At 37.7% G+C, this 60,948-nt stretch overlaps 2 protein-coding genes across 3 annotated transcripts; both read left to right on the top strand.

Moving 5' to 3' along the window:
- The first annotated feature begins 20,347 nt into the window (after nt 1–20,347).
- LOC136222330 (dehydrogenase FPY6) lies at nt 20,348–28,598 on the top strand. The gene is made up of 12 exons (XM_066009977.1): nt 20,348–20,558; nt 20,658–20,798; nt 22,197–22,245; nt 22,501–22,518; nt 23,672–23,787; nt 24,127–24,240; nt 25,123–25,173; nt 26,001–26,089; nt 27,083–27,143; nt 27,231–27,308; nt 27,481–27,594; nt 28,110–28,598. The coding sequence occupies exons 1-12, from the start codon at nt 20,436–20,438 to the stop codon at nt 28,242–28,244; spliced, it is 1,089 nt and encodes a 362-aa protein (XP_065866049.1). The 5' UTR covers nt 20,348–20,435; the 3' UTR covers nt 28,245–28,598.
- Nucleotides 28,599–52,732: 24,134 nt separating this feature from the next.
- LOC136222349 (multiple C2 domain and transmembrane region protein 5) lies at nt 52,733–56,583 on the top strand. Of its 2 annotated transcripts, XM_066010027.1 has the most exons (3): nt 52,733–52,885; nt 53,638–53,783; nt 54,026–56,583. In XM_066010027.1, the coding sequence occupies exon 3, from the start codon at nt 54,117–54,119 to the stop codon at nt 56,430–56,432; it is 2,316 nt and encodes a 771-aa protein (XP_065866099.1). In that variant the 5' UTR covers nt 52,733–52,885; nt 53,638–53,783; nt 54,026–54,116; the 3' UTR covers nt 56,433–56,583. The 2 variants fall into 2 exon arrangements, with proteins under 2 accessions (XP_065866099.1, XP_065866092.1); XM_066010020.1 differs by lacking the exon at nt 53,638–53,783.
- The last annotated feature ends 4,365 nt before the right edge of the window (nt 56,584–60,948 follow it).

A 60,948-nucleotide genomic window follows, 5' to 3' on the forward strand; every position in this document is an offset into this window, starting at 1 on the left:
CTAATAAGTGTTTCTTCATTGGATACCCTAAGGAAACTGTAGGGTATTACTTCTATCATCCAGATGATCAGAAAGTAATAGTATCCAAGCACGCAACCTTCTTGGAGAAAGATTTTCTCGAAGAAACAGAAAAGGGAAGCATGATTGAACTTGATGAAGTTCAAGAAGAAGAAACATCGACTGAAACAACAAAGGCGGTTGAGGAACCCGAAGCAGTCCCATTGGATGAGACTCAAATGGCACCCATTCGTAGATCACAAAGAGTTCATGAACTCCCAATTAGATATGGTTTTCTAGTGGGAGATAATGATGAGGTTCCCGTGTTAGACGACAAACTCGAAAACTATGAAGAGGCTCTTACCAGTCCAGATTCTAAAGCATGGCTCGAGGCCATGGATTCTGAAATGGATTCCATGTACACCAACCAAGTGTGGACTTTGGTTGATCCACCCGAAGGGATAAAACCCATTGGGTGCAGGTGGATCTTCAAAAAGAAGACTGACATGGATGGAAAGGTTAGCACCTACAAAGCTAGGTTAGTAGCGAAAGGATATCATCAGAAATAAGGAATTGATTATGACGAAACTTTCTCTCCTGTGGCTATGTCCAAATCAATCAGAATAATGCTCGCTATTGCCGCTCACTATGATTACGAGATTTGGCAAATGGATGTGAAAACAGCTTTCCTAAATGGAAACCTGCTTGAGGATGTATATATGATGCAGCCTGAAGGTTTCATATCAAAGGATGCAAACAAGGTTTGCAAACTACAGAGATCCATTTATGGACTCAAGCAAGCATCTAGAAGCTGGAACAAGCGTTTTGACGAAACCATAAAACAATTTGGTTTCGAACAAAATTGCGAAGAAGCTTGCATTTACAAGAAAGGAAGTGGGAGCTCAGTTGCATTTCTAATATTATATGTGGATGATATATTATTAATGGGAAATGATATAGCTCTGCTACAGTCGGTGAAAGTATGGTTATCAGGTAACTTCTCCATAAAAGACCTTGGTGAAGTAGCTTATATACTTGGTATAAAGATCTACAGAGATAGATCAAGAAGATTGCTTGGTCTTTCACAGGCTACATACATTGAAAAGGTGCTAAAGCGGTTTAGCATGCTTGAATCGAAATGAGGTAACTTACCCATGGTACATGGAGTAAAGTTAAGCAATCATCAATGTCCTAAAATCGAAGATGATAAAAAATGCATGGCTGTAATCCCGTACGCCAGCGCAATCGGTTCGATTATGTATGTTATGCTATGCACTAGACCTGACGTAGCGTTCGCGTTAAGTATAACGAGTCGTTATCAAGGTAATCCGGGAGACGAGCATTGGAATGCCGTCAAGAACATTCTTAAGTACTTGAGAAGGACTAAAGACATGTTTCTAGTGTACGGAGAAGAGGATCTGAAAATAGAAGGATTTTCAGACGCCAGTCATCTCATAGATGAGAATGATTTTAGATCTCAATCAGGATACCTGTTTATCTTGAATGGGGGCGCGGTCAGTTGGAAGAGTTCCAAGCAGGGAAACGTAGCTTTCTCTACGACCGAGTCAGAGTACATCGCTGCTGCGGAAGCAGCAAAGGAAGTGGTTTAGATTAAGAAGTTCATTACTGAACTTGGTGTGGTGCCTGACATTGTAAATCCCATTACACTGTACTGTGATAACAATGGAGCCATTGCACAAGCAAAGGAACCACGGTCTCATAATGCATCCAATCATTACCTAAAGTGATACCACATTGTAAGAGAGATTGTGGCAAGAGGAGATGTGAGAATAGAAAGAGTACCTACTGAGGACAACGTTGGAGATCTGTTGACAAAGCCCTTAGCCCAGAAAGTACATGATCGTCATCTAAGTTCTACTGGGATAAGTTGTAGAAACAATTGGCTTTAGTCTAAGTGGGAGTATGTTGGGGTTTAGTGTCCTATAGACAATTGTTCTAGGATATGAACTAAACATAAATGAAGTATTCTTTATGTCTTTTGTTTTAATAAGATATGGTTTCATAACTATATAAAGGCAACCTCTTTTAAGAACTAAATAAGTCTAATAAAAGGAAATCCCTTAGTTTGTTTAAAGTGATTATAAAGTGTTCATACAAGCATGAAGTGAGACGAAACTTTATAATAAACTAATAAACTTAAAACCACCCCAAGTCAAGTAATATGTTTAGAAAAGGATTGACATATCACTGTTGAGACTTGCATGTAACAATGTCTTCTGTCAAGACAGAGAGCTGATCTCACAAGCTTCAGATATACAGATAATCTGGACAATTGCATGGATCCAATGAAAGGGAGTTCATTAGGATTGGGGACCCGACTTGAGATAACAGGATGGATAGATTTATCCTTGTCACATGTTCATCTCATTGGTATTAATAGGTATAAGTAATCCTAAGACTCAAAGGAATGTTAATTAGTGATTCTGGATTACGGAATGTGATGCTTTGATCCTGTTGTAACACGATCCATAACAGAGATGACTCTAGGGTGTGAACGACAGACGTTGGGTATCACAGGAAGTAATTGCAGGATAGTTATACATTGGATTGAGCATTTGTCACTCCCGATAAATGGGAGATACGTCCAAGGATCACTTGTGGAAGACTTGACTCTAAATCCTTGTAAGGTGATAGCTTAAGACTTGAAATACAGATTTCACTTAACCTATCTAATTGGAGTTGACTCGGCCTGTACAAGTAAAACAAACGTCTCGCTATATGTGACTTGACATTATCCATAGTCATAAGTGTTGAAACACCTTTCCACATGATTTTGATTTGACAAAATTATTTATGTAATTGATAAAAAATATTCTAACACATTAAATTTAAATGCTTTGATTTATTTACACTAATGTGTTTGTTCAATGTTGAGTTTATTGATATATAAGACATTAAGATATAAAGCCCATAAATGGAAGTCAAGCCCAAGTCAACACATCAAGACATCACGGCCCAAGATACAAAACGCGGTCGTTTTGTACAAAGCACAAGCTTAGCATGAAGAAGGATCGAGAAGCCTTTTCTCATTTACTTCAAGATGAAGCTGCTGAGTGTGTCGACAAGACGTACAAGACAGCGGCAGATAAGAACCAACTTCTAGACAAAGTATTTCTACTTTGGGTAAAGTTCAGAAGGCGCAGAAAGCTGTCTGGAAGACTTTGCCAAAAATATCGAAACATTCTGTTTACCGGACGAAAAGCTGCCGAGCACTGTCGAGGACAGAAGATGCAAGAATCTCATTGGCCAACGACACTGAGCACGTACTGAGTGACAATGACAGGAAGTCGTTTCCCTCCAACGGTTATTTCGAAATTCGAAATTATCAGTGCCTCAAGTGTCACTATATAAAGGCCTCTCATTTGCTTCATTCCATGCAGATCCAAGCATTACCTAAAGCGATACCACATTGTAAGAGAGATTGTGGCAAGAGGAGATGTGAGAATAGAAAGAGTACCTACTGAGGAGAATGTTGCAGATCCGTTGACAAAGCCCTTAGCCCAGAAAGTACATGATCGTCATCTAATTTCTACTGGATAAGTTGTAGAAACAATTGGCTTTAGTCCAAGTGGGAGTATGTTGGGGTTTAGTGTCCTATAGACAATTGTTCTAGGATATGAACTAAATATAAATGAAGTGTTCTTTATGTCTTTTGTTTTAATAAGATATGGTTTCATAACTATATAAAGGCGACCTCTTTTAAGAACTAAATAAGTCTAATAAAAGGAAATCTCTAAGTTTGTTTAAAGTGATTATAAAGTGTTCATACAAGCATGAAGTGAGACGAAACTTTATAATAAACTAATAAACTTAAAACCACCCCAAGTCAAGTAATATGTTTAGAAAAGGATTGACATATCACTGTTGATACTTGCATGTAACAATGTCTTCTGTCAAGACAGAGAGCTGATCTCATAAGCTTCAGATATACAGATAATCTGGACAGTTGCATGGATCCAATGAAAGGGAGTTCATTAGGATTGGGGACCCGACTTGAGATAACAGGATGGATAGATTTATCCTTGTCACCTGTTCATCTCATTGGTATTAATAGGTATAAGTAATCCTAAGACTCAAAGGAATGTTAATTAGTGATTCTGGATTACGGAATGTGATGCTTTGATCCTGTTGTAACACGATCCATAACAGAGATGACTTTGGGGTGTGAACGGCAGACGTTGGGTATCACAGGAAGTAATTGCAGGATAGTTATACATTGGATTGAGCATTTGTCACTCCCGATAAATGGGAGATACGTCCAAGGATCGCTTGTGGAAGACTTGACTCTAAATCCTTGTAAGGTGATAGCTTAAGACTTGAAATACAGATTTCACTTAACCTATCTAATTAGAGTTGACTCGGCCTGTACAAGTAAAACGAACGTCTCGCTATATGTGACTTGACATTATCCATAGTCATAAGATTCAGTTCAAGGATGTAGTTGATAAAGGATTGAATTATACTGTAACTAATACGGAAAGGTCAACGACAGAATCAACCTGTCTTCTTATAGCTCTGGGGGAATGTTTCGGATTTGCTAATCACATTTCGCGCACTCATTCCGTTATGCAAAGATTAAATATAATTCTGAGAAAATTAATTTAATAGTTGCATACGGCTAGAAGCGATAAGAACCTAATGGGTCACACATAAGACTTGGAGCCCAAAAGAGAAACAGATGTTAATTAATTGATGGAAGCCCAACTGAGTCCACTAAGGCCCAGTAAGTGAGGGGGGCGATTTTATGTATATAAAATACATAAATAATTAATTTGATTTTTTAGCAATCCTAATTAGATTATGATTGTGAATTAAATTAATTAAAGGATAAATAAGTTAGGAGGTTTAATGAGATTAAATTGCTCCTATTATTATCCTAAAAGGTTATTATTATCTTTATATTAAGATATAATTATAGATAATAAATAAGAATTTTATTCCGAATTAAATTCTTATTCAGTAATCTAATTCTATCTAACTAGGGTTTAGATACAAGAGAGTATATATACCCCCCTTACATGAGAATTTCGGCCAACCCTAGTCTACCGAAGAGAGTGAATTTCGAACCCCAAGTTGAGGACTAGATCATTCACCGCTTCCTTCCGATTCGATCAAATTTCATCTCTTTCTTTTATTCCTTGATCTTGTGTTGATTAATTAGAGACAATCTATTCTCGATTGCTTTTACACGATTGAGTTCTAACTTGTTTTGAATTGTGTTTTTTTTGTCTTGTGCTCGGGAACTCGAAGTAAGAGTTGTGGGCACTTCGATTGCAATGGTAGATAGAACTTCTAAAAGGTATTTCCTTCTATCCCTCTTTATATGAAATAACGATTAACGGATCTTGGGTTAATGGAAAAAGGTTAAAAAATTTATATTTCCGTTGCCAAACGTTTGCCTATTTTCCTTCACTGTCCAACAAAGGCATAAACCGTGAATCTCTCCACCCTTCCTCAACTTTATCTTTCGGGGACTCCTCCCTCAACCATTTGTTTTTGAATGAGAATCTTCTAGAGGGACGGATCGATGGCTCCTGGTCGGTTCGAATCAAGATCGGGTTGTGATCCTATAGGGGAGCCATCGTGTTTACTATCAAGGCCTGCGGGAAAAGCTGTTACCAATCAGTATTGGAGAAGGCCCTATCCAGTTTTTCTTTAACTTCATTCTCCTTCCCCCTGTGTCTGATCCAAGTAAACTGATAACCCACCATCAGAATCTCGAATAACCCGCAGTCGTCAATTGTTTCTTTAAATCCTCTAATACACCAATTTGGGTGGTCATATAGTCCCTGCTTTTCAATAGGAGATAGAAGATCATTAAAGTCACCGATAATGGCCCAAAGCAAGGCCGATGCATTAGAAATTGAACAGATTAACTCCCACGACTCTCTTCGTCTAGACCTTTCCGGAAGTCCATAGAAACTAGTAACTCTCCATTTCCCCCTGGTCTGATCAGTCACCTCAACATCTATATGGTTATTTGAATATGATAGCAGAGAACAGGTCTGAGCTTCCTTCCAGAAGACAGATAATCCCCCACTATGCCCAATGCAATCAACATTAAAATAGTTATCAAACTGTAGTTTATTTTTCAGAAAATCCACTCGCGACTTGCACACCAATGTTTCAAACAGGAAGATAATATCTGATGCATAAACTCGCACGAGTTCACACAAAACTGGACATGCCTTGACACTTCTTAGACCATGGCAGTTCCAACTTAAAATTTTCATGATGATGGGCAGACCCCACTCTCCGGGCCTGCCTGTGATCCATTTTTTTGTACAGTTGATTTTAGATTACTTTGTTTGCCTACTTGTTCTTGACCCTCTCCTCTTGTCATATTATCACATATCATGCCACTGCTAACATCCGCAGCAGGTTCCGAGCCTTTTTCTGGCCTCCTCCCTTCCTCCTCCGCTCTATGGTGTTTTTTCACCTCTGACACTATCTCGATGCCTTCCGACTCCTCCCCTCATCCAACTTCTTATTGTCAAGGTTTCTGCCCCCTGTTACTCCTAGGTTCCGCATTAAGAATGCTAAATTCGTCGGCCCTAGTTTAATGTTGCTCATGTTCGCTACCCATGAGTCGGACTCATCATCCTCTTCCCGTAGCCATCGTTTCCTTCCCAACGAGTTGGTTCGTCTATTCGGCGCCCTAATACTCACATCCCAACTCCTTACTATCTCCCCCATTGGATACTCGAAGAATTTGATGCAATGCCGATCGATATGACCTATCAGACCACATATGAAACAAAATACAGGCAGCTTCTCATACTTAAAGTGTAACGACCTGGTCTAGAGTGGGTGGCGACGGGGTAAGAAGGCCTGAGCAAGTAGCGGCCCTAAGGAATGGCGATGGGGCAGGAATGAACTGAATTCCACATCGGAAATGGAGAGGGAGTGATTGGGGATTATTATTAAGATATGAATCCAATACATGCAGACGCGTTTTAAAGTCGTGAGGCCCAATGTGTTGGAATTGGGCCAAAGCGGACAATATCTACATGGTATTGGATCAGGGTGTTATAATTGGTATCAGAGCCGACTCTCCACGTAGGATGTGTGGTTCGAGGATGAACCAGGCGGAAGCTGGTGGGCCTGTAACGACCCAGTCTGGAGTGGGTGGTCTCGGGGTAAGAAGGGTTGAGCAAGGAGCGGCCCTAAGGGATGGTGATGGGGTAGGAATAAATTGAATCCCACATCAGAAATGAAGAGGGAGTGATTGGGGCTTATTAGTAAGATATGAATCGAATACATACAGACGCGTTTTAAAGTCATGAGGCCCATTGCGTTGGAATTGGACCAAAGCGGACAATATCTACATGGTATTGGATCAGGGTGTTACATAAAGGCTCCCATCAGCCACTCCCCACCAGCTTTTCTCACCTTTTTTTCCTATCTTCAGTGGCTTTCTGATGTCCACACTAGGGGTGCAAATGAGCTTTGGTAGTTCGCAAACTATTCGAGCCCGGCTCGGTGAAAGCTCGATCAAAGCTCGGCCCGATAGGGCTCAACTCGATTTCGGAATCGGCTCGAGCACTAACGAGCTGAGTTCGATCTTCCTCAGATTCGGCTCGAAAGCTCGCGAGCAAGCTCGATTATTTTTAATTACTATATATATTTCATTATATATATATATATATATATAATATAATATATATTTTTTGGCTATTATTAGTTTTCATCACAATTCACAACTCAAATAAGATTTAATCCATACAAAAAATGACACAAAAAAAACTTTAGACATTTGAGTCTTTAGCGAGACAATTAGGTTTTGATAAGGAATAAAATATATTACAAAGTTTAATATATATGTCATTGTTTGAAATTTTTCTTCAAGCTTGTGTTTTCCGATCATAAGTACCATATATTATTGTGGAATCTCGACAATAACATGATTGTTTTTCTTTATAAATATCTTAAACTCATATGGAATATGTTATAAGGCTTTTCTATTTTTTATGCTACTTATTCTATGCATGTATGATGAATATGGTCAAAGCTCGTTGGAAGCTCGATAAAAGTTCGGCTCGGTCAAAGCTCGGTCAGATTCGATCAAAGCTTGACTCGGTCAAAGCTTGTCAAAGCTCGATTCGAGAGGGCTCCGCTCAAGATATTAACGAGCCAATACCGAGCCTACATAGGGTTCGGCTTGGTTGCACCCCTAGTCCACACAGACTCTAATGCGCAAACAAGTTATATCCATCAAGCCTTTTGTTCTGCAATCTCATGAGATAAACGATCTGATGTAATTACCCAAGGCTTGACCGACTGCCTCCGTATGGAAGGTAGGCGTTAACCCGTGTATTTGAATCCAGAAATTGACATTGTGTAACGGAACATTACTGGGATCGACACCTGCCCGATTGTTTGTAGTGCAAGTAAGTGGTTGCCAAAAGTCCACAGACTTCCTTATATCACCCAGTGAAGATCATAATGGTGGTAGAATCGAAATAAGATAAGCTTTCCTCCGAGATCCGTAATTGTCAGACCTCTCCCTAGCCGCCAGATCCCAACCATATGGTTCTTGAAAGAATTAAAATTGTAAGGTCTATTGGTAATAAGTGAACCAACCAGGCATAGATCAAAGTTTTCCGGGCCCTGGTTTAAACCTTCCTTTGGGAATTCAATGCCCTCCTCCTCCATGAATTGGCGATCCCCTTCCTGCGCCATGGTCGCAGTAGCCACCGAAGCAAACCCTGGCCGTCGAAACCACGAGTAAAAACCCTAAACCCTTACTTGGAAGGGAAGGCTCTCAATAGGAGCAAAAAAGAAAATTCAAATAAATGCAATCTTAAATACAATATAATATATTTTAAGCATGGGAAAAGTACTTTAAAAAATATTTGTGATTTGTCAAATTTGTAAACAGAGACATATGGTTTAAAAAAATTCAAATGAAAATATGTGTTATATTTTATTTACAAAACAAAGTATTACAATTATATAAATTTTTTATTACAACCAAAAGCATTTTCACCTTAAAAATTTATTCTTACATATTGACAAAATACAACCTCTAAAAACCAACTCTCTAAATCGAAACAAGAAATTATATGGTCGATATTTTAAATTTTTGATTAATTTGACTGTTTATGAAATAAATTGATATTTAAGTTCATTTTATACAGTTGCAAATTAATTTTAAAGCCTGTTTTTTGGCAATATATAAATGTAATTTCAAATACTTTGTTTTGTAAAAAAAATACCACATATATATATATATTTACAAACTTTTAAACCAAAGGTAAATCACGAGCATTTTTTTGTATCTTGCCTTTTAAACAATTACTTGAAATTAGCTCGAGTTATACTATGATTTTGGTAGTTTACTACAAAAATTTAACTAATTTCGACTAAATATTACTACATAACACAATATTATTCCAGACTTCGATCTCATAATAACCTGTAGAAGAATGATCTTTTTCATTTTTGTTCGTAAAAATTAATTTTAAACATAAAATTGGGTTAATAGAATGTTTCATGTGGCATGCATTTGAAATTTACATTTTTAACAGTTGAAAATAATGTTTTTTTATACTGTTGATGTGAATATGAACAGTAAAAATATCATTTTGAATTGTAAAAAATGCATTTTCATATACGGATTAAATAAAATAACTCTTTTAACTGAATTTGATGTGCACAACTAGATATGTACTCACGACATGCTTGACCAGAAACCTAAAAAAACCCAATTTATGTCCAAGACAATCCATTACCAATTTAACCGATGTCTAGCACGGGCTTGAAAATCAGATCATATCTCCAGCTTAATAAACTCATCTAGTTACATGTTTCTCATATTACATGTCTTTTTAGAGAGTTGTATAGAAATTAAGGACATTGAAAAAAAAACATTGTTGTCTGTTATTTATTGATTATAATATTTACATATTCTATGATAAGTCCATTATTCTTACTAATTTCCGTAAACTTGTGTTTTATAGCAGAAAAAAATGATTTAACTTGTACTGATCATATAAAATGACATGTAATATTAAACAAAAAAAACATCTCTAGAAAGACATGTAATATGAAACGGAGGTAGTATCGGATATGCTCGTCCTATTTTTTATAAGATAAAACTCGACATAAAAATAGGCGGATCTGGAACCTAGTGTTATTTTCTCTTCTCCAAGTCCAATCCATTGAATATGCAAGCTTGGACTGGATGAATACTGATAATGTTCTATTTAAATTAATTAGAAAATTAATGTATGCAAATAGAAAAGTTTAATATATCAAATTAAAAGATTAGTAACTCGAATGGAAAAAATCAAGTTGTTTCTTTCCATTTTATTAGTTCTTTCTCTCTTTACGTACCATCAGAGCAGAATACAAAAAAAAATAAACAAAATAAATGATAACATTGGGATATTATCCAAAGGAGATATTCGCCTAGATCGACCGTGTATTGATCACCTGATACCGGAATGCCATGGCGTATCAAGCGAGGGGATCCGACAGGCGGATTACCAAGACTCCGCCACGTGAGATCCGCAATCAAACCTATGTGGAGATCCGCCATAACCCATCGGTTCGCCAGCTGAGCAACGGAGCCGATTCCACAATAAAGGCCATTAATGAGCTATTAATAAGCTAACGGACATACCTAAAGGAAACCAGTAACCGCCATTAATGAAGCATTAATGGAGACTTTCTAGTTACTAAAGGTTACAACTTCACGACTATATATAGCTTGCATCTCAAGCTATCAAGGTACACATTCACACAATCCTAGAAACCCTACTTTGTCAATTCAGTTTACTCCTCCATACTTTATACTGACTTTGGCATCGGAGCTTCCCCCCGTCGAACCCAACGACGCCCCCACAGAGACGGAAGCTAATCGGAAATTCTCCACAAGTCATCAATAAATTAACATAATTTTACTTAATTTAAGATCCAGTTATATAATAAAATTTTGTGTTATCTTTCAGATGGATGATATATGCTATAAAAATACAAAAATGATAATCCTATAAAAAAAAAGGACATGGACATATCAAATAAATTATATCATATTGTTAATTTACAGTCCGAATATAATTTATTCCTCAGATCTCTGTGAGCTAAAACTTCTCAAGAAGATCCGGCCCCAACAGTTCTACATTGCTTAAGTCTTGATTGACCTCCTAAACTTGCATGATATCTCATTAGACACTTCGTAAATTTAGACACCAATCAAGCTTTTGGAACAATTAAATCAACCACAAGACTACAATAATCAATTAAACATAATCATATTACAATTTGTTTTCTCAACACCCAAAATTTTAACCATTGTCTGAATTTACATTAAATTAGTTGGGGGTTTATTTTGCTGAGAAAGGTGTCTGATGCCGAGAAATAATGGAAAATTCAAACTGCTTATCCATCTAAATTTAATCTAATCTGATGTTAGTGTTCACATGGATCCTAAATGACCATAAATTCCAAAAAACAACCCTTATAAGTGAATCTAAATCCGTCACTGTATAAATATAGCCTTCACCAAAACGCATCTTGTAGCACAAGCCTTTACTTTCTCTAAAAACCCATCATGGATTTTACATGATGGTCCGGCCATCCAAGAGCTAATACATCCCCATCCTCATGTATTTATCGAGAAACATTAAGGTACTGTTGATAAAACTAAAAAATAACTAGTGAATTTTAAGTGTTGAATATTATAAGTGCTGAAATTATTAAATGATGTAACTGTTACAAAAATATTAGTCGATAATGTTTAACTTAAAATGTTAAGTTAAATATTTTTAATTATCATAATAAGTGATCTGGGAGTCCCGTGTGGAAGAGCTCTCGCTCAACGGATCAACAGTATGCTAGGGATAACAGCCTGATGACTCCCAAGAGCTCTTATCAACAGAGTTGGTTGGCACCTTGACTCATCACATCCTGGGGTTGAAGAAAGTCCCAATAACTGCTGACAGCAAGCATTTCTACAACAGCACTAAAGACTAATTCAGTCTATTTGGCGACTATTCCTAAGGCTACTACTACAGTTACTGTAGTAAGGAAGCGATTAGGAAAGAAGCTCGCTATTGGGAACCTTATCGGAAGTTGGCTACTTACTTAGGTATCGGTTCCTTCTCTAAGACCTATCTGTGCTGTCGAGGGTGATCTTGAAAGAGCACATAGGAGATTTTGGACGAGTTTAAGAAACCAATAGATTATTGTAAGTAAATTTAGAAGACCAATAGATCACTTTCAGACATTCAATAGATCCATTTAAACAATTTCAAACGGTAAATAGACGTTTTCAAGGTGTAGAGGGACAATTGACTTTTCTGAATAAATACAGAATCGGACTAGAGATGTATCAAGACTCTATTCAATCATCAAAATAACACATCAACACTCTAACCCATAATCCTTCATGTGATTATAGTATGAGATGCAAAACATCAATTAATAAAATCAGAAATTAAATCCATGGACAGTATCTTGTGATAATACTCCGAAAATTACATATCAAGAAACATAGATTCATAAAACCAGTAGAGCTATAAATCTATACAATAAACTAATCATTGTATCATTAATATAAGCCAAATGTTAAGCTTTCCTATTTACTTATGAGTATAACAACTCAACTATGGCATACCGAGAATATCTTGGAAAGCTTAACAATGCTTGAGAAACTTTCAACGGAAAATCGGTTCCATGATCTTTTAATACAACGACCATCTTTTCAAGCACCCTTGCATTATTGAGTAGAAATTGAACTAACTCCAGTACAAGCTTACATTTGTCATCTTGCTTCGGAAAATCAATGATCTTAATAGTCTTTAGATTTGATATCAAACAATCGAAAACAGTTGTATTTGAATGCCAAAACTTCTTCCTAGAATCATTCAACTTCCGGACATCATCCCACTGTTGGAGGTAAAAAATGTTAGGCGAAGGAACTTAACATTTTCTATTGTTCCATTTCTTCATAAACTAAAAATTGAGAAAACTCATGAAATGTTAAAACTTTATGGAGTTTACCTCATCATAGAACGTCAAATCAATAACTAATTTCTCAAGACCGGGTGAATTACGAAGTAAACATGCAATTCCAGAATGATGCTCATTCAAATCAGGAGGAGTCAGAGTCAAGCATTTAACGTTTAACATCGAAGAAAGCAAATGTTGCACCTTTATAGCTGAAAGATTCTACAAACATATTATGGAAATGGAAATTCAGAACAAAAAAATATATTGTAATAATTCAATTTTAGATGAAATCAGTTACCGCAATAAACCAACTCCCGATTCCTAGCTCCTTAACATGACGAAGCTGCTGCAGAATTTCTTTAATCAAACTTTTAAGAGTTTTTAGCTCCAGATCATGGTAAAAATCAATAGTAGCACAAAGCAAGGACGTCAAATTCGTTAATTTAGCAGTTCTAACATTCAAACAACCTAAAAGCTTCAGATTCTCAAGCTTTGGACATGAAATTTCAATATCAAAAACACCAAAAATTTCCTTTAAAACCAATCTTTTCAATGACTTGGAAGCAATAACCAGCTGCTCAGCAATCCTATCACAGCCGATCAATTCAAAGGACTCGAGTAACAAACTGCCCGATACAACATTTTCAATAGCTTGAACAAACAACTCCGGAATTGACATAAGCAAACCTATGAGAGATAAATCCTCAAGCTTTGCGCATGAAATTTCAAATACAGAAACACTAACCACTTGAAGTTGACGTAATACCAATCTTTTCAACGATTTGGAAGCAATAACAATCTTTCTAAACACACAACAGTTGGTTAATTCTAACAATTCGAGTAATGGACTACCAGATAGAATATGCTCTAGAGCTTGATCACTCAAATGGTGTGCACGTGAAATACTCAGTGATTTGAGATTTCCCCAATTTACATTTCCAATATTAGGCATAAAACTAAAATTTTCCGCTCTTAATTTAATCAGTGAAGTATTGTTGAAAAGGAATTCCGGGAACATACGTACTTGCATATCTGAAGTAAAATATAAATCCTCCACATCTTTTCTTATTGCGAATCGGAGTTTATTAGTAAATTGAGGATCCTCTTTATTGTGATAATAATAATTGAGGTGAAACTTCTTGATCTTGGAGCAGTCATGGAGAATTAAGGTATTACCAATGAAATTGAGGAAGTTTTCATAAGACATACCACTGCAATCGAAGAGGAGAACCTAAACTTGAGTCCATTGATTCCGCCACCGTTTTGATAGAATTCCAGTCTGAACCGCTTGTTTGGTTGAAGGCAAGAAGGAAAGGATATGGTGAATGATTGAATCTGGCAAATCACTTATTCGATCTTCTTTCTCCTTCAAGTTCATCCTATTCCTTTTGCATTTCCTCATTCTGATACGGTAACTACGCTGCTATGGAAGAGTAAGATGGACTTCGAGAAGATGGATAAAATAAATAAGAACCCTAACACTTCGGGCTAGGGGTAAGGCTTAATACATCATTTAGCGTGAATTTGTTCAAAAAAATTTGATTAGTTCACGGATTTTCAAAGTATCCCGCTGGCTCCCTGAACTTGCATAAAATGTTTAGTCAGCTTCCTAAACTTACATAGAATATAATCAATTAATCACTCGAATCTAAAAAAGTAATTTAAATGCAGAATATATGTTGTATGCGCTTTAGAATGTTATTATATAATTCACAAAATAGATTAAGACATATTAAAATGCAGTTTTTACTTGTTCAATTATAAATTTTTTTATCTAACATTAGAATCGCATACATTGACTTTGGTCATTTTACTTTTTTAAGATGCGTGCAACATATCTTCCGCATTTAACTTACTTTGTTACAACCGAGTGATTAATTGATTACATTTTACTCAAGTTTAGAGAGCTAACTGAAAATTTTATGCAAGTTTAGGAGGCTATCGAGACACTTTGAAAGTTCAGGGGGCCAATCAAACTTTTAGGACAAATTTAGGGGACAATTGATGTATTAAGCCTTGGAATAATTTTATCCATTTTACCACTTACATTGATAGCCAAGAGTATTCTTACTTAAAGTTATAAATTGGGTCAATTTGAAAAATAATTTATCAAATGATCTTCTCGGTCATTAATCTTCTCATATATCATGGGTGTTGTTAAACCCAGTCCCATTTTCCTACCCCTAGCCCCGTGAAAGGAAGAAAATTCCCTTTCATGGGTTTTGGGAGGGGAAAAGCTATTTTTTTGCCAATTCGACACGCGGGCGTGATGGCCACACGCCCGCGTGTCGAATTGGCAAAAAAAATAGCTTTTTTATCCCGTAAATAGTCCGTTAAACCTGTAAATAGTCCGTTAAACCCGTAAATATGCGGTTAAACCCGTAACTACAGAATTGTACTTAAAACCAAAAAATAATATAAGTTAATTAATAAATATTATTAATCACAACATATAAAACTAATATAATCTAGTCCAAGCCTCTCTCCTTTCAGCGTATAAATTCTCCAAGTGACGAACACTCTGATGAGAAAATAATCGCCATTGGGTGGCAATAGGAGGCACTGGAAATGAAGGATGTAAATAAAGACGTATGTAGTGACGATAACTCCCCAAATGACAAATCACAATCTCACGCTCAGGTGGTCTTCCATCGTCCGAACGCATCGGCAGTATAGTGCAACATCCTAATTGTTCTGTAGTAAAGAGGAAAATTACTGCGTTCAATACAGATGCAGCAGCAAATAAGTCATCCGGACTCACCATCCAGTGGGACTCACCACAACCCGCTCCTGCCCATTTAATACGTGTGAGGGCAGCATCAAATCCGTTCCCGTACACTGGCGCATACAGATCACGGTTTGCCCGCATCTCAATCTCTATGAGCACTCTCATCAGCTTCCACTCCTCTTGGTTATAGGTGATTGCATCGGCTAAAACACGAAATCCACAGTTACCATCTGCTACAACATCATGGAATCCAGTAATAAATGGTACGATGAGACCTTGAACCCGATGTAAATGGTGGTAACTGGCGATATCCGCATCAAATCCGACTGAAAATATTAATATATGAAATTTATCAATAAAAATATATTTACTTTAACTTCAACATATATATAAATGAAATAAAATATACCCGGCATCTGGCTGTTCTGCACAGATGAGGATGAAGAACGGCCTCGACTATGACTACTCCTCGAACCCGAGGACCGTGCTCGACCTCGTGGTGACTGATTGTACTCCCATGCACTCGGATTTCGTTTTGTTGATGAATTTCCCTTTGGTCTACCCCTAACAGTGTCTTTGACCTCAGGTTCTTTAAAGCCACTTTGTTCCGGGTTTATCTGATCATGAATGTACATCGATATGCTACGCACCATTGAAGGATCTAATTTTTCAACCTTTTCCACAAGAGATTGAAAAAATCGGTGATCCTCAGACCCGTCAGCATATACTGGAGCAGTAACTGGTATGTCACTCAACCCTTCAAACGCAAGAGATCTCCAAAAAGGATGGATGCGGTCAACACGGACCGATTCATTTGTGTCAATATATGTTTTCAGCTCACATGCACACGGAATGCCATGAGTCATGGGCAACACGCATCCACATTCAGTTACCACATCCATACTCAATGCGTGCATACGCTTGAGCTCATCATTTAGTATAGCCAAGCAGTAATGTGAAACGTGTAAGTCGAGATATGTGAAAGGTTCTCCACAGTGATTCACCGCAGATCTTCTTCTCGAGTCCTCGAGTGAGTATTTGATTATATACAATGACGGATTACAAAACTAATGTATTAAATTTTAAAAGATTAAAGCAAATAACAGAATAAATGTCTTACTTGATCGCCTCGATCTGAGCCTCAATGTCCTTGTGCACCTTCGCCCACATTGTATCAAGTGCACCAGTAGATGAATTCAACCACTGTTTCAACTGTGCATGTGAACTCTCCACTCGACAGGTTGTTGTGTTTCCTAAGTGCAACACCTTGTTTGTCCATGCTCGACAAAACTTCTCTTTATGCACTAGCCACGTGGTCTCCACGTACTGAATCACACCAGGCCAGTTGCCAGTAGTATTCTTCATGGCTACCACTGCCGCCTCATATTCAGCTTCTGTCAGGGCTTCAATAATACGTTTCCATTTGGAATTTTTAAAAATTTCACCAAACTTCTTCATTCCACTCAACTTGCCAACTCTATCCTCCACATCTTTATTAATATGCCATGTGCACAATAAATGATGAGAATGAGGAAATACCTCACGAACCGGCCGCATCAGTCCTAACTCCCGGTCTGTAGCAATGACTGTCGGATGCACATCAGGTTGGAGTAAAAGCTTCAATTTTTGTAACACCCACATGTAACTACCCTCGGTTTCATCCTTCATGATTGCATAGGCGATCAAGAAGTTTTTGTTAGAAGGCGTCATTCCAATGATTTCAAAGAATGGCATCTTATACTTGTTTGTTTTATATGTTGAATCCATACCAACAAACAAGTAATAAGATCGGAACAGTGTGATCGATGTTGGATGTGCCATAAATAAGTGAGTCACGACATTGCTGCCGGGCACCGCTTGCGTCCAATGTATATAGTCCTTATCTATAGCAAGCCGATAAAACTGACCGATTACATCCCGACCCTCAAAGCTCTCAGTCCTGATTTTCTCCCTGTAGTTATAGATATGTCTTTGTGTCGGGCAATCCTCCGGATGTTTTTCTTTGATTGCAGCAAAAATAGCACAAGGCTTAGCTTGAGCTGAACTCATTTCACGAACAAGTTTTTTGGAAGCCGGGCTTAGTCCGCTCATCTGTCTGTAGCCCTGACGATATACAGCCAACTGATGACAATGCTGTCCTCTATCTCCAGGAATCCCATTCACCACCCAACCGCCCAATTCGCCGATTTCCATAACCTTTATCTGGAATTTGCAACCACAGTACTTTGTTTTTGTATTCTTCCGTAGTATAACATCCATATCCACATCCTTTTTCCTTTTATAATTCTTAACACCACGAGCACATTTAACCAATATCCACTTTGACTTGCGCCCCGTCTTGTGCGACGCTGTTGTTAACTCAAACCCGATCCCAATTGCCGTCTGTTTTGCCCAGTTAACAGCTTCATGATATGTTTGAAATGTTTGTTTAGAAAAAAACTGCGAGCTGTAATCTATGCCGTTTCCGTCAAATTCTTCCCACGAAACCTCCTGTAAATGATTAATAACGAACATTACATTCCAAAACGTGACATTTCTATAGCGTTTCGGTGTCTAAACCTGAAAAACAGCCACAAATTTGCTCGAGTGTGAGCATCACGCCCCACCACATGGTGGGGCGTATGAGCATCACGCCTCACCTCATGGTGGGGCGTATGAACATCACGCCTCACCTCATGGTGGGGCGTATGAGCATCGCGTCCCACCTCATAGTGAGGCGTGTGGCTATCACGCCCCACCATGTGGTGAGGCGTGATTCTCACACGCCCGAGTGCCGAACCAGATTTTTTTCCCAATTCAAATTACAGAAATGCAAGGAAGTTAAATCGGAAAAATACCTCGACTTCGGACGTAGCATCACTCCCGTCTACTCTCGGTGATAACGGATTGTCTTCCATCAAACGTTTTGTCTTTGATTCGGATGAAAATGAGTTTGAGAGAGTTTGGGAGGGATTCAAATTTTCAGTTTTTGTTCAAAGGGCATTTAGGTCTTTTTTCGGGGCTGAAAGTGTGAATATGGGGCTGGGTTTAGTAACCCACTATATCATTCACATCTGCGTCATTTTATCACTTATAGTAACACATCATAAACATATGATTAGACGTGAAAAAAATTAATAAAAACTAAAAAAAATATTATTTTTCATATGAGCTGGACAAACAAAATTTCAAATATTATCTATTATTAAATCATAAAAAATTACGAATTTTTTTAGAACCAACGGATATGCAATTGGTGTGTAATAAATAACAAAATATGTGTTTTATAATAATGTATGAAAATGACCCAACTTACCTATATTAGGGTAAAATTGCTTTTGGCTGCCAATGTTAGTGGTAGAATCATACCATTTTAGACGTTAAGGGTAAAATTGCTCCTGACCGTAAACGTAATGGGTATTTTTATATATTATCCCTATATATTTTAGTTTAAAGTCTAAACAAGAGAAACCCCCTCGTACTTTGATATCATTTAGTTTGATGACATCTTAAAATTGAGGAATTCCAAGAATTAAAATTGTTTATTTTTCATCAAACAACACTTAAATGATATTAAAATTAAAAAGTTAAAAGAATTAAAGTAGTTTAGAATATAATTAAGTTTTTGAACTTTTAAGATCGTAGCTCATTTTAATTTTGAGGTTCTGGTTTTTAATGAAGAAAAAAGCTTTAGTCATCTCTTAGTCGCAAACGAAAATCATATTCCTCCTCTGGATAAATTTATTTTAGATACTAATTTAATAAATAATGAAAGCACTTTTTTTTACTTTATCTTATATTTTTATTAGACTAATACATCAAGAGCCATTGAAATTGTTCCAAACTTGATTGACTCTCTAAATTTATAAAAGGTCTTGTTTGTCGCATCAACTTACTTAAAATAACTTATTAGCTATCAAAAGTCCGTTAATATTATATTGGGGATCATCTAATGTGTTAATGAATTACATTTTATTTTACTATTTCCATTAAAAATGACTTGTAACAATATACAAAATTTGAGTCGTATTTGAAAGTGATAATTATAGTTTTTTATTATAGTATATTCATTAATAAATATAATAATAATAATTTTAAATATTATATAATTTTGTATTATTTTCAAATTACTACGTGAATTTTACTCGATCTAAAAACTTAATTGGTAATTGTGTGTATATTTTGACGCTATAGTTCATGAGTTAAATGTAATATTGAATTTAAATGGTTGTCTTAAAATGGTCACTCAATTTCAATTTGTCTCGATAAAATCATTCAATTTTGAGTTTTATCTCAATTAGATCACTCTGTCGATTTGAGTGATTAAAAGGTATCGGAATGGTGATATGAATGACACATCAGCATGAGTCAACTCAGATTTCTAATCAGAACTGTATCCACATATCCGCCACCTAGCTAACACATGTTGGTTTGTTTTCATAAAAATAAACGTATTGTTTTGATCAGAGATCTATGTCGACTCATACTGACATGTCATCTATTACATCATTTGGATGTCTTTTTAACCACTAACACTGGTAGAGTGACCTAATTAAAATAAAAAGTAAAGTTGAATGATTTTATTGAGATAAATTTAAATTGAGTGGCATTTTGAGGTAAGTTTGGTGACCAATGCTGCATTTATCTCTATAGTTCATACTCCCCTCCCCCTCTTCTTGTTGTTTAGCTAAGCAGAAACATCAAACAGAATAAGTTCACATAGCGTCAAGATCCAATTTCAAACGATAGGGAAATGGCGAATCCTCCCCATATTGCAATTCTTGGAGCTGGCATTTTCGTTAAAACTCAGTACCTTCCTAGATTAGCTGAGATCTCTAGTCTCTTCCATCTCAAAGCCATTTGGAGCCGCTCTGAGGTCAATATTTTACTGATTCTAGATTTCCCCCTTTCTTCTTCTTCTTCTTCTTTGCTCCATTGCTCTGAATCTGAATTGAATATGTCTATGGTTGTGTAGGAATCTGCAAGAGGAGCTGTAGAGATAGCAAGTAAGCATTTCCCTGGAGTGGATTGTAAGTGGGGCGATAACGGTCTTGATGAGATTATTCAAGATGATTCGATTATCGGTGTTGCGGTGGTTCTTGCCGGACAAACTCAGGTGTGTTCTTTCTGTAATAGATATACTTTACTAATTTCTTTTGTTTTAATAGAGAGTTTTTCCATATATAACCGTTGTCATCAGTAGAATCATGGTAGATGAAACTGTATGATCTTTTCTATTTTTGTTGATTAAGCTCCTGATCTTTTAATTTGACACATTCAACACTTTGATTTATTATAGTTGTACATATTAAGCCGGTGATAACCTGAAAAATTAGTTTTGAACATAAAACTTGTTTGGTCGATAGAGAGTTCTTCTTTTCATTTGCACTCAATATTTGTATTTTTAATAGTTTGAAAGTAGTTTTATTATTATTATTATGACTGATGTATCTAGGAAGGAACTTTAGAAACCTTTATTTCGAATTTAGAGGCAATGAAATGAGTGACACTCTTTTAACACAACTAACTAATTTGGCAAGCAAGGACTTAATTTGTGCGGTTATAATTGATCAATGGCTCAATGTATCAAATTGAAAGATCAGAGGCTCAACCAATAAAAATTGAAAAGATTAGGGCTTAAAAATGCTTTTTTCCTAGTTTGTAAGTATTATGCTTATCAAATCCTTAAATACAAGAAACATATCCATCCATCGTGTATGTGAACTTGAGTATGAATCAAGATATATTTTCACTTGTTCATCATGTTATCTTACATTGTTTAGTTAATTAGTTATTTTTGTTAATGTATGTCTAGAATTCAATTTAGTTTGGTTTCCTTAATTAGGCCTATATAAGCAAGAGTTCTTTGCTTATTATGATTAACCAATTGAACTAAAAGTTTAAGGTGATAGTTAAGGCCAATTCATATTAATATCTGATATATCCCCGCACATAAATGCCTACTGAGCTTGAAGCATGTACAACATAGGCCCATCTTACTATGTGTTGAAATTAATTAAAAAAATGGGATTGTCAGATTCAAACCCTTGATCTAAGAAGCTATGATACCGTGTCATGGAACCGATTGAACTAAAAGATTAAGCTGATAATTAAGCCCCAATTCATTTTAATATCTGACACTTATTTATTTTCGCTTAGAGTTTTGAAGTTTGTACTCTTGGGATATGCGTATGTGTGAGTTTTTGGGTGTAATCGGGTCTCATGGGATTTGAGAATTAGAGACTTGGATAAAAGATGAGATTTCCTTACTGTTGTGCCAACTTGCTGATTACTAATGAATTATGTGTTCTCTCCACCCATGGATGTAGACAAAATTAGCCGAAAACCACATCTCTTGTCTTTGTGATTGCATGTCTAATTTTTTGTTCCGCATATCAAGCTTGTTTTGATCAACAACCTATCCAAGTCCTAACAATTTTATTGTTTGAAAGGCTCTGCTTTGGCATGACCTGAGTTATTTTAGACCGTAACCTACTTATACCAATGTCTGTAGGTTGATATTTCATTGAAGCTACTCAAGGCAGGGAAGCATGTATTACAAGGTGATGCAGCTTTTAAATAATTGGCATCCTTTATATGAAGCATACCTTTAACAATAATAAGCTAATGAATTTAAAAGACGAAAAGCAAGATACTTGCATATGGTCCATCTCTCTATATACATTTTAAACTTTTTGTTGCAGTTTTTCTTATTAGATATAACATAACCCTTGTAGTCCATATATTTACTTGTGTTCATTTCACTAATCTTCTTCTTCTCTGGGCATGCATCCCTTTGCCAACTTGCTCATCTGCAGAGAAACCAGCAGCAGTATGTAAGTAAGACTTCTTTTTTTAATTTAAATTCTCTTGCCATCTCTCATATCTTCATTTTTCTGGGAAGATACGGTGTTATGTTATTTTTTAGAGTAATCCTTTTGGTAAAAATCCTCCTCACATTGTTAACTCTAATTGAGGACTCGAAGTTCTCTTGGTAAATGATAATGCTAATGTTTCTCTTATAGATTGTAGGCAGAAAGAAACTAAAAATAAACATGTTGTATGGCTGTCATCCAAAACCAGTAGTTGTAAGTAAGAAATTTGGCTTGTAAAATTCTCTATAACATTCTCCTAATTCCATATTATGGATTTTGAGCACTGAATAGATTGAAAATGCACAACAGCCCTGAACACTGGCAGATGTTTTTTTTTCTTTTAGTGCGTCTTGTGTCGCTCTGGTGCGCATCTATGCCTTGCGCCAAGGCTCCATGACCTCCTCGTGCCTATAGTAACTATGCAATTGTGAAACTGAAAGATATTTCTGCTCTAGTGTTGTCACTATTTCATGAACTTAGTTTAGACACCCTACATTCTGTTCCGGATGCCCCAAATAAAAGATGGTAGAATATAGAAAAAGAATTTCATATAAGTTGTAGCCCATTTTTTTGCAACGAGCAGTGCAGCCAATTGCCAAGTCATTGCTAATATCTTGTTAGGAATTTCAAATTTAATATGATTGTAATGGAAAAGTCTATGAGACTAGCAAATATGGCCACTTTTCTGCTCACAGGCTTGGGGTTCTGTCTGGCCTGCCCAATGTGACACAAAAATACCGGAGTTGGGGAATGGTTTCTTCATTAGGACTGGACCATTGGTGACTTAGGTGCACTGAATGAGGCTTAAGAAAGTAACTTCCGTAAGGCTCTTGCCCCATCAATCTATACATGTAGGACTGGGCTTCGATAATACTATTAGGAGCGTTAAAATGGGTTGTCCAGTCGTAATCTTGTATGTATGTGATCAATATTTTTACATGATTCTATATGATATAAATGCAACAAAAATGAGAATCTTGTCAAACAGTTATATCAGATGGGTTATCTCTCTAAATGGTGTTGTGGTGTCAGAAATTGATAGCACTAAATAATATCCTGGCATAGAAAGCTACTTGATCTGGTTATACATTGACTCTGTGATTTTGTAATGCAGCTGTAAGTGAAATAGAAACTGCACTGTCAAGATACAAATCTCTTTGTGCAAATTCTCCAGGTTCACCAATATGGGCTGTGGCAGAGAATTATAGATTTGAACCTGCATTTGTTGAGGTACGAGGTGTATGTTGTCATTTGGTTCCACTTACCCTTTGTAATTAAATGCCTAACTCGTCTGATGAGTCAAAAGCTCCCTAATTAAGCAATGTGCGATATTTAACACACACCCCTCATGCCCAGACCCATCTGGAGCGTGAAGCAAATATTCCATGGGTGATCCAACATTAAATTTAAGATTCTAATACCGTGTAAATAAAGGCCTAACCCACCTTAAAAGGTACCTCAAAGGGAAAGATAGGCTCACATATGTAAGGAGTCCTATAGCTCCTTAGTTAAGCAATTTGGATATTTAACACCCTTCGTTACTGTATATACTCATTATTGCATTTGCAGAGCAAGAAACTATTGGCTGAAATTGGGGACATGATGACGGTTCAAGTCATTGTTGAAGGATCAATGAATAGCTCAAATCCTTATTTCTCAAGCTCGTGGCGGCGCAGTTTTACTGTATGTAGTTTTATGAAATTTCTTTTATTGTTTGATAAGTGATCATGGTACATGTGCTTCCAGTTGCTTCAATCCAAGTTACCTGTCTAATTTACACAATGAAAATCTTATTTCTCTCGTATTTAGATGAATTAATTTTGTCGATTTGACATATGAGTTAATAAATTGGGAAAAGTAAAAAACAAAATTACGTGGTTTCATGATATGCAAGTAGAGGAATGTGATAATTTTTGTTACAAAAGAGATCATGCACTTCACATTGTTAGCAAAAAAAAAAAAAGGAATTTGGCTAACACTATTTGTCATGTCATCGAGTCAACATGACACATCATCGCCGTTAGTAGAATTTCTTATTCTGCAGACAGTATAAAACATATGGTTAATTTTGCAAAAAAAAAAAAAAAAGTATAACATTCCTCTACTTGCAATGGTCTTTAAACTATAGCACCACTAACATTATGGCCCCTAAACTTCATTTTGTGGTGTAAAAATCCTTGAAGTTTACATTATTTAACATTAAAATCCAAATCAAAGAAAATCCGTCAAAAATATCAACGAAATGATGTCCAGAACAAGTTTGACTACATTATTGACTCTTTCTTTATCTGTATCACCATAAATTATGCTCAAATATCTATTTCCAAGTCAACATTTCGTTAATTTTAAAGTGAATTTTCTTTGAGTTGGACTTTAATGTTAGATAATATAAAGTTCAAGGATTTTTATGCTACAAAATGAAGTTAAGAGGCCATAAGTAGCTATAGTTCAAGGGCATGGATGTATTTTATTACCCTTTTGTGACTGTCGGTGCAAGTATTGTATAGTATCATATTCAAGTTCTTTCTTGCCAGTTCACTGACTAGTTTACCCTTTTTTTGGCAGGGGGGCTTCATTCTAGATATGGGGGTGCACTTCGTTGCAGGATTGAGAATGGTAATGTGTTATCTATTGCAATATATATAGCTCAAATGAGAAATTTTATAATACTCTGGGGGCAATATACTGTTATGTGCCCGCGAATAGGATCTCGTCACAGGTCTTTTCACCGGGAAATTCCCTCGATTTCCCTTGTTGCTCCTGTTCTTGGTAGAACCTATTTTGAAAAACTCAGTAGCGATTTGTGAGAGATCGCTTAACTCCCTGTATTGGATTTTAATTTAAAATTCTGGATGATATTAATCTGATAGAAAATCCCCTTTTATAAAGAGGTACAATGATTCCTAAACACCTAAGGTATCCTTAGCCAAAAGGATCCTACCACAATTAGGATTCTACCACAACTAGGATTCTACCACAACTAAAAAGTCTAACCTAATTAAATAAGAAATACTGAACATAAATTAAAGACTCCTAAATATTAAAGACTCTTAAATAATTAAAAAACCCTAAATAATATAACCTAAATAAGACAACCGTAACATATACCCAACCAATTAAAAAAGAGATGCATACCACTTCATGAGGGATGATTGGTGTTAAGAAATAAATGTGTACAAGTGGCATCAATTAGTTGGTTGAGTGCATTGCTCCGTAGTATTTCTCGACTGAAATTTAGTAGTCGTGATGTGGTATATAGCATGTTCAGCCCTTTCATGTCAATTCTTTTTTCTGTTTTAACTTCACATACTTCTAAACATTAATGAGACATGTAAACGCTACAGGCTACAGAAATTTTTTCTTCAGCTCGATTATGTATCATTCTTTTTCTTCTTCATTTCTAAGTCTCGCTTATTAGTCGAGTCCTCTTTTGTTGTAAACAGCTTGTTGGATGTGAGATGATCTCAGTATCAGCTATGACATCTCATGTGGATAGAACTTTACCTCCTCCTGATAATATATCATCGGTCTTGTAAGTTTGTTGCCCATGTGCTTTTTTCAAATATCATATTATCTAGGGGTGAGCAAAACCGATCCAAACCGAACCAATTTATTTTTTGGTTTGTACTTTTCATATAGTTTGATCTTCGGTTCGACAGAACCAAACCGAACTCAATTCACAATTTTTAATAGAAATTTTTATTTATTTGAATTCAATTGCTAATTAGTTACATATTTAGACATATTGTGATTGTCAAAGTATATTAGTATTATTATGGTTGTAAGAGGATTAGACATTAATTTTATTACTAAATCTAAAATGAAATTAGTATTATTATGGTTTTTAATATGAAATTAGTATTAGTTTTAGGATTAGGTGGTATGTTTAAAATTGAACAAATTAAATGCATCATTATTAAAAGGATAAATAATTTATTAGTCCCCTCATTTTTACCTAACATACTGTTTAGTCGTCTTATTTTAAAAAATACATTATAAGGTCTCTATCCTTTGTCAATGTTAACCATTTGGTCCTTCTGTCTATTTTTGTTAGATTTTTAACCGTTATATTTGGCATAAACAGATAGACAATAAATAACAGAATAACAAAGCCATTTTGTATTGTCCAGCATGCAAAGATATGTTCAGTTAAAAATCTAAAAAAATATACAAAAAGACCAAATGGTTAATATTCACAAAAGATAGGGACCTTATATTGTGTTTTTCAAAATAGGGGGACTAAACAGTGTGTTACGTAAAAAGTGTGTTACGTAAAAAGTTAGGGACTAATAAATTATTTACGTTTATTAAAATTGGACTACAACATTTTAAGATCAGATTTCTTTTAAAACTATTTATTCGGTTTCTACCCAAATCGAACTGATTCAGTTCGGTTTCAAAATTTCCCCTTTATTTGGTTCAGATTTGTTCAGTTCGGTTCGGTTTTTGAACTGAACTGGTCCATACTCACTCTTAATATTACCACATAATTGTGATTTTCCAGTACATGAGTTTTCTTTCTCAGTCAATTGGAGAATGGATGCTCTGGAGTATTTGTAATGGTTGTATCCTCTAAATCACCAAAGGCAAGTAGCATTGCGTTAGCTTTGATACTTTGGGTAATTTGTGCATTTTTATTCTCTTTTCTTACATATGCTAGCTAGCTCTTTTAGATATTCTGGCGAGTAGTTGGCGCAAAAGGAACACTACAAATTGAGCGAGGAGTACACGAGGGACGGCACGGTTATGTGGTATGTTCAATTATCCATAATTCCATTGTTTTCATAATATCTTGTATTAGCTTTAGACTTCCTTGAATGTTCGTGTACAATCAAACACACTTTGTTGCTCCCATTCTGCAATAACTTGTGAACAAGTGGCAAGTTCGGAACCCGCAACTAAATTTGTATTTCACCCTCTCAGGTTTCCCTTTATGATGCTGATGGGCAAAGCAAAACTTCGTTCTATCCATTCAGTGGAGTGACTGAAGAATTAAAATCTTTCATACATGACATTGCACAGGCCAACCTTAAGGAAGTATGATATTCTCTCACTTAGTTCCTTTAACATGCACATTATTCTGCCTTTTCGCCTTTAATCTCGAATATAATTGATTGTGTTCTGTGTATATCAGTCTATCTCTTAGCTTGTTTATTGTTAGGACTTGTAGTTTGTCAATTTGGTCGATCAAGAACTCAAAAGTATATTTGGAGCAATATAAGATCTATACTTATTAACCGAAACAGTTAAAGTACCTCTTGTGGATTCTGTTAAACTCAGTGTTAACTACATTGTGAAGTCGAATATTGTCCATATTTCTGCGCCAGCATGAGAGTAACACAGTACATGTTAGATGGGAGTCTTTAACTGTTCTGATCTTAAAAACATAATTCCTACATTGGTCCCGAAAACGTTTTAAGAGTTCTTGATCGACCAAATACGTAGTTTACGGGTTCTAAATTGCATCTTGTGCCTTTGATATATTAGTTCTATTAGTAGTTTACGGGTTCTATTAGTAGTTTATGACCAAATCCTACTTTGTTTTGCTACAGAAGGGAAGTAACTATGAAGCAGAGACCCGGCTTTCGTTCCTGGAAGGTGCTAGAGATGTTGCTGTTCTAGATGCCATGCTTGAATCTGGAACGAAAAATGGAGCTTTAGTCCAAGTAAAACAGTTTTCGGGCTGAGCTGAGGACCATCTCGACACGATTTTAACTTCTCGATGAGGTCCAGATACGAGGAAGCACGTAAGAGACACGAAAAGGATGTGGTTTGCCTGCCATATTGCATATAATTTCGGATTCTTTGGTAAAAAAATCGATTAAGGTTGCTGCATATTGTGCGGCCGGAAGGCAGAGTTTGGTTCAAGAAGACGAGAAGTAGCAATGTAATTGAATTCATCTGCTAAAACCTGGAGCTTGAACCATGAATCTTGAGCTATCTGTAACACTGAACAATGATGCTCTCTTGAATTAACCTTTGTGGTCATGGATCATCTTTTGTTTTTTAACCATATTATTCCAATCCGCGTTAATTCATTATTTAATGAGTATCCAGTTGGGTGCGTCGAAACTTGAAAGCTTGAATGTGTTAGTAAGTAACGATCTGTTATTGAAGAGGTGGCGTCGAAGTGAAAGATATGAATAAGGAGTTGTCCAAAAGAATGATGAGGTATTAATGAACTGAATTCATGTTAGTAAGCTCAGTTTTTGATACAGGTCTTGCTTTATAGTCGTGGGAGCACTAAATGAGATTTCGGCCCAAAAAGAACAATATCTACATGGTATTGGATCATATCATTATAATTTGTTAGAGTCTAACTCTCCATTTACGATGTGTTAGTTCGAGAAAAACTGGACATCAGTTAATGAGTGTGATCATTCGGTTCTGAAGTGGGTAGCCTGAATGGAAGATTTGAACAATGAGTAACCTTTAAAGGGTAAAAATGAATAGAATTTCGTATGAAAATGGAGTGTAAATGAATTGGATTTATATTAGTGAGATGAGTTTTCATTATAAGCAGTTAAGTTTAAAATCCGTAAGGTCCAAGAAATGAGATTTTGATCAAAGTAAAAATATTTACATGGTAATGAACTAAATTGTTACAGTTGGTATAGGAGTCAACTCTCCATGTACGATGTAATGTATTGATTTGGTTCCGATACCAATTATAACATTTGGATCTCATGGTATTCAACTATACTCAACCAATGAGAACTTGACACATTCAGGGACGGATCCTGAGGGGGGTTTGGGTACCCACTGGTCACCAGAAAACGATAATTTTTTTTATAGAAATTGTATATGGGTTTTTAATTTTTTATATAAAAACATCAAAAATATTAATTTATCACCCATAAATCACAAAGAGACAGTAAATTTTGGATCCGTCACTGCACACGAGATTAGACTGGAGTGGTAGCCATGGTCCATTATGAGCAGTAATGACTGATTGGGACAGGAAAGGTAAGTCTCAATCTTCAACTTGAAGACCTTGGCTCACACACTACATTGCAGTAATGGCCATGTCTCTAACCTATCGATGCAAATATTAAATTGTTATCAAATCAATTATTAAATTAACATAAGAAAATAGGCATAGTACTCATTTAAGCCTTTAAACTAAGGCTTCAATGTCAATTAGGATCTTAAACTATCAAATCATCAATTAAGTCCCTGAACTAATAAAAAATCATCAATCGAGTTCCCAATCTATCCTAAAATCAGAAATTGTGAATATTTGAATGGATTGTAATGTTCATTGTGTTGACTCAAAATGAGTTTGGAAAAGAGTGTTTGAAACTATTTGGCCGAATGATTTTTGCTTAAAAAGAGGACTTAATTGATGATTTTTTTTTTGTTAGTTCAGAGACCTGATTGATGATTTTAATAGTTTGAGGTGTTAATTGATATTGAAGCTTAAGTTTGGAACCCAAATGAGTGTTATGCCTAAGAAAATATATATAAAAAAAAAATCTCAAGGGAAAATAGTCACATATGCAGCAAAATTCACATATGCAGCAAAATGCCCACATTTTAACATTTCAACCACTTCATACCTTACCGTATCGAACAAGTTAATAATAAACTTAAAAACCAATTAAAGTTGATTTGAGTGGTTAAGAGTTTCAAATCGTTTAAATTAGATCTCGAGTTCGAATCTTGAATATAACACTCAGTGCCTCTTTATGTTTCTACATGACATTGATTAGCCCCTTCAACTAAACAAATGTAATACTTCGTGCCACATTGTTCTTTCTATTAACCTCCTCATTTCACCAAATATAACACTTCATACCCTTTAGGTTTATACGTCTGTTTCAAAGCAATGAATGAATGGTTCACATCAGGATGCAGAAGATGTATTGGAATATGCAGTAGATGTATTAGAATGTGTATTCAATATCATATAGGCACATAAAAGACTAAAAGTATTACGTTTGTTGAGTTAAGACTGCTAATAAGTTGTCCCCTTATGCGCAAATAAAAAAATAATATCTTGATAAGGCTTCGAAGGTTAGTTAGACTAAATAACAATATCTATAATTACAATTATTAGGGTAATTAATTTATTAGTTCCTATATTTTAACAAAACATATTGTTTAGTTCCTGTATTTTTATAAACACATGGTAAGGTTCCTAACTTTTTTTTCAGTGAACTGTTTAGTTCTTCCGCCTGTTTGTTAGATTTTTTACCGTTTATGAATTCGAAAATGACTAAATTACCCTTTACTATTTATAAGTCAAAAGCAATTCGCACCTCTGTATCTTTCTCTCAGAACTCACGCTCACAAAAAAAAATGGAAAATGATTGAATCCTTAACCCATAATCGAATCGTTCATGCTTAATCTTCCCTGTTTGAATTGAAGGTAGAAATCGACTAAAGTCTCTCTCGCTTATTCTTCCTGTTAGAATTGAAGGTGGAAATCGTCTTACTCGTGAGTTTAATTTCCTCCATATTCTCAACTCATGTTTACTGTCAAATGCTTCAATGATGACGAAAGATGTTTCTGCTAATCCAAATTGACTACAGAATCTTCATGAGAGTCTAACGGCATGGACTAAACAGTTCACCGAGAAAAACGTTAGGGACTAAACAGTTCATCGAGAAAAAGGTTAGAGACATTACCGTGTGTTTTTTTTGAAAATACATGGACTAAATAATATGTTTTGTCAAAATATAAGGACTAATAAATTAATTACCCTAATTATTAACAACCGATCTAAATTGATCTCAAATATATAAATTAACCCTCATATTTGACCATTTCATACATTATGAATATATTTGAACTTCAGAAAAACATTAATAACATATTTGGTCCTTATTCTTTTTGTTTTTTGTTTTTAATATTGCAAAATCCATAGTGATGAAAGAAATCAGTGGCAGTGAAATAGTAGGTTGGCGTATCTGCATACTATTTCAAAACCAACTTCACCTAACACCAATTCTTCTCTCATTATTTTCTCAACTGCAAAATAAATATGGACACAAATAATTCTTTTTTTCTTTTTTCTTTTTAAATAAATAAATAAATAATATGTTGTTTTCAACATTGAAGACAAACCATCAAGAAAATGGCTATTTATGGAGTTTGGATGGAACAAGTTATATGTTCTTTTCAAGATTTCAATATGATAATTAATCATATTAAATTATACATTTTTGGTATCCATTTAATTAATAATAATGATCAGATAAACAAAAGCTTTTTTTATTATTAACTTTTTTTTATTATTATTATAATTCACTTTTGTACGTTGACACATGGTTATTCGTGAATTATGTTTATTATTTTTTAATATTTTAATTTAATTGTGTTATCTACTTGTTTTCATGATATTGCTTAAGATTTTAAGGAAATTGATTAATAATTTTTGATGAATTAAATTACTTGTGAACATTATATTTTATTTATTTGAATTGTTTCAATTATATTGTTGTTGAAATGTTGATGTTTACGTATTTTTAAAGATATATATCATAAATATACATGTTTTTAATTCCCGATTAATACACTACTAATATTCAAAGGCTCTATTCATTCAACTAGTGGCTAAGGATAAAGGGAGCTCCCAGTCTCACCTTTCTACAGGGGAAGGGTCGAGTAGCAAGGTTGTTTCTCTGAATCCTCCTGTGGATGCTCCTATTGGAAAAGCTATAGGAGTGAGTAAGATGAACATGAAGAAACTTAAAGTGAAACCTAAGAAGAACCTTAATGGGTTAGACTCTTGGGCTAAAAGGGGACCTTCTGGGACTTCCTCTAGGCTCTCAGGAGCCCCGAATAAATACCTGATCTAGGGTTTGGGCTTGTGTTAGTAGTCTTCCTTTCTGATGGATTTCTTTGTTTGGAATGTTAGAGGTGCGGCGAGCAAGGCAACCCGCATTCATGTTAATGATCTTATTAAACAGTTTAACCCCTCCTGTTTTGTTCTTCTAGAGACCAAGGTCAGTGGAGCCAAAGCAGACGAGGTGGTTAGAAAGTTTAAGAATTGGAATTGTGTCAGATTGGAGGCTACTGGCCGGGCTGGGGGGATTTGGCTCTTTTGGAAGCCAGGTCTTGTTAATATTGATATTGTTAGTATGGACTGTCAGTTCATTCATAGTAAGGTGTGCTACCCTGGTAATAAACATTTCTTTGTTACCTTTGTTTATGCCGATCCTGTTCTTTCTAATCGTACAAGGTTGTGGGAGATCCTTCATTCTATTAGCTCTAACATGGTGGAGGCTTGGTTGGTGGCCGGGGATTTTAATGATATTGCCCTTTTAAGTGATCAGAGAAGAGGGGGTAATCATTATGTGAACCGGTACCTTAACCACAAGCGTAGTATGGATCTGTGTGGGCTTTCAGACCTGGGTGCTGCTGGCCACAAATTTACCTGGAAAAGAAATAGCTTGTTTGTGAGGTTGGATAAGGTGTATGCTAATGTTGCGGCTATCTGTAGGTTTCCTGAGGTCAAGGTGCTGAATCTCCCCTTCCGTCACTCTGACCATTGCCCTATCCTCATTAATTTGGTCAAAGGTAACCGGCTGAAAGGTAACAGACCCTTTAGATATCTTGTGGCTTGGGATTCTCATCCCGACTTTAGGAATTTCGTGAAAACCAATTGGCATCCCCACTCTGATGTTCTCCTCGCTGCTGAGGAATTCAGAAGGAAGGTGGTTGTTTGGAATAAAGACATCTTTGGCCATATTATCAGGAGGAAGAATAAACTCTTGAGGAGGATGGAAGGCGTTCAGCGTTGCTTGGAGGCTCGTTTCGACCATAGCTTAAATGGTCACCTTAGAGCTCTCCAGAACGAGTTGGAAGCTGTGCTTAGACAGGAAGAGCTTCTTTGGTTCCAGAAGTCTAGGAAGGCCTGGATTCAAGACGGGGATCGGAATACCAGGTTTTTTCATCTCTCTACGATCATTAGGAGACAGAGGAATAGGATTGATGCTATCAAGGACGCCAGTGGCGAGTGGATTTTTGAGGAGGAAGACATTCGTCGCTCAGCCCTTGATTTCTACAAGGACCTGTTTAGAGAGGAAGCTGTGGACTTGGAGAGTGCCCACTCTGGTATTTCCTTTCCTCGTTTGGGGGAGGAGGCTATTAAAGATGCTTTCCATCCTATTGACCTTAAAGAGATTGATCTGGCCTTCTCTAGCATAGGGTCCACTAAGGCTCCTGGGATTGATGGTATCCCCGCTAGTTTCTATCATAAACACTGGGATACTGTTAAGGAGGGCATATACAGTTTTGTGTTAGGTGTTTTTGGTGGCTCTAACGATATCAGGTCGGTTAATAAAACCCTCATTGTCTTGATTCCTAAGGTTGTTAAGCCTTCCTCCTTCCTCCAGATGAGACCTATCAGTCTTTGTAATGTTTTGTATAAAGCTATTACTAAGATTGTGGCTAATAGAATCCGGAAGATCCTTCCGGATATAATTAGCCAGAACCAAGGGAGCTTTGTTCCTGGTAGACAATTGATGGATAACGTTGTTATTGCCCAGGAGGTTGTCCATTCTATGAAGATTAAGAAAGGTAAGAAAGGGATTGTGGCCCTCAAACTGGATCTGGAGAAAGCCTATGATAGATTGAACTGGAGCTTTCTTCTGGATAGTTTAGCCAAAGCTGGCATCCCGGAGAACTGGAGGATTTTGATTGAGAAGTGTATCTCCTCTCCTGTTTTCCAGGTCATGATCAATGGGGACATGTCGGATGAGTTTTCTCCCTCTAGAGGAATTCGTCAAGGAGATCCTATGAGTCCCTTCCTCTTTGTTATTTCCATGGAAAGACTGTCTCACCTGATCCAAGAGGCGGTGTGCAAAGGGACTCTCCACCCTGTTTCTATCAACAGACATTGCCCCCCTATTACCCATTTACTCTTTGCTGATGACGTCATGCTTTTCGTTGAGGGTAATGAGGAGCAAATTAAAACAGTTATGGATATCCTTGATTGTTTTTGCGAGGCTTCTGGCCAGAAGGTTAACATCCAAAAGTCCCGTATGCTTTGTTCTAAAAATATGGACAATAGCTTGTGCAGAAGACTGAGTGAGCTCTCTGGCATACCTCTGACGAACTCTTTGGGGAAGTATCTTGGGGTTCCTCTTCACAGTGACAGGGTTTCCAAAGCCTCTTTCAAGGATATTTTGGACAAAACTAATGGTTTGTGTGCTAGCTGGAAAGCTAATTCTCTTTCCCTTGCAGGTCGCCTTACCTTGATCCAGTCAGTTAACTGCGCTGCTCCGAACCACATCATGCAGGCCTGTAAGCTTCCTGAGCCTGTCCTTAGTGACCTGGATAAGATAAATCGGCGTTTCCTGTGGGGTGAGTCTGGAGATGGGAGAAAGGTTCACCTGGTCCCGTGGAAGGAAGCTTGCCAGCCTAAAAACAGGGGGGGTCTTGGTATTAGGCAGGCAAAGGACAATAATAAAGTCCTGTTAATGAAACTTCTTTAGAGAATGTGGCAATGCCCCTCCTCTCTTTGGGTCCGTCTCTTGTGCGGGAAGTATCGGAAAGATAGAATCTTTGGTGGCCCGAAGGAGAGGGTTGTTAGCTGTTCCTTCCTCTGGAAAGGGCTCAGTGCCGTGTTTGCTGAATTCTGTACGGGGATTGGCCTGGAGGTGGGTAATGGTAGATCTATTAGCTTTTGGTATGACACCTGGATTGGTGATAAATCGCTGATTGATGTGTGTAATGCCCCTCCGTCGGCTGATCTCCTTTCCTGGAAAATTGCTGATGTGGTGGACTCGGAGGGAGACTGGATCTGGTCAAAGTTCGACTCTTTCTTTAGTCTGGAGACCCTTCTTAACATTAGAGGAGTGAAGATTAGCAATCAAGAGGAGGATAAGGATAGACATTGTTGGGCCTTGACGAATAATGGTACTTATTCTTGTAAATCGGCCTATAAAGCTTTTACCCCTAATAGGGCTGATCCTCCCTTGGAGATTTGGAAGTCCATATGGTCCCTCAAGTTCCCTTACCGTATCAGGAGCTTCCTTTGGCTGGGTATCAAAGACAGGCTCCTTACGAATGCGGATAGGCACAGAAGGCATTTGACTGAGTCTAGTGCCTGTAGTAGATGCAGAGGCAATGTGGAAACCTTGTGCCATGCCTTGAGGGATTGCCCAAATAGTAAGAAGATCTGGGAAGGGATCCTCCCTCATCACATCCTCCCTTCCTTCATGGCCTTTTCTGAAGGGGACTGGTTCTCTCAAGGAGCCAAGGGGAACTTGCTGGCCAACATGGAGCACGGTGCCATCCTCTTTGCTATTACTTGTCACCAAATCTGGAAGTGGAGGAATGAAGAATTATTTGCGGGTAAGGCTGTCCTTATTCCTGATTTACTGTTTTTCTTCTCGAAGAAGCTCTTTGTTATTACTAAAAGTTTTGAAAGAGATTCCCTTGTTCGCCCCTCCCCGGATAAAGAGATCCTGCTAGTTGGCTGGAGTAAGCCTAGAGAAGGGTTTGCTAAGTTGAATACTGATGGCTCCTGCCTTAGCAATGGCAGAATTGCTGCTGGAGGAGTTCTTCGGGATGCTGGTGGCAATTGGATGGCGGGGTTTACCCATAACTTGGGGACGGGCTCCTCCTTTTCTGCGAAGCTCTGGGGTATCTTGTCAGGTATTAAACTCGCCATTCGCATGGGTGTTAAAAAGCTCTCGGTGGAATCTGATAATCTGGAGGCTATTAACAGGATTTCAGATAGCCAGGCTGTTTGTCTGAAGAGCCAGAATCTCATCAAAGCTATTTTGAGGCTTCGTCCTGCCTTTGAGTATCTTAATTTCTCCCATATTTTTAGGGAGCAAAACCGCGTGGCGGATCGCTTAGCAGCTGCTGGGCATGGGAGAATGTTAGGTGTTTCTACCCTATCTGTTCCTCCTTCTTTTCTTTTGCCTTCTCTCCTAGAGGATAGGATTGGAGTCAGCCTTCCTAGACTGATCCCGGTGTAGGTTTTTTGTTGGTTTTGTTTTTTTCCTTTCCTTTCTTACCAAAAAAAGTGTCTAACGTTTTTTACAACCTTACTAATAAGTTTCTTTGCGGCTTTAATATTCCATGAAAATATGTGGTGAAGCTCTTAGCCTGTTGGTTGAGAGCTTACTTATGATCTAGAGGTCATGGGTTTGAATCACATGGGTGTGGGATGGGTTGAGGGTTTTCATTTCTCTTTAATGTAATCTTTCTTTATTTAATGTAAGTGCGTTGCACATAACTTAAAAAAAAAAAGAAATTCCATGAAAATATTTTGAACTTTTTTGTTAAAAAGTTTGTGCCATTCAAATGCTAAATTATAGATCAAATTGAATGGTTAAGGGTTTCAAGTCGCTTAAATTCAATTTGGAGTTCGAATCCTAACATATCTAGAAAGCTTTAATTGGAAGATAGTTCACCTAACGATATTTGACCAACTCGAACAGAGAAATTGGATTAATTATAAAAAAAAAAAGTTGTCCAATTATAGTGTGAGGCAAAAAGATACATTTTAATTTCTGGATTTTTTTCATTTATTAAACATTTTATTATATTTCACAATGATTCATTTTCAAAATTTTGTTTTTATTTCATTAAATTCTTAATTGTTTAATTCTTCCTAAAATAGATTTTGGTAGCCAATGTACAACTAACCCATCCGCCCCTTTCGATTTTAATTAATAGTTTAATCTTAATTGAAATAAAAGTTCAAGGCTTAAGCGTCAATAGATAAAAGTTTAATAAAAATATAAATGAATACTTAGCAATATATTATTTAAAAAAAAAAAAACTAATAGTATGTTTTTGAAAAATGGTTCGCACGTGCGTGGATTCAAGTGAGAAGTACTAAGAAACAGAAGCTAGAAGGTGTCAGAGTATATCCCCATAGCACCTGTAAAGCTGAGCTGGATAACACACTACTATTTTTTTCCCTTAATTAGATCCGAATAATCATTTTGGGATTATTATTTTTAAATTCATTTAGACTATTTTTTTCCTACTTAAGATTTATAAAAAAAATCATGTTACTTCAATTAAAATATTAAATATTTATTTAATTTAAATGTATTTAATAATATTTATTTTTCACCACTTAATTTTTTGCTTAAAGGGAGGAGCAAACCTTGTGAAGCTCGGTTGGCGAATGCTTGTTGAGCCCGGAACACTTTGGGTCCGAGCTCTTCGTGGTATTTATGCAGGGGCCAAACCAGGGTTGGAAATTTTCAACAAAAGGAGAACCAGAAGCCATATTTGGAGCGGCATAGTCCATGGAAGCCAAGTTCTGAAAATGTGAATTAGCATAATTGTAAAGAATGGGAGAGAGATGTTCTGGAAGGACAAATGGGTCGAAGGAGGTCATCTTATGAAAGCGTAGTAATCACCGCTCTGGCAGAAGATGAACGAAATAAATGTGTTGCGGATTATTGGAATGGAAGCGGGTGGAATTGGGATCAGCTTCAGCAAAAGCTCCCCCGTAAGTCCCTTCTTCAATTGGCTGCGTATCTGCTGTTCCCTGCAGCAGAGGAGAATGACGGATGGACTTGGGATTTCTCGGCCTCAGGTAACTTCACTGTGCGAACAGCGTACGAAACTCTAAGAACTGGGAATGAAGACGGGGCGCAGGAGAAGTCAAGTGATAGGTGGGCGAATATGTGGAAAATTCAGATTACTGAAAGAACTAAGTTCTTCTTATGGACTATCCTTCATAATGCTATCCTCTCGAACTCGGTTCGGTTCAGGAGACATATGAGTGAGACGCAAAGCTGTGTCGAATGCGGAGGCATTGAAACGACGGTGCACCTGCTGCGGGATTGCTCTGTCATGCGGAAAGTTTGGGAGAAGTTCATCCCAGACAACTGGCATGCTTATTTCTTTGATGGAGACCTGATACCTTGGATGGAAAAAAATATCCAAGCGGAATGCTGATGGAATGGAATGGAGTGGGCTTCAGTGTTTGCAATCGGGTGCTGGTGGGCCTGGAAATGGAGGAACGAGAGAGTCTTTGAGCGAGATAAAGCTTCACCGATCAACAAGTTCGAATTTATTAAAAATCAAGCTAGAGAAATGGCGGGCTGTAAAAACTTTGACATCACCAATGATAACAGCAGCAGCAAAGTTAGAAGAGCTTAGCGTCATTGGAAAGCTCTAGAAAAGTGGTGGGTGATAGCGAACAGTGATGGGGCGAGTAAAGGCAACCTCGGGGAAGCTTCTTGCGGAGGCCTTGTCTGCGATGATATGGGAAATTGGTTGGGTGAATTCCGCTGCAATCTAGGCATTGCACAGCCTTACTAGCCGAGTTATTTGGTCTGTTTTACAGTATTCAGTTGGCGAGGAATTTAGGACTAAAGAAGGTTATTTTTTAAGTTGACGCCTTAGACGTGGTCAAGATGGTGCTAAACCCGGGAAGGTCGAATCATCGACATTATTGGCTTATCGAGGAGTGCTGGAAGTTATTAAAGCATCATTGGGAGTTTAGAGTGGTTCATCTCCATCGGGAGGGTAACCGAGCAGCTGACTGGTTGGCGAATTTCTCAAGAACTTTTCCCCTAGGTCATCACGAGTGTGTTGAGCCGCCTGCAAGCCTTCTAGAGATCATTCATGAAGATATGAGTGGAGCTGATCCCCCTTGAGAAGCTGGTCCTTGTTGTTATTTTATCTTCTGTTTTTTTAGTTTCTGTCTTTCTGTTCTGTTTTTGGGGCTGTTGACCCTTCCTTTCACCACCAAAAAAAAGAGGGAGGAGCAAACACTCCGACACACAAAAAGAAGAAAAAAAAGATATTAAAATAAAGTGATCATATCCTAATCAGTCGAGAGCTACTAATCTCTTGTCCATCAGCTTGCAACGTATTATGGATGCCTGCAAGAGACACTTCACACTTGTGATAGTCTAGGGACAAAAGTTCTGTGTAGTTCGTCATCCAGCTAATGTTGAAAAGATTAATGGTTTATGAAGTGCTTTCATTTCTATCCACGAATAGTTATAAAAGCAATCTAACATGTAACACAATACATCAAACCATGTTAAGAAAAACAAATTCTCATATTATAATCAATAAAAAAAACCAATAATATTTTCTAAAAAACCACATAAAAAGCCATATACTCAATCCAGAACATAAACAAAATCAAAAAATATAACTACATGTCCCAATCTATAACCCTCCGATATATTTTAACCTAACCGAAATATGACTTCCTCATTAGAATGAATGTTATGGCACGTTCTTTGAATTCATCAATGTCTCGAGTCAAGGTGCTAGAGTACACACGGGTAAGAACTCGCTTTCCCAATCTTAGGGTTATGCTTGAATAGTTATGAGGACCTTGACACACCTATTTTCCAGCCTATTCACAACTGTCAAGGCAAAAAATAAACAGAAAGATTAAGTTATGAACTAAACCTTTCGGAAATCAAAAATAGACTTTGATATGTTTCTCTAAGGAACGATGCATTTACGAAAAAACAATTTTCCAAATTATGTGTGTGTATGACTTATTAGTCACGCAATATGCAAACAGATTAAAGAGTATAATTAATCACGTATTAATTTAAATTTTTAATTAGAAACATGTCTCCGAAAAATTAATTTTTAGAATCTGAAAAAAGTTTTAATTTTTTGACATTATTTTTTAATTATATAATTTTCTAGGTACTTTTAAAAACAATTTTAAGATATTAAAGACAATTTCAGAATACTTAATAAATTAATATTAATTATTATGTATACCCAAAATTAAATTAAAAAAATATAAAAAAACCCTTAAAAATATCGAGCAAGTTGGGAAAAAACGATGTCGAGACGATGTCGCGAGAGGCCACACATGCCCCACGTGTCGTGCGTTTGCGCGATGACAAGCGGCGCGCACAAGCCATGCGCTACCCTTCCAACGGTTCCAGGTGGTACGACTTTGACCGATGGGAGGTTTTCAGGGTCTAGGAGTTAGATGGTGTGGTCGATTTTGGATTTTGACGACCAGAAATTAAGGAATGAAACAAACATCCCCTTTTTTGCGCACGTTAAATCGTTAAAACAACGGTAGAAAATTCCAACAGTCTCAAAGAGAATTTCAACGAACCAAAATCATCTCAAAACTCAAAAAACACATAGATCAAGATATGACTCAACCATGCATGCAAATGTTCACTCAAACTAATCAAAAGAAATCATTAATCATGCAAAAAGGTTCCTCACAGACGGAGCTCATGGCTCTGATACCAATATTAAAGTATCTTTAACCTATATGGGACAGGTAATGAACCTGGATCTATCAATTAATATACAACATATATAGGCTTACCTCTTGTAGCGCAGATCCGTTGATTTGCAGCGGAAGAAATGAATCGTGGCTCCATATCACCGATCTAGATGAAGGCTATACCAGAGGAACAATCAGCATAGCTTCACGAACTAAGAACGCACATCAAAATGGAGAGTAGCGGTGGCTTGGTAGGGAGAGAAGGAGATCAATTGCTTTTTGAAGTTATTTATAGTAAATATATTTCTTGTGTATTAAATTTAATTTCCTTAGCTATTTATTTATGGCTGGACTAAACCTTAAAACACTAAGAGCATCTCCAATAGGGTGACATGGCTCTCTAAATTGTCAAATTTAGCTAGCCATTTAGAGAGTGACCACTCCAACAAGGTGACATGGCTCTCTAAAATAAATAGCTAGCCATTTTCACTAGCTAAATTTGGCTAGTCTCTTTAGCTAGCTATTTCTATTTTTTATTCATTCTTTCTCTTTCCTCTTTATATCTTTTTTCTACTTTTTCTTTTTTTCTTTAAATTTAATCACTTTTAATAATAAAATAATCAAATAGAGAGTCAAATAGCTAGCATGGTTGGAGCAAAACATAAATTTGACTAGCTAAATTTGACTAAACTAATATTTTATATTATTTTAGAGAGCCAAATAACTAGTTAGTGTTGGAGATGCTCTAACCCGTAGTATTACAAACTTAATAAATTGGTAAATGGGTCAAAGCTTTTAATCCATTAATTCCTACATAAATGATATTGATGACCCGCGAAGCCAAACCGGGCCGAATTCATTACACGGGCCCAGCCCATACTTAGACCCATGGTCTAGGATCGGATGGGACCCGAATAGAGCCCGAATAGAGGAAGCGGGTGAAGTAAGTAACTGTCCCGAATTCCTAAATGGAGCATCAAAACTCCCACTCAGAACAAACGATACCACGTTTGTTGCCACAAAAGCCACGAAAAGGACATGGCCTAAAAAGGAGTAACCGCCCTCGGAACGTGGCCTGGAAGGAGTAACCGCCCTCGGCGGTTACTTAAGAACACTTATAAAAAGCCATAAGGCCAAAGGGGAGAGGTACGTTCACATTTTTCCCCGTAATGCTATTATTACCAACCTTCATACAAAGAACTGACTAGATCGTCGGAGAGTTTTCCCGGAGATCCCGTCTCCGGTTCTGTTTTGCAGGTAACTCCGGCGGAGATCATCAAATCGGATTCAGCAAGTTATCATTGGTGCGGTGAGCGTGGACCTTTTTTACCAACATTTGGTTAAAGGTACACAAAGAACATGTCAGAACCATCACGAACGACCGGCGTTACAACCAGATCAACTAGTATGAACTCAAGGGGTCCACGGACTGCGAATTCACAGCCTGCGAGTACACAACCTGTGGTGCCTAGCTCGACGAACCCTTCGGGACAATTGAGTCCATTATTGGAAGTCCAAGTGCAAACTGAGATGGAGATGTCCAATAGCGATTTCGTCCAAATGGCAGGACAAGTCTTGGCTTCAAATATGAGCCAAGCGGCGGGGGATCGGATGATTGGTTTACTAACCGCAATCGCTGATCACAATAACACCGTGACGGCTGCTCCTCAACAACCTGTTGTCATCTCCACACAACCATCGACTACTGCCACCATATCTGCGCTTCCGCAGCCATCTCGGGAGCCAAATCAGATAGGTCAGAGTAGTCGCATGAACCCACACAGCCACCCAGGCAACTACTCGTATCACGATCCTAGTATGACGATCCATCCGACCTGGCAAACATCCCAACCGACGTCGGGAATACCAGGAATCCTTCCACTACAACACACGGAGCCTTTGGTTTACGGGCATTCAGAGTTAATGACGTCTGGGGCGAATACGTCTAGGCAGGGGCACACTTGGAACTTTGATCCTATAACCGGACGGCGGCTAGAACCACGGCGAGAACAAATCTCAACATCAATTGGCGGGTGGATGTCACCCAGAGTTCACCAGCAGCGGATGGAGGAGATTTGGCGAATACCCCATCCTGAGTTGGAAGATCAACTACGGAACATGATGGAGCGAATGGGGTACACGCCTAGGGCGAGAGCAGAGGTGCAGAGTGATTCGCCTTTTGCTCCGTCGTTGCGGGAATTTATACCAGATCACAGGATAAAGGCGCCGGCGATACCTAAATACTATGGGGATCCAAATTCTGATCCTGAGGCTCATGTCAGGAACTACAGAGAATTAATAGATGTTGCCGGAGCGAGTGAAAGCATAATTTGCAGATTATTCTCGACCACTTTGGGCGGAGCGGCATCTGATTGGTTTCGGTCTTTACCTGCTGAATCTATTCACAACTAGAATCAATACAGTCATGATTTCTGTGCAAAGTTCGTGGGCTGTAAAGCAGCGGATGTGACGGATAGGCAGCTGAAGGAGATCAAACAGAGGAACTATAATTCCCTAAGGGAATTTGTTGTCGCATTCAACGATATTCTGGTGCGGTTGCAGAACCCGGATATCGTGAGCATTCGTAACATCATGGCGGATGGAACCACGGATTGGAGCATGCGGGAGGAAATCATCCGCAACAAGCCGCGCACAGTGGCCGAACTCATGAAGATAGCAAAGGAATTCATGGAAGTGGACGATGTCAACAGAGAACATAGAGCTCAAACCCGGAGAGAGAGAGATGCTGCTAGATCCACTTCGGACAATCGGCGCCAGACCCAGTCCAAGGGTAATTTTGTTCGCAGAAGCGATCGCTCCTTTCAAGGGGGAGGATATCAAACACCATTGAATACGACTCGCCAGGAGGTGTTACTTTGGATCGAAAAGAACCCCCTGAAGAAGGATGTGCGGTTCCCCGAGGCGAAAGGCCGAACTAGTTTGGGGCGATATCCTAACAAATATTGCAGGTTCCACAGATTGAACGGCCATGACACGAACGATTGCTATGAACTGAAGAAGGAAATAAAAAAGCTGATTGAGAGGGGCAAGCTAAGCCAATTCGTAAGAAAAGAAACGATTGATGAGAAAACAACGCTCCTGCATGAGGGAGAAGCAAGGCCCGAAAAGAAACAGAAGAAAGGGGTGATAAACGTGATAGCTGGCAGGATCTATGAGCCGCCAACAAAAAGGGCTCGCCGTGAACAGCGAAAAAGCAACACGCATAGGGGGGATGCCCTCAATTACTCATTTGCGCGAATCACGGAGCCGCATGCGGATGCCTTGGTGATTACGATGGCCGTAGAAGGATGGGACGTTAAGCGGGTCCTTATTGATACCGGTAGTTCTTGTAATGTTATTACTCGGACTGCATTAAATAAGTTGGGAATTAATGACGAGCGAGTGGAACATACATTCATGGATGTAACTGGTTTTGGGGGTCAATCATCTCAAACAAGTGGACGGGTGGTGTTGGAAGCATAAATGGGCGATAAGAATCTAAAATGGCGAGGTGATCTAGAATTCGCAATTGTTGATCTCTCGTTGGCCTACAACATAATTCTAGGGCGTCCGTTCCTATCGGAAACGGAGTCGCTCATCTCAATGAAGCATTTGACATTGCATTTGCCAACACACCAAGGGCGAGTCATAGTTGAAGGAGATCAACTTGTGTCTCAACAAGTCTATACATTGTCACTTGAACCAAAGCCAGATGAAGATGATAAAGTTGATGAGAAGTTTTCGGCAGAAGCATTAGGAGAAACAGAACTATTCGCCATCTCAAATGACAAGAATGTACGAATAGCGGCAGGACTCCCCGAGGAAACGAAGAAAGCCATTACGGAGGTGTTGATCCAATACGAGTCGGCATTCGCCGCTCCGAATGAAGTGCTGAAAGGAATAAGTCCAGATATAGCAACCCATCGGTTGAATGTGGACAAAGGTGCAACCCCAGTGCGACAGAAAAAGAGAGGACACGCTCCAGAGCGGCAGAAGGAGATTGAAAAAGCAGTGGCAGATTTGCTAAAATCGGATGCGATTCGAGAAGTCACGTATCCGGAGTGGCTAGCCAATGTGGTGCTAGTCAAAAAGCCAAATGGAACGTACAGAATGTGCGTCGACTTCAAAGATCTGAATAAAGCATGTCCGAAGGATATGTATCCGCTGCCTAACATTGATATATTAGTAGATGGAACTGCAGGATTTGAGGCTTTATCGTTCACCGATGTGAAATCCAGCTACCACCAGATACCCATGGAGAAGGCGGATGAAATCAAGACATCATTTATAACTCATCAGGCAACTTATTGCTTCAAGGTGATGCCCTTTGGACTGAAAAATGTGGGAGCAATATATCAACGAATGATGAACAAAATATTTTCAGACAAATCGGGCGAGAACTTCTCGATCTATGTGGATGACATGATCATTAAAAGCAAGAAGATGCAGAACCACCCGAAGGACATTAGGGAAATCCTGGAAGTGCTAATCAAATATGGCCTCAAATTGAATCCAGAGAAATGCACATTTGGGGCAAGAGCGGGAAAATTCCTGGGTTTCATTGTTAGTGGCAAAGGAGTCGAGGCAAATCCCGAGAAAGTTAAAGCGGTAATGGAGATGAAGACACCGAGGAACATAAGGGAAGTACAGAGACTGAACGGGCGGCTGGTGGCATTAGGGCGATTCATATCATGCTCAGCTAGGAGATGTCTACCTTTTTACAACGCCATCAAAAAGTCTAAATCCTTCGAATGGACGGCGGATTGCCAAGAAGCATTCGAAGGGATAAAGCGACTGTTATGCTATCCGCCCTTAATGAGCAGGCCGGAGGATGGAGAAGATTTATTTCTTTACGTATCCGTCACCAGTATGGCGATATGCACTGTGATGGTGCGAGAAGAAGAGGGCCAACAATATCCAGTGTACTATGTGAGCAAAGTCTTGAAGGATGCAGAACTTCGGTATTCGAAGTTGGACAAAATGGCTCTCACGGTGATAACCACGGTGGCTAGGCTAAAACCATACTTTCAGGCGCATACTATCATTGTGAGAACCGGAATTCCAATGCGGAAGGTACTGCAGAAACCTGACGCATCCGGCCGATTAATGGAATGGTCAATTCGCCTGGGGAAATTCGATATTCGCTACGAAGGAAGACCAGCACTAAAGGGTCAAGTACTTGCCGATTTCGTGAATGAATTCACGTGGGATGAAGATGAACGTCCAAAGGCACAAAAAGAAGAGTGGAGCATGTTCACAGATGGGGCATTGTCCACGGATGGAGCTGGACTAGGAGTCGTCATCAAAGGTCCGGAGGTTATTCGCCTGTACTATGCGGCAAAGTTAACATTCGAAACTACCAATAATGCCGCAGAGTATGAAGCAATGATATGCGGATTGAAGCTGCTTAATGAACTTACGCCAGAAAGAGTGGTGATCTACAGCGATTCTAAACTCATGATAAATCAGATCACAAAAAACTATCTGGTGAAACAAGAAGATCTGGTCAAATACCATCAGGTAGTAGGCAGATTGACGCAGGAGTTAACACACAAGGGAGTCATCTGGGAAATGGTGCATGTTCCAAGAGGCCAAAACACAAAGGCTGATGAACTGGCAAAAGCAGCGGCGAGTAGAGAACCATGGAATCAAAAAGCATGCAATTTGGAGATAAGATCCACACCGGCATTTGAAGTCGATCAGATTATGGTCATTGAAGAGCTGGAAGATGATGAAGATTGGCGGATACCCATCCGCCAATATCTGGAGCAGGGAGATTTGCCGGATGACAAAAGCCTAGCCAGAAAGCTAATTGGACAATCAGTGAGATACTCAATTCGAGATGGAACTTTGTATCGAAAATCATATACATGTCCATGGTTGAAATGTGTTAGCCGCAATGAAGGAGACTATGTACTGCGAGAACTCCATGAAGGAATGTGCGGCGCATATGAAGCATCCGCGGCGTTGGTAAGAAAAGTCAAGCTAATGGGATACTATTGGCCAAAGGTGATGGAGGATTCCCAGAAGATGGTAGCAGAATGTCACAGCTATCAAATCCATGCGAATGAAAAGCACGTTCCCGGAGCTGAAGAAATCTCTATAATGACGGCATGGCCATTCGCAACATGGGGAATCGATATAGTGGGTCCATTCCCAGAAACGACAAAGAAAAGGAAGTACTTGGTAGTCGCAGTTGACCACTTCAGCAAATGGGTAGAAGCGGAGGCAGTAACCGCTCAAACACCTGAACGAATGATCGAGTTCTTACGAGAGAACATTATCATGCGATTTGGAATCCCGTAAAAGCTTATAACTGACAACGGCACCCAGTTCAACTGTGTCAAGTTCAAAGCATACTGCGAAAGCATGGGGATCAAGAATCATTTTTCTTCCGTAAACCATCCCCAATCGAATGGTATGACAGAGGTTACCAACAGGGCCATGATTGAAGGGATCAAGAAGCGGCTAGGCGATAAAAAAACAGGTTGGGCGGATGAGATACCCCATATGTTATGGGCATACAGAACTTCTGTAAAAGCAGCAACTGGCGAAACACCTTTCTCGCTGGTTTATGGAGCCGAAGAAGTCCTACCTGTTGAAATCAAGTCGCCTATAGATCGAATAATTTATTATTGCGACACACAAAATCCTATCAAAATTAGAGATGCATTGGATTCTGTTGAAGAACGAAGAGAAAAAGCTTACATGCAAATGGCAGTATACCGCAATAGGGTCAAGAAATATCATGACAGAAGGGTGCGAAAAGTGATAATCAACGAGAATGACTTGGTCTTGAAAAAAGCGGATAAAATACAATCCAGAGATGGCAAAGGCAAATTAGGCGTCAACTGGATCGGACCATACAGAGTATCCAAGAAGCTGGGACCATCAACTTTTGAAATAGAAGAAATGAGCGGAAAAAAGCTCCCGCGCACCTGGAATCTAGAAAATCTGCGCCTATATAAACGGGCCGGGTAGTTCAGGGAAATGACGAGTACTCTTTTTCCTTTTATGAGTTTTTTCCCACTGGGTTTTCTGATAAAAGCTTTTAATGAGGCTTTGATCCCACACATTTCATATACCAATGTAACAAAAAGTCTTTTCTTTTATCAATAAAGATATTCAATTGTTGCATACAGCGTCTGAGTACGGATCCTTTTTAGGACAACCACTTCAGTGTGTTATCTACAAACAAAAGGCGGGTAAATCGCGCAAAAACCTTATGGTTAAACTTAAAAACACATAAATGTGTTGCCTATTAAGAAAGGCGAATGCATGATTACGCATCACTCGCAAAAACCTTATGGTTAAACTTAAAAACACATAAATATGTTGCCTCTTAAAGAAAGGCGGATGCATGATTACGCATCACTCGCAAAACCTTATGATTATATTATTTCGAAAGAAAAATTATAAGATAAGGCATAAAATTAAGCGAATTAACGAGTACTCAAAAAATTACAAAAAGGGTCTGGCCACCCTAGCGAAAACGAAACTAAACTACGAGGAAATACAAATATGGAGTCGGCAAAAGGCAAGGGTCACGTATGAAAACAAAGGGCAATAAGGAATAAAACAACAATCGCACGTATAGGTAAAGCGGCAAGCAAAAGAAAATATATATATACGGGCAGTTTGTTACATACAACAGTCCAGATATAAATCAAACTATGCTACAGCTTCCTCTCCTTCACCCCTATGGCCCTCCTCGCCTTCAGCGGCTCCCTTATCTCCTCCAGTGGGCGGATCTGCTTCAAGCGAATCCTCAACCCTCGAATCAGTAACCGCTTCAGAGGGCGGTACCTCTTGCTCAGGCTGAGAAAGGTCTTGTGGTGCCTCTTTTTCCGCGTTCTGAGTAGGGATCTCGCAGCTAATTGGAGAGTTCTGAAAACTCTGCCAATCTAAGAAGAGTACCTCATCCATATCAGCATCCTCGGCTTCCAGCTTGTCCCACTTCTCAGTTAGATCCTTTTTGGGGATGGGAACCTTGGGGCGGCTAAGTACTCGATCTGGATGCCCATGCTCATAAGCGGCATGAATTCGCTCCCTATACCAATAGATGCGAGCACCATCTTCGGCTAGAATCTCCTCAGCTTTCTTTTTTTGCATCTCCAGAGCCTCCTTGGATGAATTTAGATCATCAAGGACCTTTTGCAGCTCGTCGGACTTAGCCTGGAGGGATCTGAGAGCTTCCTCCTTCTCGCTCATAACCTTCTGACAAGCGCCTTCAAGATCCTTTACCTTCCCTTGGACATCATCATAAAGCGACTTCTGAGTCGCCAATTCAGTACCAAGGTTCTCCAACTCTTTGGCTCGTTCAGCATCCCTTTGGAGAGCGCCCTCCGCGAAATTGATAATCTGCATATAAGACGGCTCGTGAATAAAAAGGGCGAATAGAAACATGCGATTACTATGGACACAAGATCCTTGAAAGGGAATGACAAGCCTCTACCCCCAAATCAACAATATACCTCTATGGCACGCTTCTCAATCCCCTCCATTGCAGTAGGAAGCGGTACTTGTTCTCGCACACGGGAAGCAGAGGGGAGCCGCCCAAGGACATTGCATATGGAAGAGACAATGTCCTTACAAGAAAAGCTCACGGTCATACCAAAGGTCATAGTCCACCACCCGCTGATGTCAGGAATCGGCTGCGAATGCATAAGGAGAAAGATCAGGAGAACATCAGATAACTCATGAGGAAAAGTTAACAACATAAAAAAAGGGGGGAATGGATTGAGATACCTCGTGAATTGGAGTACTTCTCTTTCCTTTGGACGGGGCGGATACGGGTGTGCCGCCAACAGTGAGGGACACAGAGGTGTTTTTCTTTCTGGGACGAGAAGACTCTGTATCCGCATTATGCTTCCGCTTCCTAGTTAAGGGAAGGTCCTCGGAAGCAGAAGCTGGACCTTGTGAAACGGAGGCCCTTACGGGAGAAGCCGCCTCAATAGAAGTAATCGCCCCTCTAGGAGAATTCGCCCCTGCAACGGAAGTGGTCCCCGCCATCCGCCTCTTCCTTCTCGCTAGGGCTTTCGCCTCCCGATCTGCAGCGAGTTGAGATAAAGGATCACCCCTGCAAAGGGTTAAAAGAAATCATCAACTTGGAAATAAAAAAAATACCTTGAACAAAAACGCGATAAGGGATATAGACAACGCGATCTCCCTCGCGGTAGGCAATCGCTACTCGGCTCCTTAGCATATGGAAGGCCTGATCATATGTCCATACGAAAGGAGGCGTACTCTTCAAGAACTTTATAACAGTGGATTCTTCCTCACTGGGGTAACCGAAGTTCAAACTCTTTACATTGGGCCGGCCCCAGCAGCGAAGGAAGTTTGGATTCCCTTCATTAAACTTGATAAAGAAGTAAGATCGGTCCCACTCGCGGATCTTGTTCAGCTTCTCGTCGAAACCATAGTAACCGCTCTGACGGATGAAAGTGAAATACCCCGCCGAACTTTTGAAATGATGAAGCTTGGAGAAAATTTTGAGCGAGAAGGGAACCTCCAGACAATCCGCCAGAAATTTGTCCAGAGTTAAGTCGGCCCATCCGTTGGGATGCAATTGACCAGGTGCGATTCCGTAACCGCCAAGGACGGAGGCAATCTCATCCGCCAGCGGATACGTGAAACCGCAGATAATCTGGGCGATGAAAATGGTGAAATACCCCTTTGGGTAGTCGCCCGGTCCTCTATCCTCCCCGGGAATGAGGGCTTCGAGACCTTGAAGCCAAGAATACTGCTCCCACAAGTCATCAATTGTCTCCTGACAAACTAGGCTTCCCGATCTGTCCTTCTTCGGTAGCAAACGAGGGGTTGGGACAGGTGGCGGAATCAACTTTTTAGGGTCAAAACCTAAACCCTCATCGGATGTATTCGCTAGGTGGAGGAAGTCGGCGGAATGAGAATCAGACCCAGGAGAGCTGGTTGAAGCTTCACAACCATCTCATCGACCTCATGAGATACCTCGCGGACGTAATTTTCGTCGAACGGTGCGAAGTCGAGGTCAGGGTTCGACATATTGATGAAGAAAAATGAACAGAAGTAAAGAGTCGAGCGAGGTACAAGTTGTGGAAAGGAAAACTTACATATGAAAGACTACACAGAGAAGAATGAACGCGAAGAGGTTGATGCCGGAAAAGAAACGACGATGCCGGAAAAGAAACGATGGACAAGGAAATTCACAATTTTTGAATTTTGAATATCCAGACAAAAACAAAGAGTCCCCTATAAAAAGACCCTAAAGGGCTCTTGCCAAACTAAGGGGGAGGCATGTGATGACCCGCGAAGCCAAACCGGGCCGAATTCATTACACGGGCCCAGCCCATACTTAGACCCATGGTCTAGGATCGGATGAGACCCGAATAGAGCCCGAATAGAGGAAGCGGGTGAAGTAAGTAACTGCCCCGAATTCCTAAATGGAGCATCAAAACTCCCACTCATAACAAACGATACCACGTTTGTTGCCACGAAAGCCACGAAAGGGACATGGCCTAAAAAGGAGTAACCGCCCTCGGAACGTGGCCTGGAAGGAGTAACCGCCCTCGGCGGTTACTTAAGAACACTTATAAAAAGCCATACGGCCAAAGGGGAGAGGTACGTTCACATTTTTCCCCGTAATGCTATTATTACCAACCTTCATACAAAGAACTGACTAGATCGTCAGAGAGTTTTTTCGGAGATCCCGTCTCCGGTTCTGTTTTGCAGGTAACTCCGGCGGAGATCATCAAATCGGATTCAGCAAGTTATCAGATATAAAAATGAAAATTTCAAATGGATTATTTTTATAAATCATGTTATTATGATAACTCTATTTTATTTATTATTACAATATTCTCCAACAAGAAATTGGAATTTATTGTTTAGACTTTTAGAGTCCAATCATGTTGTTATGCCTTGCTAATATTCTTTAGTAATCTTATAATAATCAATAAATATTTGACATATGTTTTTTCTTGCAAGAATTGCCATAACATTGACTTTTCTAATGCAATGATTATTGCCACACATTTCATATGTAATTGGCTATAGAAGTGAACAAAAAAAAATCTTAAACTTTATTACGTATAAATGGTTAAATTTTTTTTTTTTTTTTGAAAGAGGTTAAATTTATTATTCCTACGATTTTATCTATATTTTAAAATTTTAATTTTTTTTATCTTAATCAACTTTTTTTTATCACTCAATTATTTTCCATATAAAATCACAAAATTACCTTTAATTATATATAATATAAAACTGTCTTTTAATTTTTCTTTCTAGTCAAAATATTGTTAATAAAATTTGTGTAATATATTTCCTTTCAATTTTTTGTGTGTGTAATATATATATATATATGCTTAGATATATATTAGTTATGAAAAATAAAAAAAATCTATTATTTATTCTCTTAGTTTTTAGTAATTTAATATAATATCTTTAAATTAACATTAAATATTATTATAAATCTTGATAATTGTTTAAAAATTATGTTTTATTATTTTATTCATAAAATTTATTAGAGATAAAAAAACAGTTCACATTTATATAAATAGCTCAACTTCTAATTTTATATTTTTAAAATATTATTATTTATTTATTTTTCAATAAAACAAGTTTTATATTATTAAATTAAAACACTATAATTATATAAAATAATAATAAACTAATTAATACATTATGATTATATGTAAGAAAATAACAAAATAGCTAAAAAGATTATGTAAAAGGAAAAACATAAAATAAAAAAATAAGTATTTTATAAGTATTTTTGTTATTTTTAATTTTATTTTTCCATTAACTTTTATAAAATGGAAGGAATAAACCTAAAACCCCAAATCCAAGAAAAAACAACCGAAAGTGGAATCCTAAAACCTTAACCGACCGACCAAGGTCTTGGCACGTGCGGAGTAATATCCAGTGACCTAAGCAACTGTGTAGGAAATCAAAATTAAGTAATTAGTACTAATTGAAAACATAAAAGTTGGTAATAATTAGGTTCTTTTCTGTTTCTTTTTACAGTGGGGGGATATCGGATTCAGTCTTTTCTTTCTTACTTCATTAATTACATCTCTCTTCTTTATTTCTTCTTCTTTCAATCCTTTACATTGCCCACATTTTCCATTTCTCTTTCTTTTACCCCTTTTTTTTCAAAAAAAAATCAGGAGTTTCCATTTCTGCTCTGCTCCCAGGTACATTTTGAGTCCCTACTTGTTATTTGAAAACTTATGGGTATGTATGGTATGCTTGTTTTAAATTAGTTTTGCTCTGTGTTAGCATTTCCGAGTTTCGTGTCCGTTTCTGTTTCTGTTTCTGTTTCTTTTCTGATTCCATTTCCTAGCTAATTTTTTATAGATATAACGTTTCTTGTGTCCATTTCGGTTTCATTTCGGGTTTCATTTCTGTGCAACATAGATTTTGCTGTTTTAGTTGTAGTTGTTGTGGAAATCACAAGAACCGCACCATTTTTGTTTTGGGATTTTAAATGTGAGGAGGGAGGGAATCATGATCTTGCAATTGTTTAAATATTTTAATGTTGTTTTGTAATGATCCGGTTCTAATGGGTGGTGTCGGGTAGAAGACCTCACTAATGAGCAATTCTAAAGAGGGATTTATGAATTTTATATATTTAGATGTATTTTAAAGTCGTGAGGTCCAACGAACGTGTGTTGAGCCAAAATGTTATAATCTATGTTGTATGGAAACGGAAACAGGAAATGAAACTGAGACGGATATAGGTACCGGGAAACCTTGTTTCTAAGAAAAATTAGCTAGGAAGCGGAAAAGAAACGGAAATGGAAACATGTAATGTTGCACGGAAACTCTTCTTCATTAGTGTTTCAGGGTTTGTGTCTGTTTTGCGTTTCCGTTTCTTTTATGTTTCCATTACTGTTTTCTAGATCTATTTTTTTTTAGAAATAACTTTTTCCGGTGTCCGTTTCAGTGCCTGTTTTCGTTTCCATTTCCGTGCAACATTGGGTATTAGTTAGAGCCACGCACGATGTGTTGGTTTGGGGCGAACCAAGCTGATAGGCTTGTAACGATTCAGTTTGGAAGGGGTGATGCTGGGATGATCTGAAGGAGGACAATGTGAGTTGGATTGAATTAAATTCCACGTCGAAAATGGAGAGAGCATAGTGAATTTCAAATACATACGCTTTTTAAAACCTTGAGGTCCAAAGAAAGAAACTTAGCCAAAACGGACAATGTATACATAATATTGGAACAAACTAAGTGGCTTTTCAGAACCTAACATTTTCTGGAAATACCATTTTCTTAATTTTGGTAATGTTTGAGTCTGATTATAGCCTTTGCCTTTCTTTCTTTTACAGATAAATCAAGAGCTGAAGTGCCTGAAGTTGTTCTTAATTCTGAAGTTTTTGTTTTAGCATCTCTTGTTTTGTCTGCGTAAATTCGGAAAAAATGCAGAAGCCTCCGCAAGTTATTGATTTCGCTCTCAAGGAGACGTCACCGAACATCGGTGTAGGAGCTACTGCAGCGGATAAGAACTCCTGCACCTATGATCTCGTCGAACAAATGCAGTATCTATACGTTCGTGTAGTGAAAGCCAAGGATTTACCAGCTAAAGATGTTACTGGTAGTTGTGATCCTTATGTTGAAGTGAAGCTTGGAAACTATAAGGGAACAACTAAGCATTTCGAGAAGAAATCAAACCCCGTGTGGAATCAGGTATTCGCCTTCTCGAAAGAGCGAATTCAGGCTTCAATCTTGGAGGTGTCCGTGAAAGATAAGGATGTTGTTTTAGATGATTTAATTGGAAGGATTATGTTTGAACTTGTTGATGTTCCGAAACGTGTTCCTCCTGATAGCCCCTTGGCGTCGGTGTGGTATAGATTGGAAGATCGAAAGGGGGAGAAAATTAAGGCCGGGGAGCTTATGCTCGCGGTTTGGATGGGGACTCAAGCAGATGAGGCATTCCCTGATGCTTGGCATTCGGATGCTGCTACTGTTGGTCTCGACGGGGTTACAAATATCCGGTCCAAGGTGTATCTTTCGCCTAAGCTTTGGTATATTCGGGTTAATGTGATTGAAGCTCAGGACTTGTTGCCTGGTGACAAGAGTAGATTTCCTGAGGCTTTTGTTAAGGTCATGTTAGGGAATCAAGCATTGAGAACTCGAGTATCGCAGAGCCGGAGTATTCATCCAATGTGGAACGAGGACTTGATTTTCGTGGCTGCTGAACCTTTCGAGGAGCCATTGATTTTGACAGTTGAAGATCGAGTTGGATCGAGCACTGAAATCTTGGGGAAATGTATGATCCCTTTACATATCTTACAACGAAGGCTTGATCATAAGCCGGTAAACACGAGATGGTATAACCTCGAAAAGCATATCATCGGGGAGTTAGAACAAAAGAAGGAGATAAAGTTCGCTAGTAGGATACATTTAAGGGTCTGCTTGGATGGGGGTTATCATGTTTTAGACGAATCAACGCACTATACGAGCGATCTTAGACCGACAGCCAAGCAGCTGTGGCGCCCGAGCATTGGGATCTTGGAAGTGGGGATTCTAAGTGCTGTTGGGCTAATGCCTATGAAGACAAAGGACGGTAGAGGCACCACAGATGCCTACTGTGTAGCGAAATACGGGCAGAAATGGATTCGGACAAGGACAATAATCGACAGCTTCACTCCGAGATGGAATGAGCAGTACACGTGGGAGGTTTTCGATCCATGTACTGTCATTACTATCGGAGTATACGACAATGGTCACGTACATAGCGGAGGGGGATCAAAAGATTCAAGAATCGGGAAAGTGAGGATCCGGCTATCAACGCTCGAAACAGATAGAGTCTACACACATTCATATCCTCTTATAGTATTGCAGCAATCAGGAGCGAAAAAGACCGGAGAAGTTCACCTAGCTGTTCGGTTTACATGTTCATCTACGATCAATATGTTACATATGTATTCGCATCCATTGTTACCGAAAATGCATTACATTCATCCGTTATCCGTGATTCAGCTTGATAGCTTAAGGCACCAAGCAATGCAGATTGTTGCAATGCGGCTAAACCGCGCAGAACCGCCTCTTCGGAAGGAAGTCGTAGAGCATATGCTAGATGTAGATTCACATATGTGGAGCATGAGGAGAAGCAAAGCGAATTTCTTCCGAATCATGGCGGTTTTAAGGCCGGTGATCGCTGTTGGAAAATGGTTTGATCAAATATGCAACTGGAAAAACCCCTTGACAACAATTCTGATTCACATTCTCTTCATAATCTTAGTCCTATACCCGGAGCTAATCCTCCCGACAGCGTTCCTCTACCTGTTCTTAATCGGTATTTGGAACTTCAGGTGGCGTCCGAGGCACCCTTCGCACATGGACACAAGACTATCTCATGCTGATGCAGCTCATCCAGACGAACTAGACGAAGAATTTGACTCGTTTCCGACCTCCAAAGGGTCGGACATGGTCAGAATGCGGTATGATCGGTTGAGGAGTATAGCAGGGCGGGTGCAGACGGTTGTCGGGGACTTGGCGACGCAAGGGGAGAGATTCCAAGCTCTATTGAGCTGGAGGGATCCAAGAGCAACTACATTGTTTGTGATATTCTGTTTGGTTGCTGCTGTGGTTTTGTATGTTACTCCATTTCAAGTTGTGGCTCTTTTGCTTGGGGTTTACGTGTTGCGACACCCGAGATTTCGGCATAAGTTACCGTCTGTTCCGCTCAATTTCTTCAGGAGATTGCCTGCTAGATCTGATAGTATGATTTGAGTTGTGAAAATGTAGTTTGTGACATTGAAAATAGGATGTTTTTCTGTTATTTTATCATTAGTTTGTTTTTTTAGATGTTTGAGTTTGATTAATGAATTCCATTTGTTAATGTTATTTGATTTTATATTAATTGAAATCATTCTTGTTGATTTGTTGTAACTGTACATTAAATTATAGTCTCTAAACTATAGCTCTGTTAAAATAAGGATTCCTAAACTTCTTTAAATGTTTTTGATATAAAAATATTTGAATTTTATATGATTATAACAATAAAGTCCAGATTAATAAAAGTCGGCTGAAAATTAATAAAAGGGATAACTTACGAAAATAGACCTATGGTTTTTAAGAGAAGTATCAATTTAAGCTTCACATACAAAATAGTATCAATATAGGCTTAACGTTTAAAAAATGATATTGGATTGGACACGTTATTCCTATTATTCCGTTAAGTTCTGATTTCTCCTCTACATACAATTGACAGAATTTATATTTTTTAAACGTTAAGTCTATATTGGTGTTATTTTATATATAGAGCCTAAATTGATACTTTCAAAAAAAACTATAAACCTATTTTGGTACCTTATGATGAGAGTAAAATAGGTTTTTTTTATTACAATTTATTGTGACATGAATTAAAAAAAAAATGATTAAGTTTAATGAAGTCTTTTGCCTCAAAAAAAAATTTAATGAAGTTTTTAGGGGTAGTTAGCACGGATAATCATATAAGTTATTCTTTCGGTGGGTAAATTACACCCAAGGCGACTGAATTTTATCCATTTTAACATTATGGTTACTGAACTTCAATTCTTAATGGTATAATCATTAAATTTTACACATTTTAATATCGGTGGCCACTCAACTCTAAGCAAGTCATCAAAATGACCGTTAACGACCTCATGATGAAAATATTCAAGAATTAAAGTTTTTCAGAACGACATTTACCATGAAACTACATTTTTTATTTTCCAAAATCACATTTTTTTTGGAGCTTTCTCTCTCTAAAAATTCACTTTCTCTCTCCTAACCAAACAACACCTAAATGACCTCAAAACGAAAATTTTCAAGAATTAAAGTTCATTAGAATATCATTAACTCTTCGAATTTTTTATTTTCAGACCTTCAGTGATCGTTTTGAGGCGTTGAGTAGCCAACGGTGTTAAAAAGTGTAAAGTTCAGTAGCCATACTGTTAAAAATTGAAGTTCAGTGACTATAATGTTAAATGGGTAAAGCTCAGTGGCCATAGGTGTAATTTACCCTTCTTTCGGTCTCATAATATTTGTCTTTTAAGATTAAGACATACGAATTAAGAAATTTAATTAAGTTTAATTAAAAAAATTTGTTACCATTGTATTAAATGCATCCACTATTTAATATCTATTCCTTAAATAAAAGAGACAATTTAAATAGAGATATATTTAGTAAAAATCAATTAATGTACATGAATTGAAGAAAAACGTCATATATCATTAAATAAAAAAAATTCTCTAAAAAAACAAAGATTGTGGAACGAATAGATTACAATGTTTTCAAAAGTTTATAAATGTTTATTTTGTCTCAATAAATAACTTATTTTTACTTTTATCCTAATAAAATCATTTAAATGTTTTTTATTATCACTGTCTCATCAGAAATAGTGACACAGCATCTACTTATATGTTTCAGTGCCATATCATCGCCATGTAAGCACCATGTGGCACAAGACATTCTAAAAACAAAGTTTAGATTAGTTTTGTATGGTTAATTTAGTGGATTGCTATACGTCGTCCTTATTTTACTTATTGTCGCCTTCTATTTAACATTTTCGCTCTTCTCATTTTTTATTGAAAATCTTAATATTCTCTCGATCTCGTGGCTAGTTGTGGATTTGCGAAAAATGGACTCGAAAACTCTAGAAAGGGACGATTTCGAAGACGATGTAAGCAAGAGATTCTAAAACTATTGACATTTAACGAATTTAAATTGAAACGAAATTTTTTTTCGTTGAATTTGCTCTAAACGGATGGGTCGTACGGTCTGGTCCATGGACCGACAGTATGAACTACCCGTTCGGATCTAGGTCCGAACGGGTAGCCCATACTGCCGGTCCACGGACCGGGCCGTATGACCTATCCATTTTCCCTAGGGAAAAACGGGTGCTGGACCCGTTATCCTTAGGGAAAAACGGGTCCATCACCCGTTTTCCTTTAGGGAAAACGGGTTTAATTTATTTATTTATTTTAATTATAATAAATATTAAAAATTAATTGGACGCTTCAATACGTATTTTTTTTATTTCCAATAAATAATTTATCTATACGTTTTTTCTATCCAATCAATACATAATTTATCTATAATTAAATTTACGTTCTAAAAGATAAATAAATATAAATTAACAAATAAAAATTAATTGCACGCGTTAATACGTATTTTTTATTTCCAATCAATAATTTATCTATACGTTTTTTTCTATCTAGTCAATACATAATTTACGTATAATTAAATTTACGTTCTAAAAGGTAAATAAATATAATTTAACAAATAAAAATTAATTGGACACTTCAATACGCATTTTTTTATTTCCAATCAATAATTTATCTATACGTTTTTTCGATCCAATCAATACATAATTTATCTATAATTAATATTTATTATAATTAAAAAAAAATCTGTTTTCCCTAAAGGAAAACGGGTGCTGGACCCGTTTTTCCCCAGGGATAACAGGTCCAGCACCCGTTTTTCCATAAAGAAAACGGATAGCCCATACGGTCCGGTCCGTGGACCGGCAGTATGTGTCAAACCCGATCCAAAATAGAATCGGATATGACAGTGAGACATTACCACAGACATGAACGAGTCGGAAGTAACATCTCACAATCAAATGTTAAGAATTACAAATCATGTTTGAACTTAAAAACATTTTCTACATATACTTTTACATTTGTAAAAGGTCGAAAATCATTTATAATTTCCAATTACGAATCATTTTCTCGTGCGTTTTACCAAAACGAGTTCGAAACATAGAAAATTACTCCAATTCTAACATGTTAACTTTTAATTTGCCTAATCTCATAAATTAACACCATAATTGGACATTCAAACCAAAATCCGGCATACCACAACTTCTTTATCCTTCCAAAATTGGCAACTCGGGTGCCTAAACATTCACAAGCACAAAACAAATCTATATCTACATGTACAAAATGGTATGCAATACCCTAGAAGATGACTTGGACAATCATGGCCGTATCCAATCCTCGTCCTAGTGTCAAACACTTCCCTCAGTACCTCGTACTTTTTCGCCTAAAAACATTAAAACATTTAAAAATATGAGACAAAAATCTCAGTAAGCAACTATCAACTATATAAACTAGTTTTTACGTAAAATAACTATATGTATACATTTGTGAAAACATTTAACCAAACCAAACCTTAAACTTATTAACTTGTAAACAACATCGAATTAAAACGGAATCTTGATCAATAATCTCAAATCAAACTTAATCAAAATGTAATGATTCTTATATAAACGTTTACTAAAAACCAAAGTTCGAATCAAATTCAACATTGTACCCATCACCGAGTATCCCCTCGTAAATCGATCCACAACACGTAAACATAATCGAGATGTCTCTTTAACCATGCCTAATCCCGTATTGGTCTTACTCAACACTTCGCTGCCAATACCCGACTAGGTCTTTAGACTGTGTACACAGGCCATGTTCCTCACTGAACATGGTCTTCAAATATCAAACCACCCGTCCGGACTACTCCTGATGGATACAAACTTTACCCAAAATCCAACCAAACTTCAATTGTATACATTTTCTCATCAAATAGATCAAACTTTACTTCAATCATCAATAAATTGAAATCCAACGTTTACTGAACCAAAATAGCAATTGAACCCCTGAAGAAATCCAATTTAACACTAATTGACCAAAATATCATTAAAACCCTTAAAGAAATCCAATTGAACACTAATGGAACCAAAATAACATTAAAACCCTTAAACAAATCCAATTGAACACTAATTGAACCAAAATAACATTCAAACTCTTAAAGAAATTCAAATCAACATCAATTGAACCCAAATAGCTCTTAAACCCTTAGAGAAACCAATTTCAACATCAATTGAACTAAATCATAATCAAACTCTTAAGAAAACCAATTCAACATCAAGGTATGAATCAAAATAGTCCAAAAATTACCATTGTGAACTCATTTTCTTCAAACTTGAACACAAACTCAAATCAATAACCAATACTCAAATCATTTCTAGAAAAACCCTTAGAAGACAAATTCAAGAAAATTTATAGCTCAATATACATATATTTATACATGCAAACCAAAAACTAGTTGATAGTTACTTACCTTAGCCTAAATTTGAGAACAACACCACTAAAACCCTAAATCTGCCTAGCCCTTATTCTTTGTACACTACTCCAACTCAAAATCCCTCCAGTCAGAAGTTGCTTCTATGTGTCTAGAGTCTCCAGTTAAAATTTGAGGTGATTTGGACGGTTAGATCTCCGGCAA

Source organism: Euphorbia lathyris, chromosome 1, assembly GCF_963576675.1.
Source record: "Euphorbia lathyris chromosome 1, ddEupLath1.1, whole genome shotgun sequence".
Taxonomy (NCBI): Eukaryota; Viridiplantae; Streptophyta; class Magnoliopsida; order Malpighiales; family Euphorbiaceae; genus Euphorbia; species Euphorbia lathyris.

What these genes read in the sequence shown, in the direction of transcription:
- LOC136222330 (XM_066009977.1), top strand. Translation starts at nt 20,436, where the DNA reads ATGGCGAATCCTCCCCATATTGCAATTCTTGGAGCTGGCATTTTCGTT. An exon ending in GATAATATATCATCGGTCTT is followed by an intron (nt 26,090 to 27,082) that starts GTAAGTTTGTTG and finishes TTTCTTTCTCAG; the next exon opens with TCAATTGGAGAATGGATGCT. An exon ending in TATCCTCTAAATCACCAAAG is followed by an intron (nt 27,144 to 27,230) that starts GCAAGTAGCATT and finishes TAGCTCTTTTAG; the next exon opens with ATATTCTGGCGAGTAGTTGG.
- LOC136222349 (XM_066010027.1), top strand. Translation starts at nt 54,117, where the DNA reads ATGCAGAAGCCTCCGCAAGTTATTGATTTCGCTCTCAAGGAGACGTCA.